At 45.7% G+C, this 52,426-nt stretch overlaps 1 non-coding gene and 1 pseudogene across 1 annotated transcript; one reads left to right on the top strand and one right to left on the bottom strand.

Moving 5' to 3' along the window:
• Nucleotides 1–3,394: 3,394 nt before the first annotated feature.
• On the top strand, nucleotides 3,395–8,441 carry LOC146188475 (uncharacterized; annotated as a pseudogene).
• A 23,269-nt stretch (nucleotides 8,442–31,710) lies between these two features.
• TRNAL-CAA (transfer RNA leucine (anticodon CAA)) lies at nucleotides 31,711–31,783 on the bottom strand. Its single transcript has one exon. It is a non-coding gene; the product is annotated as a tRNA-Leu (tRNA).
• Between the last annotated feature and the right edge of the window lie 20,643 nt (nucleotides 31,784–52,426).

The raw sequence follows: 52,426 nt of genomic DNA, 5'->3' as shown, positions 1-52,426 counted from the left end.
ATGCAGTCATGCAGCTACCGGTAATTTATGAACATATACCTCACTTATGTCAGCACTACTAATAACATTTCCGCGCACTTCTCCGCTAAGCAGCTTCGCCACCAAACTTCGTTAAGATCAGAGAAGCTAATTTCATGGGTTGTTAATGCATCACGGCGGTGTATTTGGCACGCTACTGAACTATGACAGACCGCACAGCGTAGTAATCGAAAAACTCACCTCCAAGTTCGATTACTTGGGCCGGATAAAACCCCTCATCTTCTTTTCTTCCGCCGCACCAGTAGGCATCTTTTTTCTTTTTTGCAACCTCGGTTACCGAGTTCGGGGAATAGTCGCGTATTAAAGACACGTGCACGACCGCTCTAGCGCCGTCACTGTACTTTACATAGGCGTAAGTAGGAATCGACGCGCTCATGACAGATTAAAGTGAGCAAAGCTATACAGGAGGCTATGGCAAAGCTCACGAAACTGCTAACACTGCTAACACCAAGAAACAGTCCGTGCAGTATGGTCGTACGCATGGATGAACTATGGCAGCTAGAAACGTCGTACGGTTAGTAATCAACTCGGATTGGCTTGGCGGCGCAAAGACTGCTAGCAAGCCGCAAGCACCGCAAGCGCCGCAATCAAAAGGGGAACGGCTCAGCCTGGCTCAGCGATGGAGCACCACAATATTGAAGATTAACTAGCAGAATACACTGCACCGAACAAATATCTAAATAGGAAGTAAGGGGTCGTCTTACAGCTATTATAATCAGATGCCCATATCAACTGCATTTAATTACCCCACATTTCCTAAATATGTACGATCTGCACTGAGCCTTCTGTACAGCAGTGACTAACTTATATAATAGAAGGTTTCATACATTTTGGACGATTAATAACCCAAAACCCAAGGGCTAAAAGGCGGCACTGTCCAGTTCGGAATCTGTAAGCGGCGAAAAAAACAACAAATGATATCCTGTACATCAGAGGACGGCATGTCATCCTTTAGCAGACGATGCTGAGTAATTATCTTCAATTTTTCCCGTTACCATGCATGACGTAAATGTGATTACTACACAAGTACCAATATTGCTTTCGGGCGAAAATATGTGTTTTCAACGTACTACAAGAGACAAACGAAAGAGCCACTCTTGCTCGATGGTGCCGTGCTAGCCAACTCATGCCAATAGCATTGGTAGCCAATGAAGGTGCAGTTTTTTTTCGTCTGGGAATGGTGCACATTGGTTGCACATCGAGAAGCCTGCACAAATAGGTCTTCATTTGCACTTTTTGCATCATACCGCCATGAGCAACAGCCAATCTACGACTCCGAAACGTCGCAAGCTTTATTTGTCTAATGAAAGCAGCGAGTTTGTTGTGCCACGCTCGACACTGTGGTATAATAAGCAACGACTAAATGCCCCGAGCGTGGCAGCTGCAACGCTGCCTTCAGCTTCTGGCATCAAGGACCTGACTTTCTCCGTGCCCGGTAACAGCGCTGCAAGCGAAAGTAACTGTAGCGAAGTTGACAGCTGTGAGCAGCGCTCTCAGTTGGATGACAGTGGCGAAGGAGACACCAACGAGACCCACGATGGTGCTCTGCCAGACTCTGACCACCTGGAACCACGGATGGGTGCTGCTAGTGAGAGCGGCTGCAGCGCTGAGGAGTGCGATGATCCGGACGGTGGAGATGATGGTGTTGATGAGCCGCATGGTGCTGTGCCACAGTTCGATGACACAGAGCTTTTAGCTCGTTCTGTTCAAGATTTCGGGCGCAAAACGCTTCCCGGCTAGACTACAACATTGGCGGAGGCAATTGTATTGGTAATGGCCTTTGTTGTCGCCCACGGGCTGACTTGGTCAGCCCTTGGTGATCTACTTAAATTGATCGATGCCTTATTTGGATTTCAACGATCAGGCCTACCACATCCGAAATACTTATTCAGGAAATTGTGGTCATCTAAGTGTACAAGTTTCGTTCAACAGCATTTTTACTGTGAAACATGCTTATCGCTACTGCAAAGCAGCAAACACAGCCACAAACTTTACTGCAAGGTGTGTAAAACAGAAATTGAAGTTAGTGTAGTCACGAAGAGGGGAAGTTTCTTTGCCACAATGAGCCTCAAGGAGCAGCTCCACCATTTTGCAAACAAAGTTGGAAAAGTGCTTTTTGCAAGTCTGTCCAAATTGGCTGAGGGAGTTGGTGCTGGAAGCAGAACGATGACAGACATAAGCGATGCGGCAGCGTGCCAAGGCCTGCGGCAACGGGAACTTTTAAAGTGGAGCGACCTAACCTTAACTGTGAATACCGATGGAAGCCCACTCTTCAAATCCAATAATTCGTCAATCTGGCTGATACAGTTATGTGTAAACGAACTTCCACAACCTCACCGCACTCAAAATTCTTACTTGGCTGGATTATGGCTTGGGAACAAACATCCGGATATGCCTCTCTTTATGGGAGAATTTGTCAAGGCTGTACAGAGTGTTGGCAAGGTTGTGTGGCAGCATGGTGCTATGGCTGTGGTGTCGAACCTGTACATTGCGTGTGCATGTGTGGATGCTCCAGCCCGGGCATCTGTGGGAAACCACACACAATTTAATAGCCGGTTTGGTTGTCCCTGGAGCCTAGCATGTGGGAGACTGGACAAAGGTAAGGATTTCACTTCACCAATATTAATAGCATTCAAACCATTCTGTTGTGTTAGGGCAGTGATTGCATAACAAAACTACATTTCATATTCCGGAACTACCAAATGCCACTGCTTACCAATAGAATATGATTTCTTTATCACTGCTAGCAGTGCAGAACTCAAGACTGGTGTGTCCTTAACTTGTTCAAAGAGTTGCTAGCTCTGCAGATACTGTCTTTAGCTGATGTCACCTTTAGGCACCGACAGGCAGGCTACTAAATGGCATTTCTTTATGCCATAACAATATTATCTCATTTTGAGATACTATAGTTAACATTCATGATGGCCCTCCAAAATATTGGACCATGCCACGAGCACTATTTTAGCTAAGAGTAGCAGGTTCATTGCTGAGTTTACCAAAGAAAGCTTTTCACTACAGTAGAGACTGTGTATTTTTTAGCGAAATTTTTTTCGGAAGCTTTCTTGAAAACAAACTTGTCATGCTTTGTTGTGGCCTGTTGACAGATGTTCTTTTTATTTTCTAATTTTGTTTTTGTACAATTGTGACCTTACACTGAAGTCACTATTTTTGCATTTCAGGACGACGTCTGTATACCACAACTGAGCCACCTGCAAGAGAGAGGACGGGAGATAGTGTCCGCAATGACATGAAACTTGCCATGGACCTACAGAGACCAGTCAATGGTCTAAAATGACCATCACCTTTCTGGCCTCTGAAGTACCTCAACCTTGTATCTTGTTACACGGTCTAGTACATGCATTGTGTGCTGTTGGTCGTTACCAGGCAGTTCACCGACTACTGGTTCGACTCATCGAGCTGCCGTGAGAAGTTCTACATAGGTGAGCATTTGTTCATGATCTCAATTAGATTTTGTTTTTCAGATGACGTAACATTCTGTAGTCAACTGTGTTGCTTCCTCCAAAAGTGTACCTAATGTAACAATTTTACACTACTCAGTACATATAGCCGGGCTTCTTAGTGTGTAATGAAGAAAAGTGCGAGAGCAAAAGGTACGAACACTGACAAAGTGAGGGGATTGAACGAGCACTATATACTGATGTAGTTATAATCAATTACATATCAATGACACGTCAGTGGTGCTAAGTGGGAGTGAATTCTTCTCAGTTAAATTTTGCTTACAAACACTTCATCCTAGGTTATCCCCTACCTCTTCCATGTCCGTACTTGGTGCTACTGTATCTTTCGTAAACTTACATATGTGTACTAACTGTGCAGGGCGACCAAGTACTGTGAATGCACTGAACAAGCGGCTCACTGCTATAAGACCACCACACCATGTCACACGTCTGCCTCGCTCAATCCAAGAGAGGCACTTTTGGAAAGTGCACGAGTGGCGAAAGTGGCTTCTTTTCTACTCTGTGCCATGTTGCCTGCACACCCTCCCTGCTCAGTACCTGAGGCACTTTGGCCTTCTCTGTGAGGTAATTTTCATCCTTCTGCAGGAGCAACTTTCATCTGTTGTCATCAGTTATGCAGGTGAGTTCAAGCATTTTGTGTCTGGAGCATGGTAATTTCATTCTGTATGGTGATGACAAGGCTATGTGTGCAGATCAGATTAAAGTAGCATATGTGCCAAGTATTGGTGTCAAGATTCCTTTTTATTGATGCATTTAAAGCATTACATAGGTCACTAAATGGTTGGCTAGCTTAAAATAAATAATCACATTTCTTCTCTCATGTTTATTATGTTTCAACATCCGAAAGCTTTTCTGGCTGTCACTTCAAAGGTCAGTATAGTTCATGTGAGGCTTGGAAAAACTGCAGTACATATATTCGATGCTGCTTCATTCATTGTAATTGTGGCTCTGGCTTTAATATTGCTGTGAACTAAGATGACAAAGCAGTAATTACATAACAATCTTTTCATGCCTCACAACCATCACTTGGTTGTTGAAACAAACAGTATAAAAGAAGTTCAGTTATGAAAATAAATAGCGGTCATTGATATATACCAAGAGGTGATCCATATATACTAGTGCCTCATGCATCATTGCAAAAAAGAAAAAAAAAATATTTTTTAATAGCATGCCTGGCAATTGTACTTTGTGTTTTCGAAGAAATATTTTAACAGTGCAAAGCACAGGGTGCTAACCATCACCTTCCCTTTAATCACTTAAAGGGAAGGTAATGGTTAACACCCTGTGCCTTTCACTGTTAAAATTATTTCTTCGCATGTACTGGTAACATCAAGGGGTCGCTCAGGATTCCTACACTGTCGTTCACCAGACTGTCTGAGGCATAAGTCTTTCGGATGGCCATGGGGGTTTGCCCAAGGCTGAGTAGAATCTTGCGTCTTAGGTTGGCTTTGCCATCTCCAATAGGATGGCCACATGGGTCACCCTGTCCCTGTCCACCGTTAACGCCAACACTCAGTCCACTAATGGGTGGCGAAGAGCTAAAGCACACGACCTCCCCCCATTAGCTTTCGGTCCTTCCTCACTTTCACACTGCACTTTTGCAGTGTACCCCATCTAAAAAGAACAAGATATGATCATTGTGATTAATGCGAGAGTGAAGTATTAGCTTTGCAGCACGCAGAACGCAAGCGCAGTTATTAACAATCAGAGGAGGAGGTAATAAATAATTGACTAGTCCGAGACTCTGGCATGTAAAGCCATTTATCTTCTTCTAAATTGGAGAAGAAGCAGTGGAACAATTTGAGAGATGTAGGACGATAGTGATGGTGGTAGTTGGAAGCGATCTTCCTTCTTTTCTCATCTAATTGTTCCAGTTGCAATTTTTCGATGCTGCCACCGCCACAAGAACGAGGGATTGACAAGAAACCAATAAAAACTCTTCTCCAATTCCTAAGCATGTAACTTTCCTGCAATTTTTTTGAACATCATTAACATTGAACATTTGATTAATTGTAGCCAAAAAAAAAACCTTTGGCCGTATTGCCCAAAGCTAGCCGGGGAACAAAAAGGACATGCCAGCTGCCTCTATATTTTGTAGAGCAAGTACCTCCCCTGCAGGATTTCACCATCCCATTCTTTGTACCCAACTTCAAACTTGAAGCCTTGGGAGCGCAATTGCATATTGCCAGAGTACAGGGGGTACTTCAAGAAGGTGGATACCATAAAAAGCTTTGTGTATTTTTTACTTGGTCACCTTTTTTTTTTAAATGGGTTGTGCGCTTGTTTTTTTATTTTGTGTTCTTACAGAAATAAACATAGCAATATATCCACTTAGTATGTTGAGGCTTACCATCGAGAAACCTGAGCAGTACAAGTGAGCTATGATGCTTTCACAATATGCACGTGTCCAGTGGGATATGTGAAAGGAAGACCAAATTGGGCCAGTTTTGAGTGCTCTACATTTTGGCTGAATGGTCATTACCTTTGCGATCATAAGTTCATTTTTGTTAGGTATAAATTAGCATTCTTACTTTTTTTTATTTCAGATCGCCTCCTGTAACGGTTTGTAAGCCGGGCTGCATCATTGTATGGGGAGCGCTGCATGAGCTTCAATATGCACCAGCTCTTGCACTTATCCCAAGCAGCCCGGAACTTCGGACCCCTGTGGGCCCATTCTGCATTGTGCTTTGAGAGTGAGAATGGCCACATAGTTAAGTTAGTTACGGCAGCAAATGGTGTGCCCAACCAAATCTTGGAGCGCATAATAATGTCCCAGGAACCACACCTCCCTATTGCAAAAACCAGTGCCACTGGATGCCAGCGCCCCAGCGCCATACCTGATTATGGTCCCAGTATGAAGCTGGAAACTAGGAGCACTGGGACGCGGCATACTGGGACGCTCCGCACTGGCGGCACTGTTCGCCCGGAGAAAAAAAAAGGCGTGGGATAAAAATTAAAAAGTAAAAAGTAACGAAACAAGTTAGGTACATAAAAAAACTAAAAAGAAAAAAAATCACCGCACCAAGCTTGCCTCGAACTGACTCCGTAAGCACATATCAATCACAAGCTCAGCACGGTAATCACTCCGCCATGCCGAGAATTTGATTTTCATGAAACATTTCCGCATTTTATGTCATGACCCGCATTTATAAGGTTGGGACTTCATGCTTCGCAGTCTACAGGCCTTTGCTACCGCTCTAACAATTTCAAGTTCTTGATCATTTTAGCTTGCTGTCTGCTCTCACGATTTACAACTAATGTTCTGGGTGCCTATGCGCGCTATTTAGTGCACTGGAATCATTTTAACATGTGGAGTTTGGCATCGCTGGCAAATTTACCAACGCCGGCTCTTGGGTGGTGCTCTGCTACCGTGAGCGTAATTTTCGCTGAACACGGAGCTTTAGTAGAAGCCTTCAAGGAAAAAAGTGTGACCAAGCTTCAATACCGGCAAGCGCATCAGCGATGACCCTAATTGCATGTAACTAAACCTTATTTGTATGTAAACATTGCGGGAAGCGTTGCGATGACCGAGGGCTCGGCTGCTTGATACGCAGAGTAAGAAGGAGCGCAAAAGCTAGAGAAACACGCCAAATATTATGTATTACAAGCGCTGTATGTTGTTGCTTTTTCTCTCACGGGCCCATCGCTCGGTAAACTACTCTCGTCCTGGTTTTAGTTTTTCTTTCTGCTGTTTATACTGGGCCGTGGTGCAGGCTACGCTCACCTGCGATTGAGCCCGCATTGAACATTTTGGCAGTAATCATTGTGTTAGAGTGCCCTTAAGTTCAGCTGTGAAGTTGGTTATGCATGGTAGCCCACATTATTCAATTCCAGCTTTAATTGTGCGTTAATCGCCAGTGTGTCATGAGATCGAGGCGCGGCGATCGTTGTCTCTTTCGAAACGCTCGAAACGACCTATCGAAACATGGAAACTCTAGAAAAAAGATACTTCCTTTGTTTTCTTACAAATGCGCAACGATTTCGCAGCAAAAAGCGCTTGCTTGAACCATATTTTTCATATGCCCCCCGATGGTCGATTGAAAGTATGCTGTTGCCCTGTTGGCCCCTGAGGGATGCTACTCCGGCTGACGCCGCAGGCCGCACCGGCTATACTGGGACACTGGCACCAGTGCGGCCCAGCGCACATACAGCGCTTCTCCCAATGCATCGCGGATGCCAGCGACACACCCAGCGTCAAAAGTCTAATCCCAGCGTTGTTCTTCCATCGCACCAGTGCAGCCAGTGTCTTCCCGTTACTGCTCCAGTGAATATCGCAGAGCTCCAGCGTGCCCAGCTGATCCAGTGCAAAACCAGCGCGAAAATCTTACTGGTTTCGCACTGGAGACGCTGGTTTTTGCAATAGGGCTCCTGCTTTCTTTGGATGTTATTCCACCAAGGAGCATGCAGCTGTGCCGCAGTTTTCTTAGCTATCCCAATGTGGAAAAGGCCCATTATATGCAAGGTGCCTGCATGCTTGGTGCACCAAAAGATGTGCCAGTGCTCCTTCCAGCTCAGAGAGCTGCTCTGGAGTTGTTTTTGAGCAGCGTACCTCAAGTGCAAGAATATTTTCGCTTTGTATATCAAGGAACTGTGATGCACAGCCGGGAATATAGGAGGGGAATCAAAAGTGACAGCAGTGTTATTGAATCGTATGAGGAAGAATTTTTTGTTATAAAGAGAATTTTCGAGGTGGTCAATGTCGGATGCCCAAGCAGTGGCAAAATTGTATTGCTGTGTGGCAAAATTGTTTGTGAGGAATGCGAGTTAAATTTGCCAGGCCACATAATAAAGTGCTTTTTTTCTCTAGAATGCCCATTGGTGGCACTTGCTCTGAGTATGGTAGCTAAGCCCTGCATTCTTGTGACCTTTAGCAACGAGGAAAACTATATCTGCAGAATCCCAAACCTCATTGAACGGGACTAGGCGGGCATTGTCTGGAAGTTGAGTGCGACTTCAAGAACGGAATGCTATGTATCAATGATGCAGTGAAAGCTTTTTTAAGCAGAGTTTGCACAAATAATGCACAGAATTTCTTTAAAAAAAAACAAGGTGTTTCAAGAAAATGTTTGCGATTTACAATTTTATGTATCACATTTATCTATTTGCACGTTTTTCTCCAAAATGTCTTTTTGTACAATGCTGAGATTAAGAGTGCAGAAGGGCTTATTTTTTTTTAGACTTGGGACTAGAGTAACAAGCCTGGATAAAATTCACGTGTTCTAGATTGTTTTTTTTTCACTCAGTGAATTCACAATTCACTACGTTAAAGAGAAAAATTACATAAAATATAGCTTTCATGTTGGCTTATAAGTCAGAGGAAAACGTTCAAACGGGCAAAGAAGCTCTTTTGTAACAGTTTCATGTCTACTATATTTCGGCAAACTTTCATATAATATATCTTTCATTATGCCATTGATATAATGGCATATTTTGTTTTTACTAAATCCCACTCAGTGCCCACTGCATGGCAAATGCCACTCCCACGTCTTTCCGGTTTAGGTCCACTGCCAGCTGTAGCCATCTTACTGACGCTTAATCTCAGCTGTCCCCCTGGTTCTTTCGAAACCCATACTATGCTTGCTTTCTTTTCAAATCCTCTTAAACGGTCATCAGTTGCCTTTGCATTATGCCTGGCTAAAGCGCATTTATGCTTGATCCCACCTATAATGTCATCTCGTCTGATTTGGTTGATCGAGTTTAACGTCCCAATGCGACTCAAACATGCTATAGTAGAGGGCTGAGGGAATCTCAACCACCTCTGATTCTTTATTATGAACTGATATTGCATAGCACATGGGCACCTAGCCTTTCACTTCCACCAAAAAGCTGCTGCCATGGTCGGGATTGGACCTCGCATCCTTGGAGACCGCAGTTGAGTGCCTTAACCACTCGTCCAATGTGGCAGAGCATCATACACTTGTTTTTTTTTTCCTGACATGCGCCGCTGTACTGTGTTCCTTTTTTTTTACTTTATTTTACATAGGTCTATGCTGTCCTCACATTAACATCAGCCTTTTTCGATAGCCTGCACATTTCTTTGTGTAGTTTAATCTTGGCAAAATACAGCTGCTGTGTGCTGTCCTTTTGAAGGATACTCCAATCTTCTATTCACAATGTAGGAGTACCTGCCAAATGCATTCCACCCCATTCTTATGCTTCAGTATTGTACGCTCATGACCCAGATCTGTTGTTGGTGTCTGTCCTAAGTACATTTGTTTTTTTTTGTTGCAGTGCTTTGCTGCATATCATGAACTGTTGTCCTCTTCCCAGTGCTGTTTACCATTACTGTATATTTCATGTTGTTTTGTAGAACCATCATTCTGCTTTTCCTGTCTGCATATGTGGATGTGCTTTGGTATCATGGTATATGTGGTATGTCTCGAAGCTGCACATTGGATATGACAGAGATTGTAGCGGAGAGTTCCATATGAATTGAGAATTGATGACCTGCATTTTATTCTTCAATGCGCACTGACAGCACACAGCTACGGTACAGTCATGTTTACATTTTTCCATATCCAAGCTCCACAGCCACGAAGCAATAGGTATGGTGGCACCTGCTATTCTGTGTGATGTCAGAATTCAAACATTTGTTTCGTATATCCTGCTATTAAGGTACACTGTAATGGCTGATCACTTCGGACATAGAATCAAGCATTGGGCTCCCTAGAAGATGCTATATGTTATCTGCAATAGCTTGCTAAATGAGCTTTGCCGACTGACCGCAAAATTGAGCTAACTACACTGCATTTAATCTAGCTCTGCTGCTTTGTGATGAGCCTGTAAAATTTACTACTTGTTTTAGTGTAACAGGCTATTTATGTCACAGCACAGCACATGTCACTGACCTAGCTTTAGTAGTGTTCTTTTGAACTTAATGACTTAAACCAAGTGCTGCCACTTGTAGAGTAAAACCCATCCTGATGCCGCCCTGTTCCTAAGCTAAGTGTTGGGCCATTTTTGCTGCTTAAAACATTGCATACTGCAGAGTTGATAAGAAGGTAGACGTTGGAATCTAAGATGAAACAAGATGGCGGACATACTAGCTACCCTCACAGAATCAGTCAGACAGAGATGCTACAATGGTACTATTTGAAACCCGACGAAAGAAGAGGAGAGAAGGGGTATCAGGCTTGGTGTCTCCTTGCAGTTCCTCCTGCCTGATGGAGGCACTGTATTTATGGCTACCCTGTTGTGTCCAATGCAATGGAGTGGTCAGGATGGACTTGCCAAGGCTTACCCTGTAGCAGCTGTTAATTCCCAGCAGGGATTTCAGCATATTCTTCACGGCATTGTGAATGTATATCAGCCCATATTTTCAGTTGCCGTGCAGCAGCTCGTTAGGACTGGGGACGTGGAATCTGGCTTCAAAACATTGCAAAAAATCAACTCTATATAGGCTGCATTCTTTCGTTATTTTCTATTCAGATAGTACCCACAGCACCTGACATCATTACAGGGGGGGGGGGGGGTTACAGCTTGGAAGGAAATACGTTTTTATTAACGCAACACATTTGCACCTCTGTTGAACAGTTCCATTCTGAGATTGATTTAACAAAGAAGGATCTCACTCTGTATAAAACTTCAACAATTTTGTCATGATTGTCATGTTTATGCAGTGTTGAGTACTTTTAATTGAACATCATTGAGCCATAGTAGTGAAATAATCGATATGCTACTTAAAATATGGTGTCATTTCATGCTGTCATGTTTTAATTATATACTTCTAATATTTTGCACTGATGTGTTGCTAAATAAACTGTTCAGGGAATGTATGTATCCGGTACATAGCTTTGAAAAAACACAGTGCAGCATCAGATTGGCATATATCCTCATGATATATATCATGCTGTTATAGGGTGAAATGGTGTGATGCATGGAATTTAGTATCCCAAAGGTGCAGTTACTTATCCATGCAGTGGAGGGATCAGTTTTTATCCCCTGAAAACATTTAGTTATGAACTCAAATGTTACTAATGTTTTTGGGTACGTGTACCACTGTTTTATTTGCACGTTGTTTTTATGTTCGCATTTCATTGTTTGCATTTTCTGTCGTCATGTTCGGTTTCATTCTTACCCTGTTTTGGATCAACACTATGCTCCTTTCATGTATTTGATTGTACCGCGTCCAATGTACCGTAGTAGTAGATTATTATTTCTGTATGCTTTTTATATGTCCCCCTCATCCAATGCTCTTCGATGCCTGTGATTGCACAAATAAATTAAAATAAAAAATGAGCCATGTGAAAGACACAGGGTGAAATGTAATGCATATGAATCTGTACCAGACATATATGCAAAATATTCATATGAGCTATAATGTGATGCAATATGAGGTCATATGAGCCATATTATCATTCATATCAGTGGCTTGAGAGACATATCAGTCCATATGAGGGACATGAGGGACACGTTTCAGCTCATACGAGGTCCATATTACCTTAAACGAGGCACATATCTGCTGAAATGAGACACATAGGTGCTGATACCTGTCTTATATGAGACACATAAGGGCTGATATCTGTTTCATATTGACCTCATATCATTTCATATGAGCCTATATGAGACACATAAACTTTCATATGAAACACATATGTATCCATATGAGATTTTTCGATAGGGATCGATTTTGGCATTAGATCTTATTAGTTTATTCACAATAGTTCCATAATCTCCCCCTACTTTGGGAGACCTAGACCGCTAGGGGTGTTCCTCACAACGCATCAAATTCGCCCAAGATTCGAAAACTGCAAAGCAGTCGCAAATATTTTCATATTAAGAAAAGCACCATAATAGCTTTTTTATTAAAATCTTCCTCAAATTCCTCATTACCTAGGAAATATTGCAATCTTACATGTTCTGCATAATTTTGTTTTATATTATAAAAATTAGTATAGAACCCAACCCAGGTTTTGACGATCGTCAGTATTCAGCCCTACATTATGGCTCGATTTATTAATGCATTGCAGCTGAAACGTTTTCTCTATAATATACAGGACATGGTTCTCTGCTACTGCAAATAATTGGAGGCTATAGACTTATTTGTTTTTTCTTCATATTATAATTATTCGGGCTAAATTTAGAATTGTAAAAACCAGACAAATTTGACATGAATTTGGATAAACTAACCGCATCTTCGATATTTATCGATTCTGAAAACAATCCTAAGCATCTAATAACCATCAGGTACTACAATGTGTTCTCAGGTAAATATAAAACTCAACGCATTTTGCCATTTTACAGGAGTGCTTATGGCATCCACTTAAGGAGTAGGCTCCAAGTGTTCTTTTTGGTATTTGCTGAATTTAAATACATTAAAAGATATGCAATTTGCAAAGAATTCTCAGTGCTTATAAAGTCGTTTTCTGTTTGTTGGCTGTGTTGATTGCTTAAAGTGGAATAAATTCGCTATTCCTGGATATTTCTTGAGAACGCAAGGGACGGTTGAACTTTTTGCATAACCCGTATTTTTTTGTTGCGAGGTGGTCTGATTTCCATTTCAGTTCTTAATCTGATTTATTCAGTTTCACCTATAATAAAAAAAATAATTATACTCTATTCTCAAAGACCGTTTTTCAAAGATGCAAATAGTGATAATCTAAAGGAAAACGCTTTGCAGCATGATTTTTCTATTGTAATTTCATATTTCCTTTTAGCAGCTGCACGACTCTGCAGTCATCTAGCCCAAAAATAAGGTAAACAACAGGCAGCGAACCCACAGTCCACCTAAACTACAACGCCTACGAAACCGGCATTTTATTTGGATGGCTGGCGCGCTCAGCGTTCGCTCAATTTTTCCTGTGCTAGGAGGCTCTGTGAATAAGAATGCTTTTCATTTCATCACATTCGTTCTGCTGCCAGACACAAATGCAGAATTTCAGCTTAACTATCAAGCGATAGATAGATAGATAGATAGATAGATAGATAGATAGATAGATAGATAGATATATAGATAGATAGATAGACAGACAGACAGACAGACAGACAGACAGACAGACAGACAGGCAGGCAGGCAGGCAGCCAGGCAGCCAGGCAGCCAGGCAGCCAGGCAGCCAGGCAGCCAGGCAGCCAGGCAGCCAGGCAGGCAGGCAGGCAGGCAGGCAGGCAGGCAGGCAGGCAGGCAGGCAGGCAGGCAGGCAGGCAGGCAGGCAGGCAGGCAGGCAGGCAGGCAGGCAGGCAGGCAGGCAGGCAGGCAGGCAGGCAGGCAGGCAGGCAGGCAGGCAGGCAGGCAGGCAGGCAGGCAGGCAGGCAGGCAGGCAGGCAGGCAGGCAGGCAGGCAGGCAGGCAGGCAGGCAGGCAGGCAGGCAGGCAGGCAGGCAGGCAGGCAGGCAGGCAGGCAGGCAGGCAGGCAGGCAGGCAGGCAGGCAGGCAGGCAGGCAGGCAGGCAGGCAGGCAGGCAGGCAGGCAGGCAGGCAGGCAGGCAGGCAGGCAGGCAGGCAGGCAGGCAGGCAGGCAGGCAGGCAGGCAGGCAGGCAGGCAGGCAGGCAGGCAGGCAGGCAGGCAGGCAGGCAGGCAGGCAGGCAGGCAGGCAGGCAGGCAGGCAGGCAGGCAGGCAGGCAGGCAGGCAGGCAGGCAGGCAGGCAGGCAGGCAGGCAGGCAGGCAGGCAGGCAGGCAGGCAGGCAGGCAGGCAGGCAGGCAGGCAGGCAGGCAGGCAGGCAGGCAGGCAGGCAGGCAGGCAGGCAGGCAGGCAGGCAGGCAGGCAGGCAGGCAGGCAGGCAGGCAGGCAGGCAGGCAGGCAGGCAGGCAGGCAGGCAGGCAGGCAGGCAGGCAGGCAGGCAGGCAGGCAGGCAGGCAGGCAGGCAGGCAGGCAGGCAGGCAGGCAGGCAGGCAGGCAGGCAGGCAGGCAGGCAGGCAGGCAGGCAGGCAGGCAGGCAGGCAGGCAGGCAGGCAGGCAGGCAGGCAGGCAGGCAGGCAGGCAGGCAGGCAGGCAGGCAGGCAGGCAGGCAGGCAGGCAGGCAGGCAGGCAGGCAGGCAGGCAGGCAGGCAGGCAGGCAGGCAGGCAGGCAGGCAGGCAGGCAGGCAGGCAGGCAGGCAGGCAGGCAGGCAGGCAGGCAGGCAGGCAGGCAGGCAGGCAGGCAGGCAGGCAGGCAGGCAGGCAGGCAGGCAGGCAGGCAGGCAGGCAGGCAGGCAGGCAGGCAGGCAGGCAGGCAGGCAGGCAGGCAGGCAGGCAGGCAGGCAGGCAGGCAGGCAGGCAGGCAGGCAGGCAGGCAGGCAGGCAGGCAGGCAGGCAGGCAGGCAGGCAGGCAGGCAGGCAGGCAGGCAGGCAGGCAGGCAGGCAGGCAGGCAGGCAGGCAGGCAGGCAGGCAGGCAGGCAGGCAGGCAGGCAGGCAGGCAGGCAGGCAGGCAGGCAGGCAGGCAGGCAGGCAGGCAGGCAGGCAGGCAGGCAGGCAGGCAGGCAGGCAGGCAGGCAGGCAGGCAGGCAGGCAGGCAGGCAGGCAGGCAGGCAGGCAGGCAGGCAGGCAGGCAGGCAGGCAGGCAGGCAGGCAGGCAGGCAGGCAGGCAGGCAGGCAGGCAGGCAGGCAGGCAGGCAGGCAGGCAGGCAGGCAGGCAGGCAGGCAGGCAGGCAGGCAGGCAGGCAGGCAGGCAGGCAGGCAGGCAGGCAGGCAGGCAGGCAGGCAGGCAGGCAGGCAGGCAGGCAGGCAGGCAGGCAGGCAGGCAGGCAGGCAGGCAGGCAGGCAGGCAGGCAGGCAGGCAGGCAGGCAGGCAGGCAGGCAGGCAGGCAGGCAGGCAGGCAGGCAGGCAGGCAGGCAGGCAGGCAGGCAGGCAGGCAGGCAGGCAGGCAGGCAGGCAGGCAGGCAGGCAGGCAGGCAGGCAGGCAGGCAGGCAGGCAGGCAGGCAGGCAGGCAGGCAGGCAGGCAGGCAGGCAGGCAGGCAGGCAGGCAGGCAGGCAGGCAGGCAGGCAGGCAGGCAGGCAGGCAGGCAGGCAGGCAGGCAGGCAGGCAGGCAGGCAGGCAGGCAGGCAGGCAGGCAGGCAGGCAGGCAGGCAGGCAGGCAGGCAGGCAGGCAGGCAGGCAGGCAGGCAGGCAGGCAGGCAGGCAGGCAGGCAGGCAGGCAGGCAGGCAGGCAGGCAGGCAGGCAGGCAGGCAGGCAGGCAGGCAGGCAGGCAGGCAGGCAGGCAGGCAGGCAGGCAGGCAGGCAGGCAGGCAGGCAGGCAGGCAGGCAGGCAGGCAGGCAGGCAGGCAGGCAGGCAGGCAGGCAGGCAGGCAGGCAGGCAGGCAGGCAGGCAGGCAGGCAGGCAGGCAGGCAGGCAGGCAGGCAGGCAGGCAGGCAGGCAGGCAGGCAGGCAGGCAGGCAGGCAGGCAGGCAGGCAGGCAGGCAGGCAGGCAGGCAGGCAGGCAGGCAGGCAGGCAGGCAGGCAGGCAGGCAGGCAGGCAGGCAGGCAGGCAGGCAGGCAGGCAGGCAGGCAGGCAGGCAGGCAGGCAGGCAGGCAGGCAGGCAGGCAGGCAGGCAGGCAGGCAGGCAGGCAGGCAGGCAGGCAGGCAGGCAGGCAGGCAGGCAGGCAGGCAGGCAGGCAGGCAGGCAGGCAGGCAGGCAGGCAGGCAGGCAGGCAGGCAGGCAGGCAGGCAGGCAGGCAGGCAGGCAGGCAGGCAGGCAGGCAGGCAGGCAGGCAGGCAGGCAGGCAGGCAGGCAGGCAGGCAGGCAGGCAGGCAGGCAGGCAGGCAGGCAGGCAGGCAGGCAGGCAGGCAGGCAGGCAGGCAGGCAGGCAGGCAGGCAGGCAGGCAGGCAGGCAGGCAGGCAGGCAGGCAGGCAGGCAGGCAGGCAGGCAGGCAGGCAGGCAGGCAGGCAGACAGACAGACAGACAGACAGACAGACAGACAGACAGACAGACAGACAGACAGATAGATAGATAGATAGATAGATAATAGGCAAATTTCTCATTTTATCGTTAGATGTGGTGTTTTTAACTACCAAAAACGATACTGTGTATATGAAGTTCTTTTCAAATTGAACGAAAGTAAAAACCAAATTTAAGGTGTGTGTGGTGGGGGGGGCGTTCTTTCTTAGTAGAAATAGTAGCTGCAGTTCCGGAAGGTCATTGAGAACTATAAACGTCAAACAAAACGATCATGAAATTGGCACGAAAGTCATCTAGGAAATAAAATATTAGGTAGAGACTCCTGTTTCACAGATATATACGAGCCGTATTTCTTATTCACCTGTGGGAGGCTTTTTTTCTCAGCTTCAGCTTCGTAGGTCACAATCAAGGGTGTGATAAAATCCGTGGTAGACCGGAGCCCGAAAGATAACAGTATATGTCTGATCAATAGCGCCATCTCAGCTAAGCATTGTTTTGTTCCACCTACAGAAGACGTTTGAGTGATTAGTCGTTATAGTTTTCAATAGCCATTACAATTAAGCATGTTAAAAACAACAATCCAGGTTTCATCTTTCATGCGTGCACCATTTCTCTCTTAGTGATGAATTTACAACGGTCAAATAACGTAAAACTCTTCTTCTATACATTCTAGCTACATGATTTATCGCTGCCGAAGCGTGAACAATACAAAACTCTTTTACTTAATTGCCAAAAAAAGATTAGTCTTTTTATTTACCCGAATGCGAACACAGTAGCGTCGCTAATTGCGCCAAAATATGTTTTCCTCTGTGTGATATATTCACTCTGTGATCATTCTTGTTATAATTTTATAAATTTAGCTGAGCAATGACTGTCGAACACTTTTTGCACAAATTAGGCTAAATGTTTGTATTTCTTATGGACTAGATTGAATTCCAGATTTCACTGGTCGTATTGAATGGTATCAAAAAATTGCATTGCAACTGTTGCACTGCTTAGGGGTGTCCAGTTCTAACAACTTTATATAATCTGCGTAGAAACGTATGCGAACAGCTATGACTTGTTTGCGCAAATCGTTCGGCTTTTTTATCACTTTGCACTTGAAAACATCATTGCTGCAGCCCCAGGTAAAGATTTATTGCAGAATTGCGAAATTTTTTGCCAATTCAATTAGGTCTTTTTAATCATAATGTGTACCCATTGCAAACAACAGATGACCTTCGATAAACGCAATGCAGTATTTGCCCCAATATGCAATTGTAGACAGTTCATGCATGTTTTGTGCTCTGAAACGTAGATACATGTAATTGCAGATTTCTATCAATATTAATATAAACAGCGCGAACACGAAGACAAGGGACAAGGAACAAGAAAGCCACAGTACAAGCGTCGACTCAAAACTAAGCCTAAGCCCTTTACTCCAAGGCCCAGAAAAACAAACATGAAGAAAACGAAACAGTCACGTGAAACAACCCCTGATTTCATCTGCTGGAAAAAAAAATATTGCTTTAAAAAATCAGTTAAAAAAGACACCTCTTTGCTTGAAAGAGCAAGAGAAATCTTGCTCTTTTGCGTTTGTGTTCTTCGTGCTCGCGCTGTTTATATTAATAATGAATAAGTACCAACTCGCCCAACAAAGTATCTTGGTAAGATTTCTGTCAGTCTCAATTGACATTATGAGTTGTCCTTTAGACTCTCATCTAACATATACACGGCTGACTTTTTACGTACCATACAAAGAAGACATACTTGAGAAAAAACGTATAATTGTTCAGTTAATATAGAGCCATATGTAGGATTAGATATATACGATTACCTTGATTTGGTGGCGAAACTCGCCAGTGCAATAATGAACGGCTACGGAAGGATGAAAAATATTTAGAGAATAACAAGAAAACCTCTAATATTGTGCCGCAAGTTTCACCAGCACGGGTAGTGCATGATTTCAGGATACTAAGGATTTAAGCAAGAGCGCCAATGTGAAAGCTCAGTTCGTGCCAGAGGCTTTCTATATAAAAAACTTTATCATCGTTGCGAAAGTTACACATCTGTCAAAGATTGTGACTCTAAATTTGTTTAACTCGTGTTGTTTTTCATAATCGTATAGCTGTTGCATGATGTGTTTGCTTGCAGTAACCAGCCTCTTTGCACATGCTAACTTTATACTTCCTCCATCGTATCCCAATAAGCAAATGGTAGTAGCTCCAATCTTTCATCGTATTTGTCTCTTTTTTTGTCAGTGTTGGTGCTAAATTAGTCACGATTTCTATGCAAGTAGCGCTACTGAAACATTTAACCAATTGGTAAGAATATCCCACCGGCAAGAGATGCACAGCTCAGAATATGATCCCATAAAATCCTTAGATCTTATTTTCGGTAGCTCAAGGAAGACATCTTGTTGATAGGAATCTGGACCCTATCGTACAGTACGTTTATTATTGATTTAATAATCGTAATTTTGTCATTATTGCTGCTGCTGGAAGGCGCTTGTAAATACATCATCATATTTCGGAGAAGATAATAGTTTATTAAAAAGGCATTACAGAATTTCACGAATTCTCCGGCCTGAAGTGAAAATTTTTTTTATTGTGAATCACAGAGGCGGCAGCGTCACAAACACTATTACGATGTGGCTGTTCTTAAAGTGACCCAAACGTTAGGAAAAAACATGCTTCAATCTTATCAAACGTTTTCTTTGGCTCGTCACTTTTGCGAAGCCAGCACCTGCTTCATCAAACAGTCTCTGTATGGTAAAGCTTTACGTGAAAAATGAACGAGATATAAGCAATTAAATTTATGAACCAATGTTTGCTGCAAAAATATTCAGATCTAAAAAGGTCGACTAATAAAAGATGCACGAAGACATTCGAGAACTTACGTCCGTTTATTTTTCTTGGTAATGAACGCTTTTCCCAGAATACATTGAAAACTTCCGTAATATTTATTCTCTGAAGTGACGTCAGGTGTGGGGATATATTTTCCGCAACAAATATCCTCTTATCTTGCATAACCAGCGTTCTTCAATCCTGTCAGTGTTTAAAATAAATGAATATTTTCCTCAAGGTATTTTTTCTTAGAGCCATAATTGTTTCGCGTCAATGTTCTGACATCTCCTCTTATCAAAATCCGATAACTTAGTTTTGCAAAATGCTGAATGAAAATATTTTTAATTAAAAATACAGTCATCATTGTTAATACCAGGAATGGCATCAGAGTATTGAAAACAAATGCTAAAATGCTACAACTTCAGATTCCCAATAACGCTGATGAAATTACTGAGAGCTCTACTTCAATTTCAGAATGTATGTACGTGCGTGTGGTCTGTTTAGAGAAATGCCTCGTTGTTTTCGAGACAACAAAACAGGGTAAATTAGCGAATACCTCAACATTTAGCACCCTAAGAATGTAAGCATATCAGGATTGCCGTAAATTTCAGTTTCAGGGCGTGGCTGCGCTAAAATTAGCAAATAAAATCTGATCGAAAAGAATACCAGAGTATAGAAAAGATTGCTTCAACATCTTCGAATTCAAAATTACATGATAAAAAGAACCTTTATCAGAATTCGACAGCTCTTAGTTGGGAGCTGGCTTGATCTGTGGGGACGTAGCAGGCATATTTTGGACTCGATGGCATTTCTTTATTAGCTATCCGAGTATCCGGTTGATTCAAAGGAGCACTATCAGGTAATTTTTTCTCTTTGTCTTAATATCGGTTCCAAACAGATGCATACTTTCTATGTAGCGCTCCAGGAATGGTATTAGTTTCCGCTGCGTCACTTATATCTAACGCGAACAAAGGTTTCGGCTTATTGTTTTAAGTCATTTTCGTTTCAGAATGTTTCTAATTTTAATTTCACGAATGGTTGATAAAAATCTTTAACAATCAAATTATTACACATTTATGCTTAAACGTTTCTAGACATATTCTTACAGTAAAATAAGAAAGGGGGTGTTTATTTACAGTGCTGTTGCACGAGACAAGGTGAAGCCTACTAGCCTCTTCTGACGCCATCACAATCCTTCATCGTCGTCAGTAGCGTGACATTTCCCCCCTACTCAGCCGAAGCCCTCTGGGCGTGTTCATCAGTCATGCGAGGCTGACACGGCTTCAAGCGGGAAACATGACATAGTTCAGTTTTGGCCGACCGACGACTCCATACTGTCAGGCGGGCTATTGCATAAGTGAAATCACTGATGCGTTTGACAACCACATATGGGCCGTCATAGTGGGCCAAGAGCTTTTTTATGTAGGCCGCGGCGCCGAATTGGACGCCACTACCAGACTAAATTGCCTATAGAGTACTTGACACGCCAGTGACTGGCATCGTATCGTACTTTAGAGCGTTCTTGTGAATCACCAGACCGTAAGCAGGCGATTCTCCGAGCTTCTTCGGCTAGACAGAGGGTCTCAGCCAGGCAGGGATCATCATGGTTTGAAAAGGGCAGGACAGTATCCATGGAGTACAGTGGCGGTATGGCATACAGCAGGAAGAATGGACTCTACCCAGTAGTGTCATGCGTGGCGGTATTAAATGCATACGTGATGAAGGGTGTGTATGGTGTCCCAGATCTTATGCCCTGCATCCACATGCATGGCTAGCATGTTTATGCGCTCAGTTAAGCCATTTGTCTGGGGATGGTATGTTGTCGAATGTTGGGACGTTACGGCACATAAACGCACGAGCTCTTCAATAACATCAGAGTGAATTGTCGACCCCGAACAGTGATGACAATTCGTGGTGGCCCGTGTCGTAGTATGACTTAGTGCAGCAGGAAAAGCGAAACCTGATGCGCCGTAGCCGATGGAAAAGCGGCGATTTCACAGTAACCCGTGAGATAGTCCACGCAGATTACAATCTAGCGATTTCCATCCAAGGAATTCGGAAATGGACCTATGAGGTCAATACCTACTTGATCAAACGGAACAGTCGGGGTCTTCACAGGATGCAGCAAGCCAGATGGAGTTGCAGTGTGACGTTTGTGGCATTGACATTGTGTACAACTGGCAACGAATTGTTCAATCGTCGAGCGCATTCTGGTCCAGTAAAATCGTTCTTGAGCACGGAGGAGTGTTCGAACCGATCCCAAATGGCCAGAAGTTGGATCATCATGCATGACACGCAATACGTCCGTGCAAAGTCTCTTGGGTACTACTAGTAGGTATCGCTGGCTGACAGGCGAATAATTCTTTTTCCATAGAAGGTCATCACGCACACAAAAACAGCTTGTATTTCCGCTGGCTTTGGTGGCGGCAAGGAGAGGCTACAGACTGCTATCTCTTTCCTGTTCAGTTTTGAAAACATTCGCGTAGGGCATGACACGCAATACGTCCGTGCAAAGTCTCTTGGGTGCTACTAGTAGGTATCGCTGGCTGACAGGCGAATAATTCTTTTTCCATAGAAGGTCATCACGCACACAAAAACAGCTTGTATTTCCGCTGGCTTTGGTGGCGGCAAGGAGAGGCTACATACTGCTATCTCTTTCCTGTTCAGTTTTGAAAACATTCGCGTAGGGGAACGCTGGTTCGAGGGCTGAGATATAATTGTCGAACTCATTGCTGTCAGATTCAGTCATGGCCATTGACATCCTAGAAAGAAAATCTGCGTCTGCATGACGCCTCCCGCTTCTGTACACTACGGCAAACTCACATTCCTGTACCCGGAGAGCCCAGCGTGCGAGGCGACGACATGGGTCTTGAATGGTACGCAGCCAACAGAGCGAATGCTGGTCAGTTACGATTGTAAACCACCGTCCGTACGAATATGAACGGAAACGCTGCACAGTGAAAACTACAGCCAGACATTCCTGTTCGGTGACTGTGTAGTTTCGCTCCGGCTTCTACAAGGAACGACTTGCGTACCCGATACCGTGCTCTCGTTCATCGTGTCGTTGGACAAGGACTGCCCTGAGACTGATTCCAATAGCGTCCATGTGAACTTTTGTGACTGCAGCGGGGTCGAAGTGACGTAGGAAGGGTTTCGATATCAACAGAGACTACAGTTGACAGAATGACCCTTCCCAGTCTGGTGCAAAATCAAAAGTGGAGTTTTTATTGAGAAGGCACGTCAGTGGGTAAGCAACGTCAGCAAAGCGATCTATAAAGCGTGTAAAATACGAGCACAACCATAGAAAACTGCGCAACTCCTTCAGTGTCTGCGGGGGCTTAAACGACTCAACAGCGGCAGTTTTCTGGGAATCCGGCATTACGCCATCACCACTGACAATGTTTCCTAGCGCCAGCGCTTGGCGCTCTCCAAGGCGGCACTTTTTTGAGTTTAGATTTAGGACGGTGTTGTGCAGACAATTCAAGACGCGTACTAGACGGTCATTGTGTTCATGGAAGGACTTCCCAAATATGACGACATCGTCCAGATAGCAAAGACAAATATCTCATTTTAGGCTGGGCAAATCTGTGTCCATAAATCGTTCAAATGTGGCAGGCGCATTGCACAGCCCGAATGGCATCACATTAAACTCATAAAGACATCTGGCGTGACAAAGGCTGTATTTTCTTAACCGCAGGGTCTATTCAAATTTGCCAGTAGCTAGATCTGACATCAAGACAAGAAAAATAGGACGCACGAGACAGGCAGTCAAGGGCGTCGTCTATGCGAGGAAGAGGATAGACGTCCTTTTTCGTAGCAGAATTCAGACGCCGGTAATTGACGCAGAATTGCCACCAACCATCTTTCTTGCGTACGAGAATAACAGGGGCACTCCAAGGGCTAGGTGTCTCTTGTATCACCTTCTTCCGTAGCTTGTCCTCCACTTGCTCATGTATGACTTTGCGCTCAGATGGGGACACGCGATATGGCGAACCAGTGTCGATGTATGATGGGTCCCAGGTACAGGGCAAGAGGTTGGTCCATGTGTTCGATAAAAGACAAACATAGGTGAAAAGGGTAGAAGAATCTCCACAAGAGTACGGCGTTCAGGTGAGCTGACATCGGCGCTGATCATGTGGAAGATCGAAGTTTCATCAGCAGCAGCAGGTACAGTGGCACCTGTAGCCTCTGTGACCAAAGCAATAACGCAGGCCGCATCGGGTCCACAGGAGTCAAGGTCTATCCGGTTGGTAAAACTGAGGGCTCGGACGATGGACTGATTGTCCATAACGAGGCACTACCGTGGTGCACGGATGTCATACATTGAGGAATAACATTTTACTTCAGGCATGCTGACTGAACTAGGTCCACCACGGCCTGAAATAAAACCTGGTCAAGAATTGGAGCGGACACGGGGACGAACAAGGAAGACAAAGGTGGAACTACTGTGTGTTCGGTAATATTAAAAACTGTTTCTTCATTACGGCCGCTTTCAATGAGTCGGCAGATGCGAGCCCTTCAAAATGAACCTCTTGACTTTGGCAGTCCACGGTAGGGCCACAAAACTTCAAAACGTCCATTCCTAAAATGATGTCATGCGTAGAGAGGGGTAAGACGACGAATTCAGCTTGAAAAATTGCAACTCCCACTGACACATCCGCACTACACACACCCAGAGGCCGCAACGCCTCTCCACTCACACCACAAAACGTTGAAGCGCGGACATATTCAAACATCACTTTGCGTCCCAACAAGCACCTAAACTGATTACTCATCACAGGCACAGCCGCACCCGTATCCACCAAAGCTAATGTACACACACCATCAATGAACACACGAATTTTTTTTTGAGCATCATAGCTGGCGGGATGTTGGCCCACAGCACATTTCCAGCTGTGCTGGAAATGTGCTGTGGAACGATCGAACAATGGTAGGGGTCGCATCGAAAATAGGAAGCGTGCAGAGTAGGTCGAAGAAATAACTCAAGTTACTGACATTCTAGTTGAATTGAAGAAGAAAAAATCGGCATGGGCAGGACATGTAGTGCGAATAGAGAATAACCGATAGTCGCATTGGGTAACAAACTGGATTCCAACGGAAGGAAAGCGTAGCAGGGGGCGGCACAGAGTTAGGTGGGCGGATGCGTTCGCAAGGGTCAAGTGGATGCAGCTTGCACAGAACTGGGTAATTGAGGAAATTTAGGAGAGGCCTTCTGCTTGCAGTGGGTAGAGTCAGGCTGATGATGATGTAGATGACCCCCCTATCCCCCCCCCCCCAGCTGAAAGGAGTGATCCTGGCGATTCATGGCAGAAAAATACTGGGCGCACCTTAACAGCTGTTGAAGCGGTCGACGTGTACATCACCTCAGCCGTGGCTACGATGTTCTGAAGATGGGTTCAGGGGCTCCGCTATGTGATTACCGGAAGAAAAGTGTTCCGGAATACCGTAAAATGCGTGACACCGAATGAGTTTAGTGGAAAAGCCGGGAGCGGAGGAAGACACCCACACCCAAGCGAGTGCGCCGGAGGGGTATGTTGACATTTGATTTTAAGGGTCCTGACAGTGCGTGAAGTGTTAAGGGTTAAGTGGAGAAATATGGGAGAGGCCTTCACCCTGCAGTGGGTATAATCAGGCTGATGATGGATGGACAGTGCGTTTAGTAATCTTGATTCACCGTGGTCAAGGATCGCGCCAATTTTCGGCGTTCATTGCTTAATGTGGGAGCTTCAGTCAGTAAAGTCGTCTCTGAATCGCCGGGGTGGTACAGCAAAATGGTATCCATTCATGATCATGCTCTGCGTAGCCGTATTGTAGGCTTGTGTGACGATAAGCAGTAACTGGCCCTAATTGTAGTGAGCGGTATGAACGTTAATGGCTAAAAATCAATTAAGAGCTCATATAAATCACTTAGTACGCTGTTTGGTGCTAAAAATCTGTGGTACACCAGTGAATGATCTGGCACTGCTTAAGGAGGGCTTCGACGGTGTGGAAATGACACACGTCAGCGGTCGCCGGCCATTTCTTTCGGTGCGCTGTGCGGAAGAACCATGCTTATTTGCCTGTTTGTGTCCTATGCCTAATTTGGGAGTGTAATGCCGAAATGTGTTGTGCTGACTAGAGATGCATTTTCTGGAAACATTAAAGCTACAAAAGTCGCAAAAATGATTCATTAATATTAGTGAAATTTTTGTTTTCACTGTCATGCTCACAATTTTTTAAAACAAAATATTTAAACTAGCTGATAGAGGGGCGAGGTGTCAGAGATCCTACCCGAAGCTTTTCAGATCAGAAGAGCTGAGCATTAATGGTGGGGAAAATATTGTATCCCTTAGAAAATTACTAGGTACTGTCTTCTAGTACTGAGCACTAGCATGCCGCTGCAAATTTTACTAAAAAAACAGTGTAAGTGTTGTGTATATGGGATATAATTTTCCATTTAATAGGTGCATAATCCTTCTGGTCAAGTTAGTACGCCTAGTGTTTAGTATACCAAACCTTTATATTTCCCTGGAAGCTATTTTTTTTCTCTCATGGCTCTCATATGAATTGGGCGAGTTGGCTCTCACATGATTCTGGAAGATGATCATGGCTCCCATATGATGTTGGATGATGTGAGTCACACACTGCTGTCTCTCGAAGAAATGAGTTACCTTATTCACTAGTTCTTTTGCTGTACTGCAGAACGTTTATTCTCCAATTGTATTTTTACCTTTGGTACACATTACTGGAATTTCTACTTTCCCAAATGCTTTATATCTGATCAGTGCGTAATCATTGTTTCGCTGATTGCTATCTTCTCACTTATGTATGGCTGCTTCATTTATATGCAAGTTCTTGTAGTTCAGTTTTTGCTACCTAAAAAGTGTGGGGTTTTGGTTCTTTCTTTCACTTTATTTTCCATAGATTTCGTGCCTTGCTTACACCGAGTGTCCAATCCTATTTTAGCAAAGAGTTAAAAGGTAGACATTTGAGATAGGCCAGAGGAACCATTTGTATACAGCTGGCAGTCTTCCGGCTCACCGCAGGCATTTTAATATTTTGCAATTACTAATTAGTAATTAAGATAATTTTCCTTGTTCAAGAATGGTTGCCTTTTGACAACAAAAGTGAATTGCAAAGCTGGAGAGCACCTTCTGAAACTCCCATTTCACTTATTTCTGGTAAAGAAAGCCTCAAATGTATAGTTTTTCCAAGCTCTTAAGAGAGCCCGCGAAATACAAAAATATGACGTGACTAACGCAATCAAACGCCACAGTTGTTGTGCTCTCAATCTTGGTTTCAGTTATCGAAATTAGCTGCGGCCTTGACTCGACAGCCCAGTCGCAGCGGTATGCTATGCTGGCGATGGTTGTATCCGCGTGGTGAGCTCGCTCTGTCACTTCTGCCTACTGCCTGAAGCGGACGAAGAATAAATAGCAGACATATTGGCATGCCGTTGCAATGCGTTCATTGAGCCAAGACCGCTGCTGATGTCGTTCACTGACACCTCGGCTGCAAGTAGCACAGTCGTGCCGCACAAATTCGCCGGCCTCGTGATATTTTTTGTATTCCGCGGGCTTTCTTTACATTCAGTACTCTATAGCACAGCAAAAGACGAGGACATAAGAGACGAGAGGCGAACACCACAATCGCCAACTTCCAACACATTCTTCCAGCAATTTTTATTCTCCTGAAGCAGAAAACAGGAATCACATGTGCCAACAGTATCAATTCCTTAGAAAAATGAGCTGTTTATCTGAGAGGAGAATGGAAGGTGTGCTCATACGCGCCCAGCCTGAACTATTTATTTTTTGTTTTAACACGCGAATTGTCCATTATTAACTGCATTGGATTTTTAGATATTTACTTCACCTTTCACACTCATCACATATGCTGGGCCTACCAGCCACGTAGCAACCAGCCGATGCTGCTATACCCCTCCGCGCTGCTCATTCAAAACTTTTAAAAAGAGGTATTGTCAATTTATGTTTTCAAAATGCTCTCTGGAAATCTTGCCCCCACATGATGAGCGATAGTTTTCAAGATCAGTCCAAGAGGCTGACTAATGCCGGATACCTTGCCCATGTTCTAGTTTCTGTTGCCGAAAAACTTGTTACGAAAATGAAACCTGAAAATCAATTTCATTCAAATCCGGTTCCTCGTGAACATAAAAACCTTGCTGTGTTAGCTAATCTAAAAACATTTCCCGCATTTTTAAAGAATTGGTCAACGCACGAAAGCGATCGTCGTGTTCTTGGCGCCGAAAAAACTTGCAACGCTGTGCAAACTGGGAGAAACCAACACCAACAAAGCGCACGGATGCGCAACTAGGAACCAGAAGCCCTACGTCCCGTACGATGAAGGTGTTGTGTATAAAATTCTCTTGTCATGCGGGAAACACTATATCGGCCAGACGGGGAGATGCCTGAACGAGCGCTTATTGGCAAGGCGCTTATTGATCACATTCTCGCATGCAAGTCAAAGACCTGTAAGCCTATTTTAAAGGAAATGTGTGGTAATAGGAAAAAGCAGAGAACGGGTAATGCGCAAAATCATTGATGCTGAAAAGACAAATAGTTCAGGATGCGCGTGTGTAAGCACATCTTCCATTCTCGTCTCAGATAAAGAGCTCGTTTTTTTAAGGAATTAACACTGCTGGCACATGTGATTCCTGTTTTCTGGCGTATAAATGTGATATGCTTCAGGAAAATAAAATTTGTTGGAAGATAGCGCTCGTGGCGCACGTCTCTCGTCTCTTGTGTCCTCGTCTTTTTCTGCGCTATAGTGTATTGGAACTATGTACCAACAAGCCAAAAAGGCGCGCTACTTTCTTTAGAGCTTGGAAAAATGATACACATTAGGCTTTTGTTATGGTAAATAGAGAAAATGGGAGTTTCAGAAAGTGCCCTCCACCTTTGCAAACCATATTTATTGTCTAAATGCAACACTTACTAAGTAAGAAAAATTATATTAACCACTAATCAGTTAGTGGAAAGCGAAAAATTTTGCTGTGGTGCACCATATGGCTGGCAGCTGTATACAAGTGCTTTCTCTGACCCACCTCAAATATTTCATTTTTATAACCATTAGCTAAAGTTAACTTGGACACTGTATATCATCTATAAAGAAACAATGAAGAAGAATTACGTCACCAGGGTGTATGACTAGCAGCTTGGAGCTCTGGTACTAGCCGCGCATTGAACTCAGAACATTGATGTCGAGGTGAAAATTGCTATCATGTTATGTAATGTGCTAACCAAGTCAGATAGTCATACTTTGTTATGAGAACTACGTGCCTGTATTAATTTTTAAGCATTCAGAGAAGCATTCTCAATAGCAAACTTTACGGATATGCACCATATTTTTTTTCACTCTGCGATAGTTTTGCCTTTGCCTGTTTGCATGCTCGAGATTATAGTTTGCCTCCTTGTATGCCTATTTTACCTTTCCTTTTTTTCATTTGCTCAGCTGCTACTATGTAATGTCACGCGTGAGGCCCTAATGTGAATGATTTAAAGGCAGCTAGTATCAGCCTGCCGAACCATGCTGGTTTTGTAATTTGCTGCTTGGTGCTTGGCATCTACAAACTTTTCAATTGATGACGCTGGGTATTTTGGCTACTGTATCGATTGACATTCACAATTGAACTGCTTGCTTTTGCTGCGAAATTTCCGGTGTGTAATAAGTGCAGTGGGGACTCAATCAGTTCATTATGCAACCTTTGTCCGTAAAGTTGTGACACTGAGCTTGTAAAAAAAGGTATTCAACATTCATGTCATTCTGTACGTTAGATTCTGCTTTGCTTGCTTTTGTTAGTGTAATTGTAAATAAATGAATCATATGTCATTTCTTTACACTCCATGCAAACTGCTGTATAATCACATTGAACTAATTCCAGATCCTTAATTATTGAATACATCAGTTAACTAATTTTATTGAAAGGTATGAGAATAAATAACGATTTTGAACTTTGTTGTATATACCATGTCACACATTTGGATAGCAGTACTGGTAGGCTATTTGCTGGTCTTCATTAGAGATCATAATTCAAATATGTGATGATCGTGTACATTTACCCAGTCAATTTCATATATATATATATATATATATATATATATATATATATATATATATATATATATATATATATATATATATATATATATATATACCTATTATTTTCAGCATTTGAACTGATAGTTCTTGACTGCATGATTATAATCACTTGTGCGACATGTGTGCTCAAATAAATTAACTATATATATGTAATCAAGGGTCCCAATATGTTTGAAACTGTTGAATGGAGTTGCGGCGATGAGACATATTTATGTTATTATGTTATACAATTACAGTCATTATTAATCAAAGGCAAGACAGACCCTTTTTCCATGCACCCTTTCTGGATGGCGTCACATACATGCATCTATGCCAAACCCTTCTGAAAGGGTGCATTAAGGTACTGCTCCTACATTTGAATCGGTTTAAGCAATACTGCACCCATAAAACGGGTGCTTTTGAACTTTCATGCACCCATGTAGGGTGTGAGTGATAGACTGAGAGATGCACCTTTAAGAAACCGATTTTGTTTACAATGCATTATCTGTGGTACAGGGCTGTGTTCTGTATTACAACTAACCAGTCTGCAGCACAACAGAGCAGTCTTGTGTTGTACAACAGACCAGTTTTTTGTACAACACAACTTCGTGTTCTAACACACAAGTATGTGTCGTACAGCCGGAAAATTTCTCTAGTATTTTTGAATGGGATATGTCACATCAGTGGCTAGTGTCGAAGCCTCTCCTCCCCTTTCTATGGCTGATTTGATATGAGATTCTGCACGAGGAATAACCCAGAAGCGGGGCAATACCCTGCCCTGAAGAATATCGGTGGCGTTGTTGTGTACCGCAGGCAGATGTCGCCGCTCTGTGCACTCTGTGGGCCCAACCTAGCGATACTTCGCATATGTGTGATGGGAGAACTCTCAGAGATATGTCTACCAATCGACGGGAAGGAAGCCCGCCTACCAAGGTACATGGTTCGTCAGCAGCGAGAGCCTGGCTACAACCAAAAAGTGACTTTGTTAGCCAGGACTGTAATCTTTTTTGCTATCGCCTTTAACCTTTGTGTTAATGGCCGCGTTCACAGAGAAAGTAATCCATGACTATGTCCGGTTGAGGCATGTACTCTTCGACACATTTCTGGTGTTCTTCACCTGAATGTGATCATAGTGAGACCTCCGGGAAACTAGGAGGCATGGCCGATGGTGGTGAGGCCGCAGGCCAGTTGATGACGTCCGTACCTCTATCAGCGTTTATGTTGAAAACTAATTGAAAGTTTTTTATTGATAGTGTGAAATCAGTGGCTCTTGAGAACACTGGAGCTACTGTCTTTGTTATGAGTAGGAGTTTGAAGACTCGTTTAGGTAGAAAAGTGATGTTTAGTGGTGACCGCCGTATAATTCAGTGGTGTCGATGATGAAACTCTGGTTCCACTTGGCGTGTGGGCTTTCGACGTTGCTGTTGGTGGCCTAAAGTTTAGAAAAGATTTCGCAGTTATGCCTCGTTCAGTGCATTATGTATCTTGGGATTGACTTCCTGCAAGAGCGTGGCGCAATTGTTTAGGTTGTCATAAGCGAGAGATTGCTTTGAACTCATTACTTTCGTCTCCTCTGGATGACTCGAGACCAGTTTTTGGAGCGTTTGAGATGGAAGAAGACACAATCGTGCCAGATTTACCTGCAGCATTTATGCGGGTTGTATCTATTCACAATCACTGTGAATCGTTTTGAGCTCTAGTAAAACTTACATCACTCACCGGTTCTAAAAGGTGTATGCTCCTGCCTCGTTGCATCGTTCTCGTGACCAGAGGCTGCACTGAGCCATGGAAAGCCAACCACTCTGAATTGCCAGCTGTGCTGTCTCTGGGCATAAAACTCATCCGTTTCGAGGAATATGTGTCAGTTTCAGTCACCGTGTTAAAAAGCTGTCAGTGAACAGCACATGTAACCAGGTAAGCGTACCCAATTTAAGGCTATTATTAATAAGCCTTTTTCTCCAACAGACCCTCGGATGCTCCTGGAACTGCATCTGAAGCACGTGTCAGTATTTGACTTTGACATGGATGACTCCACCCCGCTGCCTACGGGTCATATTCGTCACACGATAAATTCCGGTACGTACCTCCGAGAAGCAAGAAGCCCTATTGAGTCTCAGAAGCCTAACGTAAGGTTATAATGAGCAAGCTCGAGAGATGCTAAAGCACAGAACTATTTGAGGATCTCTGCTCCTTCGGCAGCTGCAGTTATGGTTGTTGGAAAGCAAGGTGGCACATGGAGGTTTTGTGTTGACTGCCGTCAACTGGCTTGCCAGTATATATATATATATATATATATATATATATATATTTATATATATATATATATATATATATGTATATATATATATGAAGGAAAGAAGCCAACAGTCGGCGATGCCAAGGAAAACATTGGGGATTGTTTTTTTTTTATTTTTTTACTTGGATAATCACAGAAGTGAGTAATGTAACCTGCTTAGGGGAAAGATAATTAAACACAAAGTAGAAGAAAAAACAACGTGCCGATGGTGGGGACCGAACCCACGACCTCCGAATATTGCGTCCGGTGCTCTTCCAACTGAGCTACATCGGCCACTGTCGCCCCTGCTACTTTCTCGGGTATTAATGTTGTCTGCATACGAACCTTGAGCGTGTTCACCAGCGCCACCCTCAACCATAGCGGCGGACTTGGAACGTCCTGTGTTACCGCCAGCGTCACGTAGAACGTGATCAATAGCGAGGGCGAAAGCTGTGCTAGAACCCTCTTATGCTACCTATGGCTTCAAGACTGCCAGAACCGAGACCCCCGTAAGCTACAAGCAGATAAATGAAGGGGAAATGAGGGTGCTCGTTATAATACATGAAGGAAAGAAGCCAACAGTCGGCGATGCCAAGGAATGCATTGGAGATTGTTTTTCCTTAATTTTTTTACTTGGATAATCACAGAAATGAGTAATGTAATCTGCTTAGGGGAAAGATAATTAAACACAAAGTAGAAGAAAAAACAACGTGCCGATGGTGGGGACCGAACCCACGACCTCCGAATATCGCGTCCGGTGCTCTTCCAACTGAGCTACATCGGCCGCTGTCCCCGCCTACTACTTGCTTGGGTATTTGCAATATTGCACAACACCGCCTCTTTACTGAAGGTAACCCGATCGTATTCTGACGGCTTTATCGTATTTCTCTCTCTGAATGAAAACTAATTGATTGAAATGTCACTGACATGCTCCGTAGCAATATTATTTGTTCCTCAACAAGCCCATGTTCCTCGCCTGTATTACTAGTTCAAAAAATACGAATTGCTGTTATTTTGTGTTGATTGCTGCGCACTCAACACAACTTCCCGCACAGATGTCTACCCGATGTCGCGAAATATTGACGTCCTTGACTCTCTTCAAGGCGCTGAATATTTTTCGATCTTGGACCTTCGGTCAGGTTGTTGGGAAATACCTTTGTGCGAGGTCGAGAAAGAAAAAAAACACTTTCCCAACTCCCGATGGCCTTTACGAATTTATCGTTATGCCGTCCTCCTTTTGTAATAAACCAACTGCATTTGAAATAGTGATCGATAGTGTATTTTGTAGCCTAAAATGAAGAACCTGTTTAGGTTACTTGGATGAAATTCTTATCTCTTTGTCAACGCTTAACGGGATACTCCGGAGGTGTTTTGATCTTCGAATATGCTAATAAACATTTTAATATCGGTTGTCCGATCCACCCTGATGCACTCTATCAAATTTGGGCACCGTGCGAGCACTCTTTTGCGCGCAACAGTTTTAAAATGCGCAGTTTTTGTGGCTTCTTTTGAAACTATTTCTGCGGGTGACACTGGATCAGTGACATTACAAAACAGTGCGCCCACGTTACTGTCCACTCCCCGCGTTATCAATAAATTTTGATGTCCGTATCGGGCTATCTCAGACCTCTTAGGTACTACCTCATTATTATTATATTTTGAATCCACCTTCCAACGCACTTGACACATTTTTGGAATGCTGTGTGTGACGCCACTGTTTCGTCGACTGGAAAGTCGTTTGTGGCCATGAAAGCAATGTCGGTTACTGTTTGTCGTTTTTCCTTTTTAAAGATAGCGTCCTTGGAATTAAAAAAAAAAAACGATATTTTGTTGCAGTCAGGACACACTGAGGAATGTAATGGAGGTAAAAACTCAAAACGACGAACAAACCACCTGAGCTGCCCTTTAACGATTATCTCACGCGTCCTGAATGAAGCACTCACGTGTTTCGCTTCAGGAGGCCTTCAGCTCAACACCAAGAAGTGCAACTTTGCACAGACAGAAATTAAAACAGCGAGGTGTCGAGCTAGTTGGTAGTGTATATCTGGTATCTACAAATGATAATATTAGGACATCTGGTTAGTTATGAAGGTATTCGGGGACCAGATCCTGAAAACATCATCGCGGTCCTGAACATTGCTCGTCTTCAGCGGACTGCAGATTTGCCGTTTCCTTGGTCCGGCGTTCTATTTCCTGCGTTTTATTAGGCATTCTCCAACTATTACTGATCCAACTCATGAACTAAGTAAAGTGCGCACCCATTGATGTGAACTGAACAGTGCGACAATGCTATCAAGAGCCTAATTCACACCCTCACATCGTATCCTGTTCTTGACCACATCAGCGACAGCACTCCAACCATCCTGCAGACTGATGCCTTTAGACACTATATCAGCGCAGCACTTGCAGTGCGACGCAACCCCCCGTGAGAAAGTGATTGCATTCGCCAGCAGGAACATCACTCAAGTTGAGAAAAATTCACCATTACCGAGGACGAATGCCTTGCCGTCGTCCGAGAAGTCCTAGAAGTTCGCCCTTATCTCTTATGTAGCCACTTCACAGATGTGACCGATCACCATGCTCTTTGCCTGGTTGTTTTTGCCAAATAAAATTTGACAACTCGTCTTGGCCTTTGGATTCTATGCCTACAAGAGTACTATTTGGACGTCATTTAAAAATCGGGTCGCCAACACCAAGACTCCGACGCTCTTTTTCACTGCCCACTTTCTGAATCAGCCTGCTATTTTTCTACTCAATGCATTTTCACCTCTGAGCAGAGCCCACTAACGCTCCTTCCGATGCATATCACCAACGTATTTTTTTGACCAGTGAGAAACACACTTTCAGCTCGAAGCAACTTGCCAACGCCTACTGTCGTCCCATTATCGGCCAACTTATTAGCGCTTCGAAGTGACCAAACGTAGGCTTCACTTGCAAGGGTGGAAGAACGGGCTAGTTGGTAAATCATCTTGGAAATCAAACTAGCGCACTTCAAAACAAAGGCACAGGAAGAGAACGACAACACAGCGCTGACTTCAACTGGTTTTTATTAGAGAGTGACACAATATATATGTAAGAAAAGTGGGTGTGAAAGAATTGATAACTGCTGAGTTTGCACGTGGCGTAAAACACCGAACAAAAAGTTAAAAGGCGCACGATAACAATATAGGTCAAAGCAAGGCAGAACGGCAGGGCTATGAAAAATAAAGAAGCGAAAAACGGGGAGGCATGTAGGCAACAACAATTAAAGATGGTACGATCCGAAGATACATAAACTAAAATCGAAAAAAGACTAAAAGGGGCATTAAGAGCGATAAAACTCAGCAAACTCAGCAGTTACCAATTCTTTCACGCCCACTTTTCGTACATATATATTGTGTCACTCTAACTAAAGCTAGGTTAATATTGTGTTAGCACACCCTCAATAGCCCTGACTAAACGCGAGTTAGAATATTTTTAACCAGACGCACAGTAGTTTTGATGTTTAGGTTCCGGGTACACTCCTCAGCCTCTAGCCGCCTGGCCTTGGTTGTTTTAGGTATTCTGTTTTTAATGCCCTTTTGGTCTTGTAATGCTCTTAATTGTCCTTTTGATTCTTTCAACGCTCTTAATGCCCCTTTTGTGTTTTTTATTGCTCTTAATGCCCCCTTTGGCTTTTATCGCTCCTAATGCCCCTTTTGGCCTTTTTTCGATTTTAGTTTATGTATCTTCGGATCGTGCCATCTTTAATTGTTTTTCCCTACACGCCTCCCCGTTTTTCGCTTCTTTATTTTTCATAGCCCTGCCGTTCTGCCTTGCTTTGACCTATATTGTTATCGTGCGCCTTTTAACTTTGCGTTCGGTGTTTTACGCCACGTGCAAACTAAGCAGTTATCAATTCTTTCACGCCCACTTTTCGTACATATATATTGTGTCACTCTAATAAAATCCAGTTGAAGTCAGCGCTGTGTTGTCGGTCTCTTCCTGTGTCTTTGTTTTGAAGCGCGCTAGTTTGATTTCCAAAAGTAGGCTTCACCGACCGCTACGCATTTCAAGCTTGAGGATGGCATCCTACTCCTCTGTCTGTCGGCTACGTGTATGACACGTGTATGACGTGTATGGCTCTGGCTGCTACGTGTATTGTCCTGATGGAACCCCTGGATCCTGTTATGCCGCGTGCGCTTCACCCACGTATACTAGCGGCTCTGCACAATGAGGCTACTGCAGGGCACCTAGGTTTTGACAAACTTACGACCACTTGAAGAGATGATTCTTTATGCCTGACCTATCATCCAGCTTAGCTGAATACGTTCCTTCCTGTCCCCTGTGCCAATGTCGCAAGCGGCCGACTTCACCCGCTGGCCTCCTACAGCCCCTACTCTATCCTGCCCTGCCATTCGATGTAGTCGCCATCGACTTATATGGTCCCCTAATTCTCTCCAATCAGGTCAACCAATGAATCGTTACAGCTGTCGACCAACTTGCTTGCTACGCGGAGAGAGCACCTGTGCCCACTGGCTTGGCACAGGAGGTTGCCAATTTCTTTTTTCGATCTATTTTATTGTGTCATGGTGCTACTCGGGTGCTCTAATGTGATCAAGGGCGGACCTTCTTAACGACAGCCATTGCCGAAGTTCTTCACGCATCATTCAACCTCCACAAGACAACATCAAACTACCATCCCCAGACTAACGGTCTGACTGAGCGATTTCATTGCACCCTATCTGATATAATCTTTATGTACATCACACCGGATCATCGAAATTGGGACTCTTTTCTACCGTTCGCCACTTTCGCCTATATTACAGCAGTACTGATTACTCTCAATTTTACATGGTTTATGGCCGCCCTCCCACCAACATTCTCGAGAGTTCTTTCTTCTCTACGCCCGACTATTCCTCTACATCAGTACCTGCTTAGTTCTTATCAAGTGCGGCCAGATGCCGTTACCTTGCTCGCCTAAACAAGAAGCCAATATGACCGCAAGTATCGCAGCGATTCTACTCATCGTGTGGTGTCTGTCCGTCCTGGTTGCGAAATACTGCTCTATACAACACTGCGCACCGCTGGCCTTCGTGACAAATTTCACCACCGCTGACTTGGTCCCTAAAGATTATCAACGGAACTTCTCATGTGAACTATCCGAGTCACACCCGTTTATCCCACAGCCGACCGACGTCGCCGTGGTGCTGAAAATGTTCATGTTTCTCGCCTGAAGCCTAGTGTGCGCCGCAGTTCATCGGTTGCTTAGGCGTGGCCAGGCTGGCTGCTTCTGGCCACCCGAGCAGATTGAGTGAGCCTTCAATGGATCTTCTTCTTTCCCTTATACATACCTTCATCATCTCGCGGCAGTAACAGTACCATTTTAAGCGGAAATGATTCCTTCGATAATGACCGCCATGGGCACAGAGCGTTATCAGAAAACGTCCTTTGCATTCGCAAGTAAAGAAAAATCTGTCTTTTCCGCGAATCGAGCCGCCATCGCTAAAATCCCCAGCCGAGCGAAGAATCCAGTAGGCCACACCAGAATTGTGATAAACATATCGTAATTCTCATTGTTCTGAGACAAGCTTACCGTCTCCAGGGCGAAGTTGGGACGCTACTGTGCCTCTGCGGAGGATATGAGAGTGGGTGTCCTAGAGGCCCTTCAGTCAGGCTCTTAACGCGGTAGATATTTGACACGCGATTAGTGCTATGCGAGCTCCTATATCTTCAAGCGCTAAGCAGTCTCTTGCCGCATAGGGAAAGCTTCGAAAAGGTCAGAAACCTCAGGTTCCCGCCACTACGACGATCAGACCTAGCCCCATAGGCTTTCGCCATATTTCTATTATGGAGTATTAAGGGCCTCCAAAAATTGATTCTTTGATTTCGGAGTGGGCCTCGAAATCAAGTTGTTCAGATGTACATTGTCAATATTTTTATTCAGGTCGCTGCATTTCGAGTACACTATTACCTTTGTGCAGCCCTCACCCTTATTACTTAGCGAATGACTCATTACCTGACATGACGTTTCTAGCGCAACAATAGAGCTGAGACAAGATATTGCCGCAAAACCTTCAAAACTGTGTTGTTTTTCAACAGCCGCCGGCATACAGGCTTATCACTATGATTCTGGATCGCGTATAAGTTCCGTAATCTTTGTTTGTTAATGCTCGATGTCGCGAGTCACACCTTTATCAGGTTTCATTGTAGCGCAAGATGCACCGAGATCTATCTCGAAGATTCCGGCCACTCGCGTGTCTTTCCACAATGTTCCGGTCCGTGCTGGTAGCTGTTTGCGACGTTATCTAGATTGTTCTATTCAGCCTTTAAATTGAGCGTTGACGAGTGTGACGGGCATTCTTTGTTCGACGATCGACGAGACACGTTTGTTTCTATCGCCGCCGCCGAGTTGCTTAGTTCTTTTGCGGGCGCAAGTCAGCCCAAATAAAGAGTTTCTTTAGTGCAATCATCGACCCTTCATTTGTGAGTCGACCTCGTCACCCCTACGTGACATCTGGTGGAGGTGCTTTCTTTGATCCTTCAAGCGAACACCCAAGCCGTGTTCCTGTCGCCCTGGAAGACCAGCCTACAGGTCACCGAGCCAGCCGCCGACTTCAAGGCCTACAACCCGAACACAGTCTGCTGCCTGACCCCATTCGATCTCGGAAGGCATCGACGCTGACAATAGCCCAGCCTACAGCACCGGTTGTTTTCGTCCAACCCCGGGCGCCCCCCTGCTTCCATGGACGACCGGATGAAGATGCTGGTGACTGGATGGACCTTTTCGACCGTGTGGCAGAATTCAACGGCTGGAACGACGCTGCGAAACTCAGGCAGGTCTACTTTGTTCTTCAAGGACATGCCCGAGTTTGGTTCGAAAATCATGATGCAGATATGAAGGATTGGGACATTATCAAGGAAAAGTTTTTGACTGCCTTTTCAAGCGTTGTCCGAAAGGAAGGAGCCCAGGCCCTCCTTCAGTAAAGACTTCAACTTACTGACGAGCCTGTCCTGGCATACGTTGAAGAGATGAAGCGCCTCTTTCACCGCGCCGACCCTAACATGGCTGAAGGTGAGAGAGTCAAATTGTTAATGCGAGGCGTCAAGGAATCGCTTTTTGCAAATCTTGTCCGAAATCAGCCAAAAGCCGTGGCGGAATTTGAAACGGAAACGTCTGCCATCGAGAAGACGTTGTACACCCGGATGCGCCTCTACGAGCGACCACTTCAGCCAGACTATTCAAGCCACTACCCCAGCGCATCTGCAAGTGGAGAGAACCATCGGGACCTCATCCGGGAGATCGTGCGAGAGGAGCTCCGCCGATTGATGCCATCCTCGCAACAACCCCAAGTGACGACGCTTGCGTCGTCCGTGAAGAAGTCCAGCAGGCACTGGGCGTTCCTCAAGTGACGGCTGCGACTGTTCCAGCACAAGAGTCAACAGCGATGAATTACGCTGGTGCATTACGTCGCCCTGCGCCCCGACGTGATGACTTTCCGAACCCTCGCCGCTACCATCCTGCTCCTGAAAACCGCCCCTTGGCCCCCGCCCGCCAATCCTACCAACGACCAATAAGCCCCAGGAAGTGCGACGCATGGAGGACAGCGAACAACCGGCCATTATGCTTCCACTGCGATGCGGCCGGTCACATTCTGCGGCACTGCTCGTACCGACGAATCGGTCTCCGCGGATTTGCAGTCGACGCTAAACGACCTCGCCTAGGTGAACGACCGCAAGAAATCGACAGCTATCTGCGTAGCGGTCAGATTGCGCCACCAAGCCGTCTGTTCAGATCTCCATCGCCGTACAGGGTCCGCTTTGCGTCGCCAGGCCGTACCTAAGATGATAGTGCGCGCGGAAGGTCCCCAAGCCCGCGCAGGGGAAACTAAACAGAGCAACCTTTGGAGGTGAGGTTGCTCAATGGCGAAAAGACGAACATCCTCCGCCGCCGACGACCACTAAGGACGACGCAGCCATTTCACCGCCGCTCCACACGACGTCATCGACGACAACACTACCAGAGTGCAAGCAGACACCGCCTCCCAGCGAAGTAACAAAGGTATCCCCGGTTATGACCTGAAGAAACGACGGAGCCGAAATCGGACACTAAGGCCCACGTGCAATGCGAGGACGCGAAGAAGTGACTTTGAAGTTGATATCGACGGTCGCGGAGTCACTGCCCTAGTAGACACTGGAGCTGACTATTCAGTCATTAGTGCACCGTTAGCCTCTCAGCTCAAAAAAGTTACCACCGCTTGGGATGGCCCGCTGATTCGCACCGCAGGTGGCAACCTGATTACTCCATCGGAACGATGCACTGCAAGAATAACAGTAAATGGGCGTACTTACCCCACCAGCTTTGTGGCCTTGCAGCAGTGCTCCGGCGACGTGATTTTAGGCATGGACTTCCTAAATGAACATAGGGCTATCATCGACCTGCGATCCAAGCTCATCAAGCTCTCTGCAGACAAAGCCATTCCTGCTGTGACGACGTCGACGCAACACGTCGCTCTAAACATCCTCGATGAAGAATTGACCGTCCCACCCCGATCAAGCATTGCAGTCTGCGTAGGTAGCTCAAACATCGAAACCGCTGAAGGCATCGTCGAAGGAAATATCCAATCGCTCTTAGAACGTGGTGTCGGAATTGCAAGAGGCCGCGAAATTCCGGAGAGGTCAAGCTAAGGTGCAGGTAACAAACTTCGCCGAAGAATACCGGCATCTAAACAAGGGCACGACGATTGCTTTTCTCGACGAATTAGCCGACCTCAAAGATGTATTCGCCCTCCACGACAAAACGCTGGAAGACGCACCGGATCGATTCCGTCACCCCAAATTTGACATCAACCCGGCATTGACCCACAGCAGGAAAGACCAGATTCTCAGTCTTCTTAAAGCTACGGGGAGTGCTTCTCGTCATCATCGAAGGTACGACAAACACCACTGGCCAAGCACCGCATTATAACGGACGAACACGCCCGACCTCTGCACCAAAGCCCTTATCGTATATCGCCGCGAGAACGCCAGACCATTCGCGATCAAGTTGAGGAAATGCTGCGTGATTACGTAATCCAGCCATCGAACAGCCCCTGGGCGGCACCAGACGTTTTGGTCAAGAAGAAAGACAGCACATTTCGCTTCTGCGTTGATTACCGTCGCTTAATTAGCATAACGAAGAAGGATGTCTACCCGCTTCCCCGCATCGACGACACTCTCGACCGGCTCTGCAATGCAAGGTACTTTTCAACGATGGCCCAGAAGAGCTGATATTGGCAAATTGAGGTCGACGAAAGAGATCGCGAGAAGACCGCATTCATCACACCGGCCGGCCTTTATGAGATCAAGGTGATGCCATTTGGCCTCTGCTCCGCACCAGCCACGTTTCAACGAGTAATGGACACAGCCCTGGCAGGCTTGAAGTGGCAAATTTGTTTGGTATACTTGGACGACGTTGTTGTCTTCTCGTCAAACTTTGAAGACCACCAAAACGACTGCAGACAGTGCTGGAAGCCATTAAGTCATCGGGAGTAACGCTAGAAGCAGAGAAGTGCCACATCGCCTACGAAGAACTGCGGTTCCTAGGTCACATCGTTAGTAAGGATGGTGTTCGCCCAGTCCCGGAGAAAACAGCGGCAATCGCACAATTCGAACCGCCTGTCGACAAGAAAGCTGTGCGCCGATTCCTTGGGTTGTGCGCTTATTATCGACGATTTGTCAGAAACCTTTCGCGCATCGCCGAACCGTTGACGCAGCTTACAAAGGCTGACGTACCTTTTAAATGGGAAGCGCCGCAAGGAAACGCCTTTGACGAACTAAAGCGCCGCCTGCAGTGCTCTCCTGTACTTAGCCACTTTGATGAAAACGCCGAGACCGAAGGTCAGCCCGACGCGAGCAGTGTGGGCCTAGGAGCCGTTCTCGTCCAGAAGAGTGCCGGACAGGAGAAAGTAATCGCCTACGCTAGCAGGTCCCTCACAAAAGCCGAAGTCAATTACTGGACGACCGAGAAGGAGTAATCATCTGGGCCACTTCTAAGTTTCGTCCATACCTATACGGCCAACCATTCAAGGTGGTAAGCGACCATCACGCGCTCTGCTGGCTGGCTAATTTGAAAGATCCCTCCGGCCGCCTTGCCGGATGGAGCCTACGACTTCAAGAATTTGACATGACTGTAGCCTATAAGTCGGGCCGGAACCATTCCGACGCAGACTGCTTATCCCGCGCTCCCGTCGGCGCTCCCCCGAATGACGATGACGACGACGCCTTTTTGGGACCGGTAAGCGTCAGCAGTTTCGCAGAACAACAGCGATCAGACCCTGCGCTGGAAGCCCTAGCCGATTACTTGGAAGGAAAGACCGCTTCCCCTCCTGGCGGTGGGATTGTACGAAACTGCTTTCGTCTCCTTTCTCTTTTGTTGCGCTCTTGTACATCATGTATAGCCATTAGCCCTCAGCCCCCCCCCCCATAAACCTGGCGTCCATCACCACACAGTCCACATCAATGAAAATAATATTTTTTCGAGCGCGATGCACTCGTGACCCCTCGTTCCTCTTCTTTCTGCATATAGTTCGGTAGTGTTTCTGTTCTAACAGTCTAGAATCCATATGTATAGTGCAAGAGGTAGGTCGAAAGTACCCGCTCTCCCCTGGTGACCAATACGTGACACCCGTGGGAGATAGGCCGTTTAAGGTCCGCCGCTAGGGGTTAGCGTGGCGCTAGTGAATACTCTTAAAGTTCGGTAAACGGCAGCATTATTCACAAAGCAGAAGGATGAACATCCATCAGTGTAGCTCAGTTGGTAGGAGCGTCGGATGCGATATTCGGAGCTATGGGCTCAGATCGCACAATCAAGGCATTGTTTTCTGACCCAAAGCTTAATAATTCAGGGTGAGCTCACTGTGTTTTCGGCGAAATATGTGGCGCTTACCGCTCCTAGAAAGGCGTCGCCGTAAATTGTTTCTGGGGAACGTCGCCGGGAGCTGGGGAGCTAGACCCACCTGTAGGTTCTTTTGTGGCATGCATCACTGTCAACATGTAATAACATCCGGTGGAGGTAAGGGGTACACTGTTATCCTTCGAGTGTCAGTGGTGTCAACTTGGTCTAAGGTCGTGTTGTCGATATTGTTGTCGACCATAGCAGTGGGGTCACTTTGAAGTCTGGTTGAATGATCGTCGAGGGCGTCTTCATAAGGAACGTCGTTGAAATGGCGGCATCGTTGTCACTTGTCATCGGTGACAGATGATCTTGGTTCGCCGTATAGAAACCACACCTCCAAAAGTTGCTCCCTTTAGTTTCCCCTACATGGGCTAGGGAACCTTTCTCGAACGTAGCTTTGACCCGGAGACTCAAATCGGGAGTTTGAAGGCGATGGGGAGCATAACAGATGACTTGGCGATACGTGTTCACCCTTCTTCAGGAATTCGACGAATTGATTTGGTAGCTCATCAAGACTGGGTCGTGACGCGTCGTTGGCGTAACCAAGCAGGTTTATACGCATGCAAGAAAAATGACGGAGGATGTGTCCAGCCTCATCACAATAGGAGCAGAGGGGTCGGTTGTCATAAGGCTTCCAGGCGTCACTGTTCAGAGTTAGAGGGTTGCTTGTATACTTGGCGGGCGGAGGCCAAGTGGCGGGTTTTGGGTAGCGAATGGTTGTGGCGAGGTCCTGTTGTCTCAGATCAAGGAGGCGAGCTACCTAACACTCCGGCGTAGCTCACTGCCGATGGCTTCCTGATATCTTACTCATATCCTCACGGACGATGCCCCTAAGTACCGCTGCTTGAGACTTGATTTGATAGTAGCAGCCATCTGAGACGATCTGTCGGATAATATCAAGCAGGTTGTCGTTATCCATAAACGTTTCAGAGGTGCATATAGGTGAAACCTGAGCTGAAGGATTCGACTGCCTGGCTCGGGAGCAAAGGATCCACACCTTGCTGGACGCTTCCTGAACAAATTTGGCAGCTATTTCCGATGTGTCGCTGACAATGAATGCAAAAAGTTCCTCTTTGACGTCTCGCATAAGAATTGGCACCTACCATTTATTGGGCATCTCTGGGTCTACGCGACAAAAAATGCGCTTCTATGTAGGACAATACTTACTCATTAGGGAGGAGTACTGCAGACTGATGGGTAGTTCAGGTTTTTCTACTTTTTTATGATGTTGGCAAACACTAGGAAAAGTTTCTTGAATTCGTCCCACTATGTTACAGAGAGAACTCGCCGCTTTCATACCACGTGCAGGTGGCCTCATCTAGAGCACAAAACACGTTTCGAAGCTTCAAGGTACCCTCCCAGCTGTTCAATACAGCAACCTTATCTTATTAATCCAGCCATAACTCCGGGCATGCTCCATGTGCTCTACCGAAATGGGCTGCTACCGGGGAGGCTGAAAGATCAGAGGAACAGGTGGTTGCCCCCGGGTTGTCGTCGGTGTTGATGTATCATTTCGGGATCGAGTGGATTAAGGCGGGAATACTTCGCCAGGCCGTTTCCGTTGGAGTCACGGCTGGCTTGTTGAACTAAGGGCAGGTCTCCCGGGAGACACAAAAAGGGATATTTTCTCTCGGCGTGACTGAGAAGTCCGGAACATGAAGGACAGCATCTCGAACAGATGTCACGTGATGGCGACAATAACGTAGGACAGAAATAAACAGACGGAGAAGTGTAGCTCTGGAATGAATCCTTTATTGAGCAGAATTGCGATCGCAAAAAAAAAAAATAAAAAATTCGGCATCGGTGATACAAAAGAAGCGCGCTCATCAGTCGTCGAAGTACGAATCTCCGTTTAAATCACCAACGCTGAATGTAGAGGTGGCGACAAACCGCGACTAGTGTCTAGCATACTATGAAACTGTAGAAACACGTGTGCGTGGCTGGAATCGTTCGAGGTACATTTCAAAGCATTTTCTGTAACAAAAGAAATGATGAAGCTGCGTTGGGCAACATCTATTACGAACAAAGAATATGTAATCGATCCGCGCGCTACAATCGCCCTGCGGCCACACGCCGTCAGCTGCTAAAAAACAATTAGAGCTTCGAATGGATCGCGGCATTATATATATATATATATATATATATATATATATATATATATATATATATATATATATATACACTTTCCCGATTATACTTTTAGATTTTAACAACAGTTTCGGACAGTGGATCATCTTCCTTCCAGGTCGATTCGCGAATGATTCCGCAAATTCAGGCCACTGTTCAGAGAAGAAGAGAAGGTATTCTCGCTCTCTGTTTTTGGAGAAACACATATTACCGAATAGATAGAAAGGGCGAAAAGCTCCTGTTGATTACTAGCTAGAAATGCAACGAATAGAAAAGGAAAAAGGGAGAAAGTTGAGAGCCGGCGAATGTTACGTATGCGAAGTGCTTCCACAAAGAAGACACAAACAGCAAGAAAAGTTTCATTCGGAGGAAGCCAGAAATTGAGAAAAGGTTAAGAACAGCATTAAGACACAATAAAGAACGAACCCGAAAAAAGATAATTCGAGCATGCATAATAAGATGCCCGCTTCCCTGGGGTGCAGGTGTTCAAAAACAGTTGCGATAATAGTTATGTGTTTTAGACACTATCGTTCCAACCCGCGACGAGCCAGTGATCGGTGCAGGGGGAGCGTGCCGCACCGGCGACAAAACAGCGGTCGACCAGACGCTGTTCCGAAGCCCGATCCAGCGACCGGCATACTCTCGGCATGTCGCTCCCTCGAGCGTATCCCAAGTGAAGGCGTTTTTTGCGGCAAATAAAATCGGCCAAGGGGGGGGGGGGGGAACAAGGAGATAAGAAAGGAACAGTGCAGTTTGTGTAAAACGGTGAAGAATATTCTTAGGAGTGGGCAGATGGTGATATTTATCTCGCCTTTTATTTAGGTAGGGTTGTGGGAAAGGAAACGTTGCCAAGGTTTCATCAATTCGGTGGGTAATGTCTGAAGTTTTCGGAAGGATTACGATTCCCATCTTCTCTTTGTCGACTTGTTTGAAATCATGATCAGAGGAAGATGACCCGATTTTTTTCGAATTTAATTGTGCGGAAGGCACAGACAGGTTTTTAGACAAAGGGTGAGTTCGCAAAGTGTGGGCGCGGACCTTGAGGCAAACAAAAAACGAACCCTGAATTGTGTTTCAGTCTCGCCAATGTATTGCATGCCGCAAATACCACAGCTTAGCATGTATACGAAATTGGCTCTGTCGAAGTTCTCTGTTTCTTTAATGTTAAAAGTGATATCAGAACTTACCTTTTACAATATTTGTCACCTGCACATGGCTGCAAGCTTGACAGTGTGGTGTTACGTACAGTTTCCGTCCGGGGTAAGGAATAGTATTGGCGGTCATTATTGACTTAACTAAAATGTCCTTTTATTTCTAGAGGGCCGATATTTTGCTCTGTGTCAGTTTGAGAATTCAAAACAAAATTCTTCTTATGTGCAATATATTTAAATTTTTAGATAAGATGTTATTAAACAGCATGTTGAGGAAAGAGAAGAAAACACGAGGATTATTGGCCTGTCGTTCTCCTGTGAATTTGAAAGCTGATTTTGTTTCTGCCTAAGTATCAAGCTTTCCAAATAGCATCATCAACAATGAAGGGGGGTATTCCTTTTGTGTAAGATTTGTTTTTGTTGCCCCGCACGGCAGATGAAGTCCTTGAACTCCGAGCATATCCGTCGGAATCTATGGTCCTGTGAGTAGGGTACGCCAGTTTTACTGTGGTGTGGGTGACTGCTTTTGAAATGTATACCCCGCCGGGGTGGCGCAGTGGTTACGGCGCTCGACTACTGTTCCCAAGGACGCGGGATCGAATCCCGGCCTCGGCGGCCGCTTTTCGATGGAGGCGAAAGGCACGGCGCCCGTGTACTGTGCGATGTCAGTGCACGTTAAAGAACCCCAGGTGGTCGAAATTTCCGGAGTCCTCCACTACGGCGTCTCTCATAGCCTGAGTTGCTTTGGGACGTTAAACCGCACAAACCACAAACCACAACCGCTTTTGAAATGTACGTACTGCTGGCTCTCTGCTGATTTCCGGTATAGGGTTGTCCTACGAACGCTGCCTTTTCTCTATATTGCAACGTCTAAGAAGTTCTCTCAAGCCAAGAAATTCCACAGGCACACACATAAATACTTCGACCCGGCGCAGCCTGACACTGCTGGCTTCATTATATACTAGGGAGCGAAAATCTCCAATGTCCCAGCACTTTTGGAGCTCCTACCTACGACCTTCGAGAAGGTGATTTTACATAATTGAACAGCGGACATTGTGGTAGCCGGTGCATTGTATGCCCGTGGGAGTTCGTGAAGGGAATAGAAAGTGAGGGATCCTCAACCATGCTCTGCATCAGCCTTCTTCTCCCCCGTGCACTGAAGCGCCGACCCCACAAAGCCGACCGGCGGTTCATCACTTGGTTCAACGGACAAAGACGACGTTACATGTATCAGGTGCGTCGTCTGTACCACCGACAGCAGATCGTAAATGGAGTGGCCACCAAAGAGGGTGCTCGTGACAGATGGGTTCAACTTGATATTCGAGGGCGTGGCTATTGTGTGCGAACAGGTGAAACGCACACTTCACGCCTCGACCCCGACAACAGGGTGGAGCTCCCGCGAAATTCCAGCGCCAAGGACTCCAGGTGCCTGCACGATAGAAACGAAGTGAGCTGTCACTCGCTCACTGTCTCACGAACGCGAGACACCCCCCGTGCCACTGTGCCGTCGCTACATGACGAGGATGCCTAAAAAATATTATTATTCTTCATTGAATAAAATTCATTCTGCCTCGTTACTTATTTGTCTTTACCCTCAGGCCGTACAGGCATTTCAGAGGGTAGTGGGCAAAAAGAAATGTACAAAAAAACACTGTAAAAAGCGGGTACATAAATAATACATTCTATATATTGTCACGTCCTGACACACAGGGACACGACGGCAGCAGTGATCTCGGGTCGACAGGGCAACGGCAGTGTGCAGCACAACAGCAGCGGAACCAGCCCGCACGTGAGTCACGGCAGCAGCGTCGTCTTTTCCCAAGCGATCGCGCTTCTTTGTCGGGCCCAGTTGAAAAAAAAACTACAGAACTGTGCAAAAATACGAGAAAATATCATGTAGTTCTGTCGTAACCATCAGATATTTCTATAGTTCTGTAGTCTTTTCTGTAGTTCTGTAGTATTTCTGTAGTATATTTCTGTTGTCTGTTGTTCTGTAGCACTTTTTTGTTGTAAGTACAGTAAATTCTGTGTTACTACAAAATATTCTGTTGTCACAGCAGGGTTCCCGTCAAAAACCGCACAGAAATTTTGTCGTAATATCAGAACATATTCTGTAGTTTTTCCGACTGGGTACTACTAGTTTTGTGTTTACTAATTCTATTATTGCCGATTTTATAGCTACTATTGTATATTGTAACTTATACAATGCAGGTTAATGCTCTGAGAACATTATTTGCATCAGTGATAGATATAATTTCATTAGAAAGATCGTTTCATTCTTTTGAACTTCGGGGAACAAATGAGCGTAAGAAAGAATCTGTTTTGCATAAGGGGATGGCTACTTTGCAGGGATGACCAATGCGATGCGATATGTAATAGGGTCTGTGAAAAAAATTGCTGTTTAAGACGGAATGATAATATAACTTGTGGAATATGGTTAGCCGGCAAACTTTTCGTCGTGAAGCCAATGATAGAAGACGCAAAATAGTTTTAATTTCTCTGACACTTGCTCCCCGGTTATAGTTAGAAAGAATGAAAGGAGCACATTTATTCTGAACGCGTTCAAGTGCAGTAATTAAGTAGTCATGGATAGGATCCCAGACTGCAGCGGAGTATTCTTATTTTGGAAGTATTAATGTTTTTATAAAAGACTGATTTCAAAGTAGACGGGGCGAGGGAAAAATTACGTCGCAGATAATCTAGCGTTTTGTTACCGTTGTTGATGACGTAATCTCTATGAAGCCTCTAAGTTAGGTCGGATGAAATGTGAATGCCTAGGTATTTATAAGAATGGACGCTATCAAGTTCGATGTCATTCAGAGAGTATAGGGGGGACGAATTAGCAGTACGGGTGACACATATTACCTTGCATTTGATACAGTTTAGTTCCATCAGCCATTGATTACGCCAATTAATTATAGCCATGAGGTCGCGGTGTAGAATGTCAATATCAATATCGTTTTTATTTCACGAACAATAACACAGTCATCAGCGAATAAATGTATGTTAGATGACACATAGGTTGGAAGATCATTTATATAAATTAGAAACAGTAATGGTCCGAGTACGGAACCCTGTGGGAGACCTGATAATATATTAGCAAATGATGAGTTGTAGTCGTTAGCGCAGACATATTGTGAGCGATTGGTGAGAAAGCATTCAATCCATTTGAACAAAGTGATATGAATATTTAGGTGAAGTAATTTTTGAAGAATCAACAGATGACAAACCTTCTCAAATGCTTTAGAGAAGTCTAAAAAGATGCAGTCAACGACTGATGGCTTATCCAGTATATGATGCAAGCTTTTTGTGAAAGAGATTAGTTGAGCCTCACATGAATACATTTTGCGGAAACCATGTTGTGCAGACGAGAAAAATGAATTACTCTCAAGAAAGTTCACGATGTGGCGAATATATGTTCAAGTAATTTGCAACATGTACTAGTAGTGGATATGGGGCGATAATCAGCAGGAGAGGACTTGCTCCCTGATTTGTGAAGTGGAACGATCTTTCCAATTTAACATTGTTCAGGAAGTGTGCATGTGTCCAGTGACTTTTGAAAAATGTGAGGTAAAATAACAGAGCTATAGGCACAAGGGCTTTTTAAAAATTCAGCATTAACGAAATGTTATCCTGGCCTAGAATAATATTTAGAGTATTAATTAGGCAGCAACACCAGCTGTGTCAACAGTCACTGGTGGCATCTCCAGGTAATCATGATGACATATAGTAGGAAGAGTGATACAGATTTTGGATGAAAAATTATAAACAAAAGCCCCATTTATTACTTCAGCACCGACATCATTACTGCCTGATTGACCACATGAGCGATAGGATTGCTGGATGTGGGATGATTACTCGCCAGAATTTTCTGGGATTTGTTTCTAGTATGTCCGGTAGGGTGTTAGATAAAAAGTATTCCTTGGCATTTTTAGTGCCATTAAGCTATATTTGGAGGCAGCTTTGTAAGCAGCCCAGCGCGAGTAAGATGGTGAACGTTTTGCGATGCGATAAAGCCGTTTTTTCGTGTTTGAAAATTTTGGTATGGGCGTTGTACCAATGGCGCATGCGAGTTAGAGACGATGTTGCGAACTGAATATGTTTGTTTCTTAGACAGTCAACTTCCCTTGCAAAGGTATCCCAGTTTGGCTGAATGGAACGACCATCAAAGTTTGAAAGAAAAGATTGTATGAAACTGCATAGGTCATCATTTATTGCCATGAAATTTGCTTTCTTGTAGTGGCATATAATCTTTTTTGCTTTGGTATGTTTGGGGGTGACGCATTAAGGTCAAAATTAATTCATAAATGGTCGCTAATACCTGGAAAATCTGATACAAAATCCGGTCTATTAGTCAGGATGAGATCAAGTGTGTTCGAGGCATTAGGTATTATATTCTAGTTGGTTCAGTAACTAGCTCTGTCAACGAAAATAAGGAGCAAAAGGTAATGAATTCATCACCCTGCGCAGAGAAGGAAGACAAAATAGGCATCGTATTAGCGTTCCAGAAAATGTTCGGAACATTAAAGCCGCCGAGCAGCAGTATAGGAGAAGAAAGGAAAGTTGTGCTTATTTTATTAAAACAGTCATGATGTTTGTTTATAAAGGTAGACGGTGCAGATGGGGACCGGTAGCATGTACCAAGTATCAATTTACCATGAGCGAAAATAACGACACCCAGACTATTTCAAGGCCAGTGCTATTATTGATACTTGAAGATGAAGTGTGATTACATATAGCGAGTAGAACGCCTCCACCACGATGAGCCAAACGAGTACATCTTTATATGGTAAAAATATCTGCGTTATGAAAAATTTCGTGATCTAGAACTTTAGGCGTGAGCCATGTTTCCGTAAGAGCAATAATGTGTGCCGGAGATGTATCAGTAATAGATTATAATCCATGATGTTTGTTTTGAACACTCCTAGCGTTAGTAAACAGAACATACAGCTTCGTATTGGACGGAGAATTCAGACCACACCCCCTCTATCAGCCCTAAACAGTGGCGGAGAATGATGCATCTGAATGACTGGCAGTACTATCTGTGCGTGTCCGAAGTTGTTTAATGGAATCCGATGCTATGTCATACATGTACAGCCTGTTGGTGATTGATAGTTTATCATATTTTAGTTTAAATTTCAACGGCTTAGGTAGAGATTTTTTGAAATCCATTAGCTTTTTGCTGACGGTCCTAGTACAGCCGAAAAGTGTTCGTTTACTGTGACATTGCTTGATTTAAACTCACTGCTAGTGAAAGCACTTGATCGCGCATTTTGAAGGTTGTAAACTTTGCGATAACGGGGCGACATTGGTTAGAAGAAAAATTGCCCAAACAATGAGCACGATGAAATAAATCAGCGGGAAATGACTCAACCACAGCCTTAATCTGATTTGTTAGTTTTTCTTCTATTTGGATCCAAGATTCTTGAGAATCGGGAATACCGTAAAAAATTAAGTTATCCCGACACGAGCGACCTTCTAGCTCGTTCAGACACAATTGTAAGCGGCAGTGTTCAGCTTTTAGTTCTACTGATGCCTGAGTAGATGTTATTTCTTATGAGTGAAGATCGAATAAATCGGATTCCGTTTCTAGATCGTTTCTAGTTTGCGAATGTCAGTGATGTCTGTTTGTACAGTTTTTGACCGGTTTGTATGGATTTTATGTCGCCTGTCAACTCAATTTGACACTTCGCGCTTTGTGACAAATTTGTGCAAATCTTTGAGTAGCTGGAAGAGGACAGACATTTGTTCGGCAGGGTCATCAGGTTAATTTTAAAGTGCATTGAGAGCGGGTTGACGCCTACGAGGACCAGGGTTGGATTCAATGTACCCACAGCCCAACAACAGTAACAACACCGAGAAGCACTCACACAATGCTTCACGCAAGGTTCCGGGGCACGGGAACAGTACTAAGCACCTGTTATCGTATTTCTTAGCATACAGTTCAAATGTTTTACTCGCCTGAATGTCGAAAGAGGGCTGAATAAAGACGATGCTTTCAGCAATGTCCCCGTACCCAGTGAAGTCTAGATCGATGGGGTGGCTGCTTAAATAGCTAGTTGGTAGCGATGTCGTAGTCGGTGATGCCGGATGAAGATCAATTTGTGCCGAGGATATCAGGTCATGGTAGGGAGGGATCGTGTAATTGTAGTCATCCAGCGGTGGGCTTGGTACCGGTAACGAGGCTAAAGGTACTGGCTGGTTGAACTGCGCAGCTGATAGCAGCGATGCGAAGAAAGCCAGGAAAGCCTGCAAGTCGAAAGAGGGCTGAATGAAGACGATGCCTTCAGTAGTGTCCCCGTGCGAAGAGACAATTAACCCATCGCCCGAGCCTGCGCAGGTTTTTCAACTTGATTGAATCTTGCTTCATGTGGATGTGATGGGCCCTGTATCTTTGTATTGGTCACAGGTGCTACGGCCCCCCCGTACCTCCGGCTGCTGATGAAGCTTCGCTCTTCCATATGATCAGTACCTATGTAAGCTCACCTCTACGCCATAATTTTGCGGATATTTCTCTACACTCCTGGCCAATATTTGACTTTTCTCAAGGACAACGACAAACCTCTCAACCTGTGTTTTGGAACCATCCTGCCATCGGCACTTGTATGGCCATGAAAAGAGTGCATCTTCTCTTTTGAGTGCAAAATCATTCAGGAGAAAGGGGAGGATGTGCTATGGAAGAAGCGACACAAAATTAACTCAGCGCTTGGGACGCCCCTCCCAAGTAGCACCGAATTTTTAGAGAAATCTTATATTTGATTCAGT

Source organism: Amblyomma maculatum, chromosome 5 (genome assembly GCF_055883805.1).
Source record: "Amblyomma maculatum isolate TAMU_Amacu chromosome 5, ASM5588380v1, whole genome shotgun sequence".
NCBI lineage: Eukaryota > Metazoa > Arthropoda > Arachnida > Ixodida > Ixodidae > Amblyomma > Amblyomma maculatum.
The sequence above is the reverse complement of the archived record's forward strand: the minus strand, read 5'-3'. Positions and strand labels throughout refer to the sequence as shown.